We start from the raw sequence: 72089 nt of genomic DNA, 5'->3' as shown, positions 1-72089 counted from the left end.
TCACTGGCATCCTTGCCTCAGGGTTTTACCTACTGTCTTAATTGTTAGTTGTCTACTCTGTGCTGAATTCTACTCCTCGATCAATGTAGTCTCTTCTAGGCTCCTGAGGCCCCCAAACTCCTTACCCTATGAGCAGTAAATTAAGATGCAAAATTACCATTATCTTATTTTCTCTGTAATTCTAACATAAGATGCAATAGATTTTAAGACAAATCTGTGATTTAACAACAACTCTTTCTGTGTATTTACCCATTAACTATGACATAAAAATGTGCTATAAATATTATGTATGTAATATGTGTGCGCCTGTGCATATACACGTGATTCGAACCCACCTGGTGGCTCCACAGGAGAAAGCAGTGGCAGTCTGCCTTCTGTAACAATTACAGCCTAAGAAACACTATGGGGCAGGTCTCTTCTGTCACATGGGATCGCCATGAGTCAGAGTTGGCTTCATGACACCCAACAACAACAGCAACACATATGGCATATTTAAATGCCAAAATTTTTGCCTAACTTCTCTCTTCTTGACTTTCTTTGGAGAGAGTAGAGGAGTTACCTGTAAAACACTAGGCTATTACACCAACATGCTTTTCCTATTCAAAAGCACACTTCCTCCCATAACCCCCCACTTATGACCTACCAGTTTGAACTGCAGTTTGATTTTTTGTTACTCCCATTATACGAGTAACTATTGATATTAAGTGCAATTTCTCTTTCAAGCACCTTCAAGGAATTTTGTTATCACTAATTTACTTACAAATTATTTACCTGATACCCCCAAAAAATCCAAACCCACTGCCGTCAAGTTGATCCTGACTCATAGCAACCCTATAGAAATGATAAATCAATCATTTTAAGAACTTCTGATCTTTGAGGTTTGAATATTCTTATCTTACTAGAAGCAATACAGTTACATTCAAGATATTCTATATTACAGGTTGTTATTAATTCAGACTGTCTCCTCCCATATATATAAGTATTTGTTACTTATTATTAATTGAAAAGTGTCTGGAAATAAATGGAACAGTAGACTCTGAAGGATTTATCTTACAGTTCTTGGATATTTCCATTCTTTGTGAAAGGAATGGGTTAGTAAAATGAAAAACATTAGCAAGAGAAAGGCTAGAATTTTGCTTAAAAAGTCCAGTGAAAATAAAGTGGAAGAAAGTAAAGAGTAAATAGCTCCAACAGGATCCAAAACTTTTTGGAGTAGTTTAGCTGATCAATTTGGTCTCACTTCAGAATTTTTTTTTTTTTTCAGAATTCATCATTACTGTGATTATTATTATGACTGGAAGTTTTATTAATCAATGAGTGTGGGCAACATTTTCCTGAAAAATTGATTTAGAATAATTCTTTACTTAATTAAGAATAATAATCCTCTAGTTCAGGGCCCTAGCAAAGGAGAATACAATTGAGGTTTATTTTCCTTACACACATAGGTTATTAGTAAAGGAGTATATAATATATTCCTGATAAAAATCAAACCAAACCCAGTGCTGTCGAGTCGATTCCAACTCATAGCAACCCTATAGGACAGAGTAGAACTGCCCCATAGAGTTTTCAAGGAGCGCCTTGTGGATTCGAACTGCCGACCCTTTGGTTAACAGCTGTAGCACTTAACCACTACGCCACCAGGGTTTCCATATTTATGACAGACAGGAGCAAATGCAGTATTGATAGAAATCATTTGTCTAAATTCTTTTAATTGCCTCAGAGTTGAATCCTTTACTATGTAGTAATTCCAAAACATAATTAATTAAAAAAATTAGCATGATCAAAAATAAAAAGCAAAGTTGCAGTAGAGGATATGTCAAAAAAAAAAAATCCATCACAAGGTGCATAAAAGGAACTCTTTTCCAACCAAAATTGGCGAAGGAATTTAAAGAGTTTTTTTAAGAGAAAAAGGAAGAAAATTATACCAGTGCCCTGCTGTATATTTTTGGAGTCTCATATATTGTCAAGAAGCCCTGGTGGCTTAGTGGCTAAAGCACTTGGCTGTTAACCAAGAGGTCTGTGGTTCAAACCCTCCAGGCTCTCCATAAGAAAAAGATGTGGCACTCTGCTTCTATAAAGATTTACAGCCTTGAAAACCCTATAGGGCAGTTCTACTCCATCCTATAGGATCACTATGAGTTGGAGTCAACTCAACAATGAGTTCGTATATTGTTATATATACATCAACTAACAGTATAGTAGTTTAATTCTAATTACTCAATGAGTTGAATTAATCTAAATTATCCATTGCTTGTCTTTAAAATGACTCTTTTCAAAAAATTTCTCCCCAGGTATGCTATACGTATAAATATAGATATAAGTATACTCATAGATGAGAGGAGCTCTGGTGGTGCAATGGTAATGCACTTGGCTACTAACCAAAGGGTTGGCAGTTTGAGCCCACCCAGCAGCTCCCGGGAGAAAGACCTGGTGATCTGGTCCCGTAAAGATTACAGCCTAGAAAACCTTGAAAGGCAGTTCTAGTCTGTCACATGGGGTCTCTATGGATTGAAATCAACTCAAAGACAATGAATAAAAATAACAATAGGTATAAAAGCTAGAGGTAAATATAGAGAAACCCTGGTGGCATAGTGATTAAGTGCTACAGGATGCTCACCAAGAGGTCGGCAGTTCTAATCTGCCAAGCCCTCCTTGGAAACTCTATCGGGCATTTCTACTTTGTCCTATAGGGTTGCGACGAGTCGGAATTGACTCGAAGGCAGTGGATTTGGCTTTTGGCTTTAATTGCTATATAAGTTTTATAGTCAGGGTTCAACTGCCAAGAAGGGAGAAAAATCAAGTAAACATGTCCTATTAAAAAATGTTGCTTTCAGTTGGCTTATTTTGCTCTGGCTATTCTGTACATTATACAGAAGTGTCTATACCAAACACTAAAGCAAAACTGAATGTCCATGCAAAAGGCACTGAAAGGAGTAATTTGATGTGCCAAAATTGTTGAAAAAGTATACGTTTAAGTGCAATTAAGAAAATACCCCACCTTAAGTTATGTTTAAATAAACCAAAACTTCTTTATAATTACGTTTACTACACTGAAATTAAGATGGCAGTTCTGAGGCACTGCTAATGACTAGATGTTTTAGAAATGAGAGCAGACTTCTGCTTCTAGGCAAAATGGAGGAGTAGGAACTGGATGTACCCTTCTTCCTGAAACAGTCAAAACACTGAGTTAAATGTATGAATCAGTGCTGTTTAAGAAATTGAAAATTGGGCAACGGAGGACAGTGAACCCTGAGAAACAGGAAGCAAAAAAGTTAAATCTTATGACAGCCTCAGTTTACTGCCTTGAGAGAATTCCCAGGCCCCACTCAGGAAGAAAAACCCAGGCGGATTTGGGGGGACTTCCTGAATTAAGGAGATAGAGCTGGTGGTCCAGGGAGACAAAGGTGAATAAGGTTCACAGGACAGAGTACCAGAGTACAGAGAGAAAACTTCGAAATCTACAGAAAGGATTCCTGGAGAGTTTACCTGAGTAATGATATGAATTTGCAGGGTGGATTAACCAGTAAGAAAGGTAAACATGGACTTACTTGAGTTTACTGATCTGTAGGGTTTCTCATGTGAAATTGTTCAGGGCAGATTAATAAATAAGCACAAGCAAACCCATGTTTACCTTGCTTGCTGGGTAATCGGTCCCCTTCAGGGATTGTAAATTTGGAAAGAGTTTTTAATTCAGTAAGAGGGTGCTGTGGGTTAGGTAGAGACAGATGGCAGACATACCCAGAAGCAGAATCTTTGATGTGGTGAAAAATTGGGAAATTGTTCACTACAGGTGATCTAGTAAGCAAGTTAAACACCATGTTTACTTTGCTTATTGGGTAATCTGCCTCTGTGAATATGCATATAAGGAAAGTACTGCAGGTTGGGGAAAGGCCATTGGAAGACTAGGGAATAGTGTCAGGTGCCCATACAAGGCTGGAGAAAGAACCTATTCTCCTTAGCTGGATTGGGAAATCTCATTATTCACAGACATTGGAAAGATTCCTCAGAAGGGTTTTGCCTCAGTGATGCCTAATAATTTGCCCTAGCCTGAGCACAAAACCTAAATGTATCAAACCATTAGTGAGTAACTTAATTGTGTCCTAGAAAAAAACTCAAGAATATTTATAGAAATATGAAAGTATACAGTACCCAACAAAGAAAAATTCACAACACCTGGCATCCAATCAAAGGTAATTAAGAGTACTAACACTCAAAAGAATGAAATAATGAAAAGAAAACCAATCAATTATAAACAATCTAGAACTGACACAGATGTTAGAATTAGCAGATGAAGACATTAAAATAGTCATTATAACTGTATCCCATATGCTCAAAAAGTAGAGACAGAAAAAATATTTTTAAAAATCCCAAATTGAATATCTAGAGATGAAAACTACAATGCCTGAGATAAAAATATGCTGGCTGAGTTATTCATAAAATAGACACTGCAAAAAAAAAAAAAAAAGATTAGTGCATTGAAGACAGTAATAGATGCTTTTAAAAAATATATTAAAAAAATGAACAGAGTATCAGTGATGTATAGGCACAGCTAATCGAGATGTAATTGGAGTCTCAGAAGGAGAGAAGGAGCAGAAAAAATACTTAAGAAGTAATGGCCAAACATTTTTCATATTTAATTAAACCATAAATCAAAAAAACTAAGAAGCTTAATGAACGCAAAGTGGGAGCAAGAAAAATATAATGGGGGGGAACTACACCAAAGGGAATCATAATTTCATTGCTCAAAGCCAATGATAAAGAAAAAGTAGCAGAAGCAGCCCAAGGGGAAAAGAAATGACACATTATATACCGAAGAACAAAGATAAGGGTGACAGCAGATTTCCCAGGAAAAATAGAGTGCAACTCAAGTGCTGATGATAAGTAATGAATATATTTTGCCTTGAGTCCAGACATTTTTCTGGAAAAAAGTGTGAAATCTGTCTTTAAAGTAGGATTTGCAGTTCTGTGTATTTCCAAAGCTTCCATTAAAGACTTTTGTTTCTCACTAGCCAGTTACCACCCTTGTATTCTATGGCTTTATGCCTGCAAAAATACCCTTTGTATTTAGATCTCTGTGCGCTCAGTGTATTAAAGTCCAATTTTTCTTAAGATGATGTCGCAATGTCTTAGGAATAACACTAGTAATGCAGATTTTGATTTTTGATTCTCTTTATTTCTCCACGTTTTAGAAGTCAGAAGTATTGTCTTAATTGCACAATCTGGTACAACAACGAATTTCTCAAAAGATGGTTTTTGAAAAAATCTAAAGATGGTTTATAGCTGTCCCATGATCTATGCTTTTGCAAACAAGTGGGAAAATATTGAACAATTCCTAAGTAGGCCAGATGATATCATGATAGCCACATACCCCAAATCAGGTGAGTTGACTGGACTAACAAAGTATTGACTTGCTCCTTTGTTTCCTATTAATTCTGTTAGTCTTACGTATACACAAGGAATAGGTCTCTATGAAAGAGAACAGCAAGGGATCTTACTTTGGATTTTCAGGGAAATTCACTCTAAACTGAGACCTAAAACCATGCACACAGTCGGGGAAAGCACAGTCCAAAAAGGTGAAGTATTATGTGTGAAGACCTTGGTATAGTCTAGGGATCAAAAAGAAAATGAATAAGGGAACAGTGGAATGGAAAACAATTGCGGTCAAGGTAGGAACAGACCATGCAAGGCTTGTAATTCTTAAAAGATTACTGAATTTTATTCTCGAAATACAGGGAAAGACATTGAAGGAGTTTAGACAAGAAAGAATTATAATCCTTTTTTTATTGTTTATTTAATATGAAGATTTCACTGGTTGCTGTACGGAGATGGAGTTAAAAATACCAGAGCAGTTATTTTTTCAGATTTGCTGATAGACTGTAATAGAAACATGAGGAAAATGAAAGAGTCAAAGATGACTCCCATTATATTATTTTGATCAACCAGGTGAACTATAAAGCTCTTTATTTATAGGACAAGAACTTAGGAAGGGATATATTTGGAGCAAGTCGGTGTGGGGGGGCCTATTAATAATTCAGTTTTAGAAATGTTATGTTTGAGATGCCGTTGGTTATTTCAAAATTTAAGTTTAAATTATGGTGTTTGGAATTGCTGCTAGATAGTCATTAGGCAACTGTTAGGATAATTGAGCACTGAAATCAATGTATTCCTCCAGAGAAACACTGCAGAGCAATATGAAAAGAGCACGACTGAACAATGAAGAACACCGCCATGTAGAGGTGCTGCTAGAGCAGCTAGCAAAGGACAGAAAATAGACAGTCAGTGAGCTAGGAGGGAATCAGGTTTATGGTCTCCTCTAGGCAAGAGAGAAGGGCATTCAAGGAGAGAGGCTTGGTTCTCTCAAACGGGTCCGGGATCTGGGATGAGAAGACAGAAGGATGATTTTATAATTAGTCCCATTTTGTCTGTTGGTAAATGAGTGATAGTCTATATTTTTAACCCAATGTAGAAAACAGTTTCTCAATTTTTTTCCAAGAAGCCGTTAAAAATAATAGCTTTGGGAAGACATCAGGCTCGGAAAACACAGATTTGCCTTGGGATGGCCCATCTCTATTTTCAAGCAGTCAGAATGAGAAGTGACACTGACCATCTTATCTTTAAGACCTGACAAAACGGAATCTTCTTTGGTGGTTTCCCAGCCAGTGGTCTGGGGAGACTCTTTCAGAGACTGATTTGTGTAATAGCCAGTGTTTCAATAACCTGTGGCTTCCATTACGTGGAATATAATTTCAAACAGTTTTTCAGTTTTCCCAGGGAAACAACAAGAGGAAAATCGGTAATAGCCAATTTCTGTATTGGAGAAATTATTATAACCATTAAATCTATTTTCTCCATGCAACTTTTTACTTGTCCAAAGGAAAGAAATGTTCATTCTTTTCTCATATCGATAGTGCTTTCTTTTTTTTTTTTTTTTTTAACCTTTCATGGTATAACAGTACTTCACACCTGGATATATCTATATATCTATTTCTATACACCAAATACACTGCGAATTCTTCCAAGTGATAGTTGAGGGAAGGCATATATAAAAAATATGGCTCTATTCTTTTACTAATCATAAGAATTACGATTAACAAAGATAAGGATGAAAGGATATTTCCTTTGAGGAAAAATGGGGTACTTTTACTAATTAGAAGAGCAAATATTAATAAATTCAGAGGAAAATGTCCAATTTGCACCATTCCCCAGTTTCTGCCCAGACTTCCTAAAAAATATGGAATGCACATAAAGGCCAAGCACATACATTAGGATATTCCTTAATCTTTTTATTCCTATCAGTCGTCTTACAAAACTTTTGTTAAGTCCATATTTTCTAGGACAATATCATACATAGTTCCTTATGAACAAGGGTGATGTTAAGAAATCGAAAGATGTATTTTTCCTCTTTCTGTTCTATGAACTCTGGAATATTTAACTTTTTGAGTTTGACATGCAGCCAAAAAGTTCATTCCTGTATTATTAGATGAAACCAAATTCCCTGGAAAAGATAGTAAACAAAATTTCCCATTTTTTCTCAAAATTCATTGACGGGATCTCTCAGGATAAATGTTGAATGCCCACAAGCTGAATTGTGTGTGTTCTTACCAATCATATTACCGCCATACCTTCCTTTTTTATCATAAAATGTAGGTGTTTTGTTATTATGTTGAGAGAAGAGAAAAGGGGATGCAGAAAACTGACGTAGGTGTATAAAACCTTCATGAGCATTCTGGTTTTTTTCAATGAATAAACTTGAAACTGACTTGAGTTCAACACTGAAGAAGCTTATAGCTAAATAATAGGAAAAATATTCAAAACTACTGAAAAAGTTAAAAGATGGTGAATGCCATAAGAAAGCTGCAATTTAAAGAGTAGTATCTAGATTTCCTCCCCTAGCTGGGATTTCAGTCTGCAGGTAGGCCCAGTCAGTTCGTCCCACAGGGAGGTAGGGACCCCTGAATTGGTTTCATTCCTGCTTTGTGGTTGGTTTCCTGAGATCAGAGAACAAACGCTGAAGCTTGGAACTGAAGGAATATTCTGGGAGCAAGTCAACAAAATTAGTGCAAGAGTGAGTCAAGACTCCAGGCCCAAAGTAATGTGTGAAATAAAAAATATAACCCAAATCAAAACCAAACCCATTGCCATCGAGTCGATTCTGACTCACAGTGACCCATATTTTGGAACAGGGGAGTTAGGGATTCCTGGTGGGAGGCAGGGAGATTTTGTCACATGGCCAGAGAGTGAATGAGTGAATAAGGTACAGCAGGTGCAGAAAGATAAGCTGTTGGCATTCAGATTTACTCTGGAGCCTGAAGGTGGATCCTTGTGGTGTCTATATATTCTCATCATTCATATTTGTGAACTTAAATGGTTCGTTTATAAGGAATCATGTGACAAAGCAATTACAAGACTGAGAGAGTTGAGAAATCTTTTAGTGAAGTTGGAGGGGTGGCTAGGGAGAGGGAAAGGAAGAATTGATAGGGAAAGGCTTCTGTCTTAGGCTGGGTTCTCTAGAGAAGAAAACCAGTAAAGCATATAAATATGTATATATAGAGAGAGATTTATATCAAGGAAATGGCTTACGCAGTTGTAGAGGCTGTCACGTCCCAAGTTTGTGGTTCAGGAAAGAGGCTTCTTCAGATTCATGTAACCACAGGGGCTGGCTAACCCAAGATCAGCAGACCGAGAGCAGTGCTGTTGCCCACAGACTGTGAAGATCGATGAATCCCAAGATCAGCAGATAAGACTGGAGATAAGCTGCTACCTCAAGTCCCAAGAACCAGAGGTCAGATGAACAGGAGCCAGCTGCACGGTCCAGAACGAGTAAAAGCCTTCGAGCCCTGCCCGAATATTCACCCACACTTGATGCAGACCACATGCCCAAAAACTCCCCTTCAACTGATTGGCTACTTGCAGCAGATCCCATCATGGGGGTGATGACGCATCAAATCTCAACAGGGAAATGATCACATTATACCACCCCAAAAATACTGAGAATCATGGCCTAGTTAAGTTGACACTCAATCATAACCACCACAGTCCACCCCTTGTCAACTTGGCACCTGTACATATCTCTTTAAACCTTTCATAATCTCTGAATAAAGACAATTATAAAGTCACACTTGGGCCTAACATGATACAAGGAACACACAAACAACTGAAAATGCATTAGCCCTGTTTACATCTTATATTTTATAAGTGAAGTAAACAAAAATAGCTGATGCACACATACAATGCAGAAATACCCATAACAATTATAGTCCTCATTTCTGCAACTGGTAGCGTGGCCATAACTGGTATTTGGAACTACCTTCTTCCACTGCCCATTCCATATTCCCTTTGCTCTCAACAAGCACCTCTGCTGGTTGTGGTTCTTTGCCTGGTGGGGTAACACAAACCTTCATTCCTGAAGGTTCTGGGTCATTAGTAGTCATGTCAGAATTGGGTTGCTATAGTTTCCCACTGACTTTAATCACAGGGCATGGTAGTACTAAGAGACGCCCTAAGGTTCTCCTGCATTCCAGATGTACTCTTCTTTACCTCCATTAGGTAATATAAATCCAATTTCCTCTTGGTATCAGGATCAATCACACCATCCAGTATGGTAACTCCCTTTTTTGCCTGTTGATCCACAGGCATAAGGAGCCCAAACTGGCCAGGTGGCATCCTTAACTTCCAGTTCAATGGAATTGGTGATGTGTCTCCAGGTGGGAGCATTCCTCTCTTTGGAACGAAGGCCCCTATACCCACAGAGCATAAATTTGGGGGAACAGGAAGGAAATATTTGGGGTAACAGTGAGTGATTCTACTCCTATGTCCACCCCTTGATTTCTGGACCCCTGAATCCTGGCTATTGGAGATACAGTATCATATATATTAGATGCTGGTTTAGAGTATATAGCCTCCTTGAGAACATTGCCCTGACCCTGCAAGGTATTGCCACCTAGCTGCCACTATAATTGTGCCTTTAGAAGGCCATTCCATCTTCCTTTTAAGCCAGCTGCTTCAGGATGATGGGGAACATGGTAAGACCAGTGAATTACATGAGCATGAGCCCATAGCCTCCACTCATTTGCTGTGAAGTGAGTTCCTTGATATAAGATGATGCTGTGTGGGACACCATGACAGTCGATAAGGCATTTAATAAGTCCAAGGATGGCAGTTTTGGCAGAAGCATTGCCTGCGGGGGAGGAAAATCTATGGCTTATCTGAAGCTCAGGTTTCACTGCTGTCCTTTATTCTATTTGGCAGTCCTATCCTGGAGCTGAGTTTCCATTAAGCCTTTTGTATAAAATGCACGTCTGGAGTCTGTTTCCTGGAGAAAGAAAGTCAGCTGAAACTAGAAATGGCTCTAGGCAGCAGACTCTAAAATTCAAAACTAGATCAACAGCAGGCCAGCTAACAATGAAGACCTTATGGCTGATGGGGTGTTAGGCTGGTAGCCCATGGCATGCTTTAGTGGTGCAATTTTTCAAATCATCTCAGGCATTAAGCTGGAATGGTGTACTGGTACTCTTGAGTCATTTCAGCAAACAGAGCATGGAAAAGCTGAGGATCAGGACCAGGACTTCCTGATGAGCATAGGAGGTACGGCAAAGGAGAATGTTCCAACCCTGGTTCCAGGCCTGGTCCTGAGGAAGGGTTGGGATCCTGAGACTTGGGATGCATATCTGAGTCAAGACACCTGAGACTATCTATCGCCGTGATTTTGTGACAGAAGGACCCCTTCTTGCTGGGCAGATGGTTGTCATTTTAAATCAAGTTCATCACTGTCGTGAGGTGTTTCCTGCCTGGGAATGAGGGCTTCTAAACACACAGAGACTAATTATGGGGTGGGGATAGAAATCAAGTGAGTCATTGGGAATCACTTGGAGCACGACTACCCCAAATTCCAACCCGGGTTCCTGCTGTCATGGGTTCTACCTACTGGGGACCTCATATCACCAAGAAACAAGAGCCAGGAAAATAGCTTTTCCTTTGGAACCAGTGTCCCTGTGCTGAGAAGCTCCTTGACCAGTAAAGATTGATGACAAGGACATTCCTCCAGAGATGACAGAGAGAGGGAGTCATCCCCTGTAGCTGGTGCCCTGAATTCAAACTTCTAGCCTACTGGTCTGTGAGAGAACAAAATCACTGTTGAAGTCTTCTGCCTGTGGTATTTCTGTTATAGCAGCACTAGATGACTAAGACAGATGATTAAGGTTAGGTGTAAAATTGGCTGAGCCATGATTTTCAGTGGGTTGACAGTTATATAATGATGTAGTCATCTTCTATTTTGTGACCTAGTGTGCTCATCCTCTGTTTTCCCATAACACTGATTTCAGTCGATGACCTGGTTTTAGAACCTGACCACATTGATAAGTGAAGAAAGGGTGGGTAACTATGTAATTAATATTGCTAATGGGCATTTGTAAGCTTTTTATGTATTGTAACTCAGTTTACTTTCATAGAGTAAATGGCTCATATTAAGTTAATTAACAGATATTGACCCGATTTCATTTATTCATTTATATTTTTCTCAAATTTTGTTGAAACTGGTAACCAAATGAATTGTTTCACCTCTTCACTGGTTCTTACAGTGATGTTAACATATGACAAACTGATGTTAAAAAATGCAACAATCGCTAGTTTGTGGTTTCTTGGTGCTTATTATAGTTGTGGGACTGAAATTATTTATTAAGTAGCTTTTTTTTTATAGTAACTCTGATTTAAAAAGTACAAGTTGTCCCCCAGAATTTGTTGGAAGTCAAAGCCATGTGCATATTAGTTTGATAGCCTTAGAAAGGCAGCTGGTTTGTTAAAATACAAGATAAACATTTGGAAGTTTGTTTTCTTCACTTGAGTGTGTACTGAGCCAAGTAAACCTCCTTTTATGTTCCTGCATACATGAACAGCAGACATATTTGACAGGGCTGGTCAGAGCAGTAGTTTCTTAGCTAATCTTTATAATACTTTTATGTGTTTTCCTTTATTTCCTTACCCTTATTTAAAAAATTGATGCTTCAAAATTAAATCATATCAGGATGCTTAACGTTCAGTAAAACAATTTGAAGATCCTAACTGACTATTAAGGAGGCCTGACGGCACAATGGACAACCATTTCATGGCTAACCAAAAGGTCGGTGGTTTGATTCCACCAGCTGCTCCATGAGAGAAAGTTGTTGCAGTCTGCTTCCATAAAGATTAAAACCTTGGAAGGCTTATGAGTCAGTTTTACTCTGTCTATAGAGTCACTATGATTCAAAATCAACTCGATGGCAATGGTTTTTTGTTTTTTTTTTGACTAATGGAGGCTCTGGATGGTGCAGATTGTTAATGTTTCTGGCTGCTAACCGAAAGGATGATGTTTCAATTATACTCAGAGGTATCTAAAAGAAAGGCCTCATGATCTACTTCCATTAGAAACCCTATGGAGCACCATATTACTCTGACACATAGGGTCTCCATGAAGTAGAATTGACTCAACTGATGATGACACATGAGTGTCAGAGTAGAAAGGTGTCCCATAGCATTTTCAATGGCTGATTTTTTTGGAAGTAGTTTGCCAGGCCTTTTTTCTGAACAGACTAATTTAAAATTAAATTAGCAGTTTTTCTCCAGTTATTCAAACAAGAAAGAAATAACAGTGTACATATGAAGAAAAATCAGTTGACTAGATTATTGTCATTTAAAAAAAAATGCAGTTAATGGGCAGGCCCGAGATGACAGAGTAGTCAGATGCTTCCAGTGGTTCCTTTTACAACAAAGACCCCCCAAAATGAGAGAATCGATTATATTTATGACAAGCTAGGTGCCATGAACATCAAAGGCAAAGTCAAGAAATTGGACTGAGCAGCAGGGGGAGGGAGAGATGGTTCAGAAGCAGTGAGGACTTCCTGGACCTGACTCGGTGGGAACTGGTGCCCCTCAAACCCAATTCTCTGGTGCAGCCGATGGGGGACTGGTGGAAGCGTTTGGGGTGCGGTTACCTAAGCAAATGAAAGCGAGCGAGTGGCACAGGTCCTATCCCCGGCAAAGCTGCGGCCGGCCTAGCAGTAGCGTTCAGGATACGATTTCCTTAGCCACAGAGAGACAGGGGTGCAGATACTACTCATGCCTCCGGAATCAGTGATAAACAGTGCTCTTGACATAGTGCGTGCATCTAATTTACCACACAGATCAAACAGCTCCCCATTCCAAGGAACTCTCTCCCTTTTATCTGATGCCTCTTCCCTCTGCCCCAGGCACTGAGCTGCTTCAGTGACAGTTGATTTCCCTGGGCCTAAGATAGGTCCTACTGCATACTCTGAGCCACTCTCCCAGCCTTGGAGAAGGAACAAATTAACAAATGGGGAAAAATAAACTGCCTGCTCTCCCGAACTGGGGACTTAAGGCAGAAGGACCTCCTGTCCAGGCACAAGCAGTCCATGGATTTGAATGCCGTTAACACCTGCGTGGACCCCTGTGGCCCCGTTACAGCTTGTTGTCACAATGCATGGGTGTATGTGCCTGAGGTCTGACTTTAAGTGTTATAGCTGTGTGGTGAAGAGGGAGGTTTTTGACATTTGACATCACTCTGGCTGTTAAGCAGGGTCCTCACCTACCCATACCAGGGACCTGAGGACTGGTGGCTCCACTCATGCCACCGAGCCACCCACAACAGAGGTCCAAGGATAAGTGGTCCCTCCCAGACCTTACGCTTAGAAGCATTGGTTGCCTATGGTACGGCTGCAGAGCCTACCCACTTGTGCATCCTAGAAAACAGGGATGTGCCTTCCTAATAGATTTTTGGGGGATGGTTGACAGCCCCATGCCATTCTCAGATTGTGACCCCTGCTGCAACCAGATACCTGTGCAGGAACCCATCACCGCTGCTTCTCTAAGACTGTAGGTGAGACCCTGCACCACATACTTGATGACCAGCTACCTGGGCACATATGTTGAATCTGTACAAGAAAAGTGAATGGACTTCTAGGCTCACATACCTAGTAACAGATCTACCCACCTGGTGACAGAACAGCAGAGCTTCAAAGGCTCCAGTAATCAAGCTAGCTCACTTGAGGATCCTATTTGTGTATATCAACACAAAACAAAATAAGAAGCTAGGACACAGTAAGCAAATATAAAATAAATTAATAAAATAGTTATTAATTATTAATAGCTCAGAGAAATCAGTCAATATCAATTCACATAGAGAAGCAGACAATGATTGCTTCTACAAGCTCCCAAAACAATCAACGAATCCTCTGGATGAAGAGGTATTCCTGTAATTAACAGAGGTAGAATACAAGTGAATAATAGTCAGAATTCTCCAAGAGATCAAGAAGGAGACCAGGCAAAATGCAGAACAAGCCAAGAAATACACAGATTAATCAGTCAAGGAAATTACAAAGGTTTCTCAAGAGCATAATGAAAAATGTAATAGGCTGCAAGAATCCACAGAGAGACAGCAATCAGAAATTCAGAAGATTAACAATAAAATTTCAGAACTGGACAGCTCAAGAGAAAGTCAGAGGAGCAGAACTGAGGAATTGGAAGTCAGAATTTGTAAGACTGAAGATAAAACACTTGGTATACAATGTGAAAAATCAGATAAAAGAATAAAAAAAAAGAAAAAAATCCTAAGAATCATTTGTGTCTCTATTAAGAGCAATAACTTATAAGTGATTGGAATACCAGAACAGGGAAGGATAACAGAAAATACAGAGAGAACTGTGGAAGATTTCTTGGTAGAAAACTTCCCTCATGTCATGAAAGGCGAGAAGATATCTACCCAAGATGCTCATGGAATGCCACACAACGTAGATCTCAAAAGAAAGTCACCAACACATGCTATAATCAAACTTGCCAAAACCAAAGATAAAGAGAGAATTTTAAGAGCAGCTGGGTAAATGAAAAGTCACCTACAGAGGAAAGTCAATAAGACTAAGTTTGGACTACTCAGCAGAAACCAGCAGGCATGAAGGCAATGGGATATAAAGTCTTGAAGGAAAAAAATTGTCAGCCAAGAATCAAATATCCAGGAAAACTGTCTCTCAAATATGAAGGTAAAATTAAGTCATTTACAGATAAACAGAACTTTAGGGAATTTTCAAAAACCAAACAAAAACTACAATAAATATTAAAGTCCCCTGGTTAGAAAATCAATAATATCGGATAACAACCCAAGACTGGAACACAGGACAGAGAAACCAGATATCAAACCAAAGAGGGAAATCACAAAACAAATCAAGATAACAAATGCTCAAAACAGGGAAAGAGAGACGCCATTAGGTAAAAGATGACAATATTAAATCAATAAAGAGGGACTAAAAAGTGTATTCATAGAATCTTTCATATGGAGAGGAAGTAAAGTCAACATAGAGAAATAAAAGTTTGGTTTAAATTTAGAGAAATAGGGGTAAATAATATGGTAGTGACAATGGAGACTAACAATCCTATACATCAAAATTAAAAACAAGAAAAATATACTTAACAAAAACAAAATCAACAACAATGAAAAAGAGGAAAAGAAATTTATAAAGAAAAACTATTCAGCACAAAAAATTAAGTGGAAAAACAAAACTGTCAACAACACACAAAACATCAAAATGACAACAATAAACTCATGTTTATCCATAATCACGCGAGATGTGAAGGGACCAAATGTACCAGTAAAGGGAGAAAGAGTGACAGAATGGATGAAAAGAACAATCCATTTATATGCTGCCTACAAGAGACACACCTTAAACTTAAAGACACTAACAAACTAAGACTCAACGGATGGAAAAAAATATATCAAGCAAACAGCAATAAAAAAGAGCAGGAGTGGCAATACTAATTTCTGACAAAATAAACTTTAAAGTTAAATCCACCACAATGAAGAAGGAAGGACACTATATAATGATTAAAGGAACAATATACCAGGAGGAAGTTACCGTTTTAAATACACACACCCCACAACAGGGCTTCAGGATATATAAAACAAACTCTAACAGCATTGAAAAGTGAGAAAGACAGCTCTACAATAATAGTAGGAGACTTCTACACACCACTTTCGGTGAAGGAGAGAACATCCAGAAAGAATCTCAATAAAGACATGGAATTGCTAAATGCCACAATCAGCCAACTTGACCTCGTAGGCATATACAGAACATCCATCCAACAGCAGACAATTATACTTTCTTTTCCAATGCACATGGAATATTCTCTAGACTAGACGAGAATCAAAGCATTGAAACATTACAAAGCATTTTCTCTGACCATATAAGCCATAAAGGTAGATATCAATAACAGAAACAGCAGGGAAAAGAAATCAAACATATGGAAACTGAAAAAGAACTCGCTCAAAAATGACTGGGTTATAGAAGAAATTAAGGACAGACTAAAGAAATTCATAGAATCAAGTGAGAATGAAAACACTTCCTATCAGAATTTTTGGGACACAATAAAGCAGTTCTCGGAGGTCAATTTAGAGCAATACATGCACATATCCAAAAAGAAGGAAGGGCCAAAATCAAAGAATGATCCCTACAACTTGAAGAAATAGAAAGACGAAAAACCTAGAAAGACAACAACAAAAGAAATCCTCAGGCACCAGAAGAAAGCAAATAATAAAAACTAAAGCAGAATTTAATAAAATAGAGAACAGAAAAACAATTGAGAGTTAACAAGACCAAAAGCTAGTTGTTCGACAAGATTAACAAAAATGATAAGCCATTGGCCAGACTGACAAAAGAAAAACAGGAGACAAAGCTAATAACCCAAATAAGAAATGAGGTGGGCAATAAATAACACAACACAACCAACTGAAATTCAAAAGTCATATCAGGTACTATGAAAAATTGTACTCTAACACATTTGAAACCTAGAAGAAATGGACAAATTTCTAGAAACATACTACCTACCTAAACTAACACAAACAGAGGTAGAACAGCTGGATAAGCCCATAGGAAGAGATTGAAAAAGTAATTAAAATACTCCCAACAAAAGTAAGCCCTGACCCTGATGACTTCACTGGAGAATTCCATTAAACTTTCAAAGAATTAACACTACTACTACTAAAGGTATTTCAGAGCATAGAAAAGGACAGAGTACTCCCAAACTCATTCTGTGAAGCCAGCATTTCCCTGATACCAACACCTGGAAAAGACACGAAAGAAAAAGAAAATTACAGAGGTATTTCCCTCATGAACTTAGACACAAAAATTCTCAACAAAGTTCTAACCAATAGAATTCAACAACGTATGAAGAAAGTAATTTGCCGTGACCAAGTGGGATTTATAACAGGTATGCAGGGATGGTTCAACATTAGAAAAACACTCAATGTAATCCAGCATATAAATAAAAGACAAGAACACATGATCTTATCAATTGATTCAGACAAGGCATTTGACAAAGTCCAACCCCCATTCATGACAAAAACTCCCAGCAAAATACGAATAGAAGGAAAATTCCTCAACATAATGAAGGGCATTTATGCAAAGCCAACAGCTAACATTATCCTAAATGGAGAGAGTCTGAAAGCATCCCCCTTGAGAACAGGAACCAGACAAAAATGACCTTTATCACCACTCTTAGTCGGCATTGTACTGGAGCTCCAACCCAGAGCAATTAGGCTAGATAAAGAAATAAAGGACATCCAAACTGGTAAGGAAGAAGTAAAAGTATCTCTATTTGCGGATGACATGATCTTATACACAGAAAACCCTAAAGAATCCTCAAGAAAACTACTGAAACAATAGAAGAGTTCTGACAATTCCGATCAGTGTCTGATCTCTAAAATCTACAAGGTACTGCAAAAACTCAACTACAAAAAGACAAATAACCCACTTAAAAAATGGGCAAAGGATATGAACAGACATTTCACCAAAGAAAACATTCAAGTGGCTAACAGATACATGAAGAAATGCTCATGGTCATTAGCCATTAGAGAAATGCAAATCAAAACTACTGTGAGATACTATGTCATCCCAATGATGCTGGCATTAATCCAAAAAAACACAAAATGATAAATGTGGAGAGACTGAAACACTTATACGCTGCTGGTGGGAGTGTAAAATCCTACAACCAATTTGGAAATTGATTTGTCACTTCCTTAAAAAGCTAGAAATAGAACTTCCATACCATCCAGCAATTCCACTCCTTGGAATATATCCTAGGGAAATAAGAGGCTTCACAAGAACAGATATATGCACGCCCATGTTAACTGCAGCACTGTTTACAATAGCAAAAAGATGGAAGCCACCAAGGTGCCCATCAATGGATGAATGGATAAATAAATAATGATACGTTCATGTAATGGAATAGTACACAAGAATTAAGAACAATGATGAATCCGTGAAACATCTCATAACATGGAGAAATCTGGAAGTCATTTGGTGAGTGATATTAGTCAGTTGCAAAAGGACATATATTGTATGAGACCACTATTACAAGAATTCAAGAAAAAAGTTTAAACAGAAAAGAAAATATTCTTTGATGGTTATGAGGGTGAAGAGGGAGGGAGAGGAGTATTCACTAATTAGATAGTGGGCAAGAGCTATTTTAGGTGAAGGGAAAGACAACACACAATACAGGAGAGGTCAGCACAACTGGACTAAACCAAAACCAAACAAGTTTCCTGAATACAACCAAATTTTTCAAAGGCCAGAGTAGCAGGGATGGTGGTTTGGGAACCATGGTTTCAGGGGACATCTAGGTCAACTGGCATAACAAAATGCATTAAGAACCCGTTTGGATCCCACTTCGTTGAGTGGCATCTGGGGTCTTAAATGCTAGCAAGGGGCCATCTAAGATGCATGAATTGGTCTCAACGCACCTGGAGCAAAGGAGAATGAAGAACACCAAAGACATAAGGTAAAGATGAGCCCAGGAGACAGAAAGGGCCACATAAAACAAAGACTATATCAGCCCGAGACCAGAAGAACTAGATGGTACCCAGGTACCACTGATGACTGCCCTGACAGGGAACACAACAGAAAATCCCTGATGGAGCAAAGGAACAGTGGGATATAGACCTCAAATTCTCATAAAAAGACCAGATTTAATGGTTTTACTGAGAATAGAGGGACCCTGGGGGTCACGGTCCCCGGACCCTTTGTTAGCCCAAGACTGGAACCATTCCCGAATCCAACTCTTCAGACAGGGATTGAACTGGAGTATAAGACAGAAAATCGTAACGGCAGGAGTGAGCTTCTTGGCTCAAGGAGACACCTGAGACTACGTGGGCAGCTCCTGTCCGGAGGTGAGATGAGAAGGAAGAGGGGGACAGGAACCGGTTGAATGGACACGGGGAATACAGGGTGGAGAGGAGGAATGTGCTGTCTCATTAGCGGGAGAGCAGCTAGGTGTACCTAGCAATGTGTATGTAACTTTTTGTATCAGAGACCGATTTGATTTGTAAACTTTCACTTAAAGCACAAAATAAATAAATAAATAAAAAGGAAAGAATCTGGAAGAATAGTAGGTACAAAGGCCCTGAGGTAGGAAGCCACTTGGAAAACTTGCAAAACAGAAAGTTCAGTGTTACCAGAGTTTAATGAGCAACAAACAAACAGGTAAATTCAGACTTGAGGTGGTGCCAAGCTAGTAGGGCCTGGATCTTATCTTCCAACCACATTATTAACAAAACTATAGGGTGCCAGAATGGGTCAAAGAAGAAGGAATTTTATATATACCTGAAAAGCAGATTTCCTCCCAAAAGAAAGCATGCCAGCTGGGAGGGATACGGAAATCTCTCTTACCTTTTTTTTTTGGAGACTATGTTTAAAAATTCATTTACTAAGAAGTGATGGACATTGATCTAGGTTTAGTACTGTTGTAGTGAGGTATTGTAATTTGCTGGAGATATTAAATCATCTTTAAAAGAAAAATAAATAAATAAAGGGCATCCAAATTGGCAAAGAAGCAAAGCTGTCTCTATTTGCAGATGACATGATCTTATCCACAGAAAACTCTAAAGAAGCCTTGAGAGAACTACTGAAACTAATAGAAGAGTTCAACAGAGTATCAGAATACAAGATAAACCTACAAAACTCAGTTGGATTCTTTACACAAACAAAAAGAACATCGAAGAGGAAATCACCAAATCAATAGCATTTACAATAATCCCCAAGAAGGTAACATATTCCGAATAAATCTAACCAGAGACAAAAAAGACCTATACAAAGAAAACTGCAAGACACTACTGCAAGAAATCAGAAGAGACCTACATCAGTGGAAAAAAAAAAAAAACCTTGCTCATGAATTGGAAGATTTAACATTGTAAAAATGTCTATTCTACCCAAAACGATGTATAGATACAATGTAATCCTGATCCATATAGCAATGATACTTTTTAAGGAGATGGAGAAAAAAATCACCAACTACATATGGAAAGGCAAAAGGCCCCAGGTAAGTAAGGCTTTAATGAAAAAGAAGAACAAAGTGGGAGGTCTCACACTACCTGATTTTAGAACATATTATACTGCCACAGTAGTTAACACAGACTGGTAATGGTACAACAACAGATACATAGACCAATGGAACAGAATTGAGAATCCAGACATAAATCCACCCACATATGAGCAGCTGGTATTTGACAAAGGCCCAAAGTCAGCTAAATGGGGAAAAGGCAGTTGCTTTAACAAATGGTGCTGGCATAACTGGATCTCCATCTGCAAAAAAAAGAAACACAAACCATACCTCACATCATGCACAAAACTGAACTCAAAATGGATCAGAGCCCTTAACATAAAATCTAAAACGATAAAGATCATGGAAGAAAAACTAGGGAGCACTAATACAAGGCCTGAAAAGTATACAAAACATTACTAACAATGCACAAACACCGGAAGGGAAAATAGCTTCTGAAAATCAAACACTGATGCTTATCCAGAGACTTCACCAAAAAAGTAAAAGGACAACCTACAGACCGGGAAAATGCTTTTGGCTACAAAAATTCCAATCAGAGTCTGATCTCTAAACTCTACACGATACTGCAAGAACTCAACAACAAAAAGACAAAGAACCCAATTAAAGAATGGGCAAAGGATGTGAACAGGCACTTCACAAAAGAAGACCTTCAGGTCACTATCAGATACACAGGGAACTGCTCATGATCATTAGCATCATGGATTGAATTGCATCCCCCCAAAATATCTGTCAGCCTGGGTGAGTCATGATCCCCTTGTATGATTGTTTATCATTTCATCTTCTGATGTGATTTCCCTATGTGCTGTAAATCCCATAACTATAATAAAATAAGATGGACTAGCAGTAGTTATATTGATGAGATATACAAGATTAAAAAAAAAAAGCCAATCTCTTTTGAGATATAAAAGAGAGAAGTGAGCAGAGAGGCATGGAAACCTCTTACCGCCAATAAAGCGGTGCCAGGAGCACAGCGCGTCCTTTGGACCTGAGCTTTCTGCGCTGAGATGCTCCCAGACCAAGGGAGGACTGATGACAAGGACCTTCCTCCACAGCCAACAGAGAAAACCTTCCCCTGAGGTTGACACCCTGAATTCAGACTTCTGCTCTACTGGGCTGTGAGAGAATAAACTTTTCTTGGTTAAACTCATCCACTTGTGGTATTTCTTTTATAGCAGCACTAGATGTCTAAGATAGTTAGCCATTAGAGAAATGCAAATCAAAACTACAATGGGATACCATCTCACCCCCAACAAGGCTGACATTAATCCAAAAAACACAAAGTAATAAATGTTGGGGAGGTTGTGGAGTGACTGGAACACTTATACACTGCTGGTGGGAATGCAAAATGCTACAATCACTTTGGAAATCAATTCGGCACTTCCCTAAAAAGGTAGACTAGAACTACCATATGATCCAACAATTCCACTCCTTGGAATATATCCTGGAGAAATAAGAGCCTTCACATGAACAGAAATATGTACACTCATGTTCATTGCAGCACTGTTCACAACAGCAAAAAGATGGAAGCAACCAGTGGCTGCAGAAGTAGATCCTGTGAAGAAGACTGGGAGTGAGAACATGAGCATTCCAGAGATAACAGAACAGACACAGCAAGGCAACGGTGAGATAGAGAAAAACAAAGTGATTATGTGATTTGGACAAAGACAGAGTAGAGTGAGGTCGATATAGAAGATAATGCACTTTCGGAAGCACTGAGTGTTTAAAGCCAAGAAAAGTCTTCTTTTTGAAGTCCAGCCAACATGGAGCCATAGACAGAAGCACCATGCTGTTCCTCCACAGCAAAGACCGGAAAACTAAGTAAAACAGAGACAAACATCATTACTAGAACCCAAAGATTCAAAAGAAGAAATAAAGAACACAGCCAAACACTGAATAGAATAAGAAAATGACAGAGGACAGATTGCACAGAGAGATACGTGCAGTGATCCCCCATCAGCTAATGCAGCACAGATTTGCCATCTTGGACTTCTGTCAGAGGTCAGCAGACAGGGAGCATGGAAAAGTAGCTTCACGGAGCTCCCAGCAGGAGACAGAGCACATGGTAATCAGTAGTACATGCTTTCCCACACCCCATCTTCTCCGTAGTGCTTTACCTCTGAGCTTCCTGGCTGGCTGTGGTGGCTCGGCTGGTGGGAAGTGCAGCGTCCATGCCGTTTGGATTCATTCCACCCACAATGGAGATTGGTGGACAGGAAGTACAGGAAAGCAGCTTCAGGAATGTCCCAGAAGGATGCAGAGCACCCGGTAATGAACAATATGCAATACACGCTTTCCTTACCCTCCCCATTCTTCCACTCTCTTCAGCCTCCTGTGATTCTTGCCAGCTGCAGTATCTTGGTCAGGAGGCAACCACATCATTCCTGAGCTGCTTGGCTTTGCCCCACCCACACTGGCTTCCTGAGCTGGGTTGCTTTTTCCATTTCTTTTGTTTTCTTTTGTGCCTCCCACCACCTCCCCCTCCTTTCTCTTGAACACCTGGCTACATAAGCCATCTTTGCTTCTCCTTGAAAAGAAAGGCTGTGAAGATCCAGTCAAATGGGGAAGCACTCCATGGCCCAAAACACCACACTGGTGGGATCCCTGCGGCTTTTTCTTTCTTTTTTTTTTTTTTTTTTTTGCTTTGTTTTCTTTTGCTCTGCACTGTTTTGTTTTGTTTTTTGCTTTGTTTTTCTTCTTGTGGCTTGTCAGCCCCTTCTAGCAGGGCTGCGCTGCACAGCTTAGGAGACGCTCCCCCAACCTGTGCAGCCGTGTACGTAGAATCCCTGGGGGCATTTCTTTTTTTCTTTCTCTGTTTTTTCCTTTCTTTTTTCATTTCCCAGTTCTTGTTTCTCAATACTTACCTTCTTCTCCTGGATCCTGAATACCTGGTACTATTTGACGTCTATACCCTCTCTAAAAAGCTAGGCTAGATACTGTGCAGCCTGGGAGCCACTTCTCCGCTCTTCATGGCTGCACCCATGGGACCCCTGGGGGCTTTTCTTTTTTTTTCTCTTCCAATTTTTTCTAGAGTTATTTATTTTTTCTGTTTTTGTTTTTCTCCATTTCTCAGTTTCTCATCTCTCCACTCCAATGGCACACTCCCTTTCCACTTTTTTTCCCCTTTGTTTGTTTGTTTTTGGCTCCTGTTTCTTTCTCCTCTTTTCCATGCCCATACTATCTCCACGCCTCAAAGCCTACCCTCTTTTCTGCCTACCCACTCTGTGCACTGAACGTCAGACCCCCATACAGCAGAGGTACGACCTAAGGGAACCTGCCCACCCCTGATTCTTGGTCCACTCTGTTGACCCTTGTACATCCCACAAGCAACCCATTCTACCCCTTCCTCTTCAGCTGGACATGCACTGCTGTACCACAGCTAAGTGACCGTCCATTTGACAAGAGTGGAGAAGTACTGTGACTACAGACAAGGAAACAACATAAAATGCACAACCTGCCTGCTCAGATATAACCAATTAAAACAAAAAAGCAGTCAATACATGAAGTAAATCACTACTGAATGTCCCAAACACAGCAGACAATATCAAAACATATTTTTAAAAATACAGGATGGATCCATTAAGCATCCAAAATAAAACACCCGGTGACTTTCCAGTAGAAGAAAAGGCACTAGAACTACCTGATAGGGAATTAAAATCTCTAATATTTGGAGCTATCCAAGAGTTGAAGCAAAATGCAGAAAAAATGAGGAAAAAATAGACAAATTCATGGAAAATCTAGAAAAAAGTATTCAGGAAAATAATACAGAAACTAAATGTCAAAATGAATTCATAACTAGGAATCGTACAAAAACAATTAGAAATCCAAAAGATAAACAAGATTTCAGAAATGGACAGCGTCATAAAAGGGCCGAGGAGCAGATTTGAAATGATGAAAGACAGGATCAGCAAAATTGAAGACAAATACTTGGATACAACTATGCTTCCGAAAAAATCAGAAGAAAGAACAAAGGAAAAAGAAGAAACCCTGAGAATTACGTGGGATACACTCCAAAGCAAAAATCTGTGAGTGATCAGAGTTCTGGAACAAGGAGAGAAAATGTAAAGCACAGAGAGTATCATTGAAGAATTGCTGACAGAAAGTTCCCTAATGTCATGATTGATGAAATGCTGACCATTCAAGAAGCTCAACAAACCCCACATAGGGTAGACCCCAAAGGAAAATCAGCTAGGCATATCATAATCACCACTGCTAAAACCAAAGACAAAGGAAAAACTCTGAGAGCAGCTCTAGAAAAACAAAAAGTCACACAGAGATGAGAAACCATAGGACTAAGTTCTGAATATTCAGCAGAAAGCATGCAGGCAAGAAGGCAATGGAAAGACATATATAAAAGCTCGAAAGAAAAAAAATTGCCCATGAAGAATAATATATCCTGCAAAACTTTTGTTCAAATATGAAGGTGAAATTAGGACATTTCCAGTTAAGGAGAAATTAAGGGAATATGTAAAAACAAAACCAAGATAACAAGAATTATTCAAGGGAGTCCTTCAGTCTGAGAACAAACAACATCAGGCCACAGCCTGAATCTAGGATGCAAAATTGTTCCAACCAGATACCAACCTAGGAAATGAACTCTCAAGGACAATCCAAAACCAAAAGAATTGCAACAGGAAACCATGGAGGTTAATCTGTAAATTACAACAATGTCAGAACAATAAAAGAGGGGATAAAATTTGTAAGTGTAGAACTTTCTAATGGGGAGGAAGGAAAGGCAATACCAAGTAATGACAGACTGTTTCAAACCTAGGAAGACAAGGGTAAATTTCAAGGTGACCACAAAGAAAGTTAAGAAACCTACTCTTCAAAATAAAGAAAAACATAGTCTCAATTAACAAAATCTAAAAATAAAGAAAAAGGAAGAAATGAAAATGAAATCCAGAAACAAAAGGAACTCAGCACAGGTCAGTAAGAGGAACAAAGAAAATGTAAGCACCACAAAAAAAGTACTACAAAATGAAAGCAATAAACTTACACCTATCAATAATTACACTGAATGAAATAGCCTAAATGCACCCATAAAGAGACACGGAGTGACAGAATAGATTAAAAAAAAAAAAAAAAAAAACAGGATCGATCAATATGCTGTCTACAAGAGACACACCTTAGAAACAAAGACAAAAATGTATTAAAAATCAAAGGGTGGGAAAAAAAGTATCAAACAAATAACTACCAAAAAAAGCAGGAATGACAATATAAATCTTAGATAAGATAGACTTTAAAACAAAATCCACCATAAAAGACAAAGAAAGGCACTATATAGTGATTAAAGGGACACTCCATCGAGAAGACTTAACCATAATAAACATCTATGCACCCAATGACAGGGCTCCAAAGTACATAAAACAAACTCTAGCAGCACTGAAAAGAGAAACTGACAGTTCCACAATAATAGTAGACTTCCACACACCACTCTCGGTAAAGGACAGAACATCTAGAAAGAAACTCACCAAAGATACAGAAGAGCTGACCAGCACAGTCAGCCAACTTGACCTCATAGATATATATAGCACACTCCACGCAACCACTGCAAAAAAAAGACCTGGCCCTGATGACTTCACTGGAGAGTTCTAACAAGCATTCAGAGAAGAGCTTACACCAGTAGTACTCAAACTATTTCAGAACATTGAAAAGGAATCGATACTTCCAAATTCGTTCTATGAAGCTAGCATAAGCAGGCAAAGACATCACAAAAAGGAAAAAAAAATTACAGACCAATATCTCTCATGAATAACAAAACGAGGCAAAGACACCACAAAAAAAGAAAATCACAGACCCTGAATACAGATGCAAAAATTCTCAACAAAACTGTAGCCAACAGAATACAGCATCATATAATACACCATGACCAAGTACGATTCACACTAGGTGTGCAAGGCAAGTTCAACATTAGGAAATCAATCAACGTAATCCACCACATAAACAAAAGGAAAGAAAAGAATCACATGATCATCTCAATCCATGCAGAAAAGGCATTTGACAAAGGCCAACACCCATTCCTGATAAAAACTCTCAATAAAATAGGTACAGAAGGGAAATTTCTCAACACAATAAAGGGCATCTATGCAAAACCAACGGCCAACATCGTTCTTAATGGAGAGAGGCTGAAAACATTCCCCTTGAGAACAGGAAGAAGACAAGGGTGCCCTTTATCACCACTCCTATTTAACATTGTGCTGGAAGTTCTAACTAGAGCAATAAGGCAAGAAACATTAAAAAACTGTACACAAATTGGTAATGCAAAAGTTAAACCATCGCTATTTGTAGATGATATGATTCCATACATAGAAAACCCAAAAGACTCCGTGAGAAAACTGTTGGAACTAATAGAGATTCAGCAGAGTAACATGATACAAGATAAACACACAAAAATTGGTTGGATTCCTATACACAAGCAAAGAGAACGATGAAAAGGAAATCGGAAAAACAATACTGTTTACGATAGCCCCCCCAAAAATAACATACTTGGGAATAAATCTAACAAGGGAGGTAAAAGACCTCTACAAAGAAAACTACAAAACACTACGGCAAGAAATCAAAAGAGATCTGCATAAATGAAAATACATACCACACTCACGGATAGGTAGGCTCAAAAATGTGAATATGACAATTCTATCCAAAATGATTTACAAATACAATACAATCTCGATCCAAATACAAACAACTTTCTTTAAAGAGATGGAAAAACTTATCATTAACTTCATATGGAAAGGGAAGAGGCCCCAGATAAATAAAGCACTATTGAAGAAGAAGGTTAAAGTAGGAGAATTCACACTACGTGACCTCAGAACCTATTATGCAGCTACGGGGTAGTCAAAACAGCCTGGTATTGGTCCAAGAACAGATACACTGACCAGTGGAACAGAATTGAGAATACAGGTGTAAATCCATCCACCTATGGTCACCTGATCTTCAACAAGGGCACAAAGTCCAACAAATGGGGAAAAGACAGTCTTTTTAACAAACGGTGCTGGCAAAATTGGATCAAAGACCCAAATATAAAGCCAAAAACTATGTAGTTCATAGAATAAAAAGTAAGATCAACACTAGAGGCCCTAAAACGTGGCATTGACAGGATACAGACCATAACCAACGACGCACAAGCTCCACAGGATAAGTTAGATAACTGGGATCTTCTAAAAATTAAACATTTATGCTCATTAAAAGACTTCACCAAAAAAGTAAAAAGAGAACCCACAAACTGGGAAAAAAATTTTGGCTTTTACAAATCAGACAAATGTCTGATCTCTAAAATCTACAAGAAAGTCCAACACCTCTACAACAAAAAGACAAATAAGCCAATTAAATATGGGCAAAGGAAATGACCAGACACTTCACCAAAGAACACGTTCAAGCAGCCAGCAGACACTTGAGGAAATGCTCACAATCACTTACCATGAGAGAAATGCAAATGAAAACCGCAATGAGATACCACCTCACCCCAACATTACTGGCAGGAATCAAAAAGACAGGTAATAACAAACATTGATGAGGCTGCAGGGAGATCGGATTCTTCCGTGCTGCTGGTGAGAATGCAAAATGACACATCCATTTTGGGAAAATGATATGGCACTTCCTTAGAAATCTAGAAATAGAAATACCATATGATCCAGCAATCCCACTCTTAGGAATATATCTTACAGAAACAAGAGTCGCCACACAAATAGACACACACAACCATGTTCATTGCAGCATTGTTCACAATAGCAAAAAGATGGAAACAACCTAGATGCTCATCAACACATGAATGGATAAAGAAACTGTGGCACATAGATGCAATGGAGTATTATACAATGATGGAGTATTAAGAACAACGATGGACCTGTGAAGATTCTCACAACATGGAGGAATCTGGAGGGCGTTATGCTGAGTGAAACAAGTCAATCACAAAAGGACAAATATTGTATGAAACCACTGTAAAAACTCATGACAAGGCTTATACACAATAAGAAACAATCTTCAATGGTTACGAGGGAGTAGAGTGGTGGGGGTGGAAAAACACTTAAGAGACAATACATAAGTGGTAACTTTGGTGAAGGGTTAGACAGTACACAATACTGGGGAAGCCAGAACAACCTGTACAAGGCAAGGTCATGGTGACACATCCAAATTCCCTAAGGGACCGAATTGCTGGGCTGAGGGCTGTGGGGACCATGGTCCCAGGGAACATCTAGCTCAATTGGAGTAACATATTACATAAAGAAAATGTTCCACATTCTACTTTGGTGAGTAGCATCTGGGTTCTTAAAAGTCTGTCTGCTCCACTGGTCTCACCCCTTTTGGATCAAGGAAGAATGAAGAAAGCTAAAGATACGAAGAAAAGATTAGTTCAAAGGATTAAAGTCTAAGATACTCCACTGGTCTCACCCCTTCTGGATCAAGGAAGAATGAAGAAAGCTAAAGATACGAAGAAAAGATTAGTTCAAAGGACTAGTTGACCGCATTTACCACGGCCTCCACCAGGCTGTCTCCAGTAGAAAGAGATGGTGCCTGGCTACCACCACTGGCTGCTCTGACAGGGATCACAGTATAAGGTCCTGGACAGAGCTGGGGAAAAATGTACAAGAAAATTCTAACTCAGAATGAAAGAACATACTTGCTGACCTGACAGAGACTGAAGACACCCAAGAGTGTAGCCCCCAGACACTCTTTCAGCTCAGTAATGAAGTCACTCTGAGGTTCATGCTTCAGCAAAAGATTGAACAAGGCCCACAAAAGAAAATGAGACTACAGGGGCACACTCGCCCAGGAGCAAGGACTAGAAGGTAGGAGGGGACAGGAAAGCTGGTAATAGGGATCCCAAGTTTGGAAGGGAGAGTGTTGACATGTCGTGGGGATTGTTAACCAGTGTCATAAAACAATATGTGTCATGAGAAGATAGTTTGTTTTGTAAACCTTCATTAAATCCTTTGGCCTAGGTAAAAATAATATAAGCATCCTTTTCTTTTAACTTAGGCAAACAGTGGCTGACCTTAATCTGTAACAACATAAAGAATACATATATTAAATAAATTTGTAGAAAATTTGTAAATCAAACCACAAGGGTCCCCTGAAGCCTACACATCAGGAAAGCATTTTAGGACCAAAGTGGTCCGGTTGGAGAAAAATCTAGCTGTTTTTAATTCAAGTCTTGCAACAAACATTCTTCAGCCTAAGAGATGGATTTAATAGCAAAATTAAATTAAATTTTGATGCTACAGAAATGATAGGAAAAGCGTACAACAGAATTTAGTATACAACTAATGTAGGTAATTGGCACATTTTTAATGAAAAATAGAATATGGTGCCTGTCTAAGTTATCTAGTGCTGCTGTGATAGAAATACCACAAGTGGATGGCTTTACCAAAGAGAAATTGATTATTCCAAAGTTTAAGAGCGTAGATTTCAGGGTGCCAGCTCTAGGGGAAGGTATTCTTCCTCTGTTGGTTCTGGGAGAGGGTCCTTGAAATCAATCTTCCTCCGGTCTAGGGCTTCTCATCCCAGGAACCTCGGGTCCAGAGGACATGCTTTGCTCACTGCACTGCTTTCTGGGTGTTATGAGGTCCCCCGTCTTTCTGCTCCATTCTCTGTTTTATATCTCAAAAGAGATTGATTTAAGATACAACCTAATCTTGTAGATTGAGTCCTGCCTCGTTAACATACCTCTCTCTAATCCTGCCTCATTAACATCATAGATGAAGGATTTACAACACATAGGAAAATCACAGCAGATGACAAAATGGTGGACAATCAGACAATACCAGGAATAATGGCCTAGCCAAATTGATTCACATTTTGGGGTGACAAATTCAACCCATGACAACACCGCAGGAGATAATACTATTAAATCATGCACATAAGTCTGAATTAATTTTTCATCAAACTAATTTACAAAACATTTAACAGAAAAAGCAGTGGTATGTGTTGTCAAGGGAGAACTCCTACAAATCACAAACAAAAGAGACAGTCTAACACGTAAAGACATAAACGATGCGAACCTACGTTCATTCACAGAACTAAAAATGTCTAATAACATAGAAGAAATGAAAAAAGTCACTAATAATTGTTGTTGTTAGGTGCCATTGAGTCAATTCCAGCTCATGGTAGAACAGAATGAAACTCATAGTCCCTTGCAAGCACAACAGAAAGAAACACTGCCCAGTCCCGCAGCATCCTCACAATTCTCGTTATGCTTAAACCCATTGTTGCAGCCACTGTGTCAATACATCTCTTTGAGGGTCTTCCTCTTATTCACTGACCCTCTACTTTACAAAGCATGATGTCCTACTCCAGGGACTGATCTCTCCTGACAACTTGTCCAAAGTATATGAGTTTCGTCATCCTTGTTTCTAAGGGGCACTCTGGTTGTAGTTTTTCCAAGACAGATTTATTTGTTCTTTTGGCAATCCATAGTATATTCAGTTTTCTTCTCCAACACCACAAATCAAAGGTGTCCATACTTCTTTGGTCTTTTTTATTCATTGGCCAGCTTTCACATGCTTTTGAGGTGATTGAGAACACTATGGCTTGGGTCAGGCACATCTTAGTCTTCAGGGTGACGTCTTTGCTTTTCAACACTTTAAAGAGGTTGTTTTTAGCAGATTTCTCCAATGCAAGGTGTCTTTTGATTTTCTGACTGCTGTTGATCATGGATCCAAGTAAAATGAAATCTTGGCAATTTCAATTTTTTTCCGTTTTATCCTGATGTTCGTTATTGGTCTAGTTGTGAAAATTTTTGTTTTCTTTATGTTGAGGTGTAATCCACACTGAAGGTTGTGGTCTTTGATTTCCATCAGTAAGTGCTTCAAGTCCTCTTCACTTTCAGCAAGCAAGGTTGTGTCATCTGCCTAGCAGATTGCTAATGACTCTTCCTGATGCCCCGTTCTTTCCTTAGTCCATCTCTCAGATTATTTGCTCAGCATACAGGCTGAATAGGTCTGGCGAAAGGATACAAACCTGATGCACACCTTCCCTGACTTTAAACCATGAAGCATCTCCTTGTTCTGTTGGAGTGACTGCCTCTTGATCTATGTACACGTTCCAAATGAGCACAACTAAGTGTTCTGGAATTCCCAGTCTTCACAATGTTATTCATAATTTGTTATGATCCACAGAGTTGAATGCCCTTTGCATAGTCAATAAAACACAGGTAAACATCTTTCTGGTATTCTCTGCTTTCAGCCAGGATCCATCTGACATCAGTGATGATATCCCTGGTTCCACGTTCTCTTCTGTATCTGGCCTAAATTTCTGGTAGTTCCCTGTCAATACACTGCTGCAGCCGCTTTTGAATGATCTTCAGTAAAATTTTACTTGCATGTGATATTAATGATATTGTTCAATAATATGCACTTTTGGTGGGATCACTTTTCTTGGGAATAGGCATAAATATAGATTTCTTCTGGTTGGTTGGCTAGGTAGCCAGCTGTATTCCACATTTCTTAGTGTAGAGGAGTGAGTTCTTTCAGCACTGCATCCATTTGTTGAAACATCTCAAATGGTATTTCATCAGTTCCTGGAGCCTTGTTTTTCTCCAATGCCTACATTGCAGCTTGGAATTCTTCCTTCAGGACCATTAGTTTCTGCTCATATGGTGCTTCCTGAAATGGTTGAACATCGACCAATTCTTTTTGGTATAGTGACTCTGTGTATTCCTTTCATCGTCTTTTTTTTTTATTTTTATTAACTTTTATTAAGCTTCAAGTGAACGTTTACAAATCCAATCAGTCTGTCACATATAAGTTTACATACATCTTACTCCGTACTCCCACTTGCTCTCCCCCTATTGAGTCAGCCCTTTCAGTCTCTCCTGTCGTGACAATTTTGCCGGCTTCCCTCTCTCTCTATCCTCCCATCCCCCCTCCAGACAAGAGATGCCAACACACTCTCAAGTGTCCACCTGATACAATTAGCTCACTCTTCATCAGTGTCTCTCTCCCATCCACTGACCAGTCCCTTTCATGTCTGATGAGTTGTCTTCGGGGATGGTTCCTGTCCTGTGCCAACAGAAGGTCTGGGGACCATGGCTGCCGGGATTCCTCTAGTCTCCGTCAGACCATTAAGTATGGTCTTTTTATGAGAATTTGGGGTCTGCATCCCACTGCTCTCCTGCTCCCTCAGGAGTTCTCTGTTGTGCTCCCTCTCAGGGCAGTCATCGATTGTGGCCGGGCACCAACTAGTTCTTCTGGTCTCAGGATGATGTAGGTCTCTGGTTCATGTGGCCCTTTCTGTCTCTTGGGTTCTTAGTGTGACCTTGGTGTTCTTCATTTTCCTTTGCTCCAGGTGGGTTGAGACCAATTGATGCATCTTAGATGGCCACTTGTTAGCATTTAAGACCCCAGATGCCACATTTCAAAGTGGGATGCAGAATGTTTTCATAATAGAATTATTTTGCCAATTGTCTTAGAAGTCCCCTCAAACCATGGTCCCCAGACCCCCGCCCTTGCTCCGCTGACCTTTGAAGCATTCATTTTATCCCGGAAACTTCTTTGCTTTTGGTCCAGTCCAATTGAGCTGACCTTCCATGTATTGAGTGTTGTCCTTCCCTTCACCTAAAGCAGTTCTTATCTACTGATTAATCAATAAAAAACCCTCTCCCTCCCTCCCTGCCCCCCTCGTAACCACAAAAGTATGTGTTCTCCTCAGTTTTTACTATTTCTCAAGATCTTATAATAGTGGTCTGATACAATATTTGTCCTTTGCCTCTGACTCATTTCGCTCAGCATAATGCCTCCCAGGTTCCTCCATGTTGTGAAATGTTTCACAGATTCGTCCCTGTTCTTTATCGATGCGTAGTATTCCATTGTGTGAATATACCACAATTTATTTACCCATTCATCCGTTGATGGACACCTTGGTTGCTTCCAGCTTTTTGCTATTGTAAACAGAGCTGCAATAAACATGGGTGTGTATATATCTGTTTGTGTGAAGGCTCTTGTTTCTCTAGGGTATATTCCGAGGAGTGGGATTTCTGGGTTGTATGGTAGTTCTATTTCTAACTGTTTAAGATAACGCCAGGTAGATTTCCAAAGCGGTTGTACCGTTTTACATTCCCACCAGCAGTGTATAAGAGTTCCAATCTCTCCGCAGCCTCTCCAACATTTATTATTTTGTGTTTTTTGGATTAATGCCAGCCTTGTTGGTATGAGATGGAATCTCATTGTAGTTTTAATTTGCATTTCTCTAATGGCTAATGATGGAGAGCATTTTCTCATGTATCTGTTGGCTGCCTGAATATCTTCTTTAGTGAAATGTGTGTTCATATCCTTTGCCCACTTCTTGATTGGGTTGTTTGTCTTTTTGTGGTTGAGTTTTGACAGAATCATGTAGATTTTAGAGATCAGGCGCTGGTCGGAGATGTCATAGCTGAAAATTCTTTCCGAGTCTGTAGGTGGTCTTTTTACTCTTTTGGTGAAGTCTTTAGATGAGCATAGGTGTCTGATTTTTAGGAGCTCCCAGTTATCGGGTTTCTCTTCATCATTTTTGGTAATGTTTTGTGTTCTGTTTTTCCCTTGTATTAGGGCTCCTAGGGTTGTCCCAAATTTTTCTTCCATGATCTTTATCGTTTTAGTCTTTATGTTTAGGTCTTTGATCCACTTGGAGTTAGTTTTTGTGCATGGTGTGAGGTATGGGTCCTGTTTCATTTTTTTGCAGATGGATATCCAGTTATGCCAGCACCATTTCTTAAAAAGACTATCTTTTCCCCAATTAACTGACACTGGGCCTTTGTCAAATATCAGCTGCTCATACGTGGTTGGATTTATATCTGGGTTCTCAATTCTGTTCCATCGGTCTATGTGCCTGTTGTTGTACCAGTACCAGGCTGTTTTGACTACTGTGGCTGTAGAATAGCTTCTGAAATGAGGTAGAGTGAGGCCTCCCACTTTCTTCTTCTTTTTCAGTAATGCTTTGCTTATCCAGGGCTTCTTTCCCTTCCATATGAAGTTGGTGATTTGTTTCTCCATCACATTAAAAAATGTCATTGGAATTTGGATCGGAAGTGCGTTATATGTATAGATGGCTTTTGGTAGAATAGACATTTTTACTATGTTAAGTCTTCCTATCCATGAGCAAGGTATGTTTTTCCACTTAAGTATGTCCTTTTGAATTTCTTGTAGTAGAGCTTTGTAGTTTTCTTTGTATGGGTCTTTTACATCCTTGGTAAGATTTATTCCTAAGTATTTTATCTTCTTGGGGGCTACTGTGAATGGTATTGATTTGGTTATTTCCTCTTCGGTGTTCTTTGTGTTGATGTAGAGGAATCCAAGTGATTTTTGTATGTTTATTTTATAACCTGAGACTCTGCCAAACTCTTCTATTAGTTTCAGTAGTTTTCTGGAGGATTCCTTAGGGTTTTCTGTGTATATAATCATGTCATCTGCAAATAGTGATAACTTTACTTCCTCCTTGCCAATCCGGATACCCTTCATTTCTTTGTCTAGCCTAATTGCCCTGGCTAGGACTTCAAGTACGATGTTGAATAAGAGTGATGATAAAGGGCATCCTTGTCTGGTTCCCGTTCTCAAGGGAAATGCTTTCAGGTTCTCTCCATTTAGAGTGATATTGGCTGTTGGCTTTGCATAGATGCCCTTTATTATGTTGAGGAATTTTCCTTCAATTCCTATTTTGGTAAGAGTTTTTATCATAAATGGGTGTTGGACTTTGTCAAATGCCTTTTCTGCATCTATTGATAAGATCATGTGGTTTTTGTCTTTTGTTTTATTTATGTGATGGATTACATTAATGGTTTTTCTGATATTAAACCAGCCTTGCATACCTGGTATAAATCCCACTTGATCATGGTGAATTATTTTTTTGATGTGTTGCTGGATTCTACTGGCTAGAATTTTGTTGAGGATTTTTGCATCTATGTTCATGAGGGGTATAGGTCTATAATTTTCTTTTTTTGTAGTGTCTTTACCTGGTTTTGGTATCAGGGAGATGGTGGCTTCATAGAATGAGTTGGGTAGTATTCTGTCATTTTCTATGCTTTGAAATACTTTCAGTAGTAGTGGTGTTAACTCTTCTCTGAAAGTTTGGTAGAACTCTGCAGTGAAGCCGTCCGGGCCAGGGCTTTTTTTTGTTGGGAGTTTTTTGATTACCGTTTCAATCTCTTTTTTTGTTATGGGTCTATTTAGTTGTTCTACTTCTGAATGTGTTAGTTTAGGTAGGTAGTGTTTTTCCAGGAATTCATCCATTTCTTCTAGGTTTTCAAATTTGTTAGAGTACAATTTTTCATAATAATCTGAAATGATTCTTTTAATTTCATTTGGTTCTCTTGTGATGTGGTCCTTCTCGTTTCTTATTCGGGTTATTTGTTTCCTTTCCTGTTTTTCTTTAGTCAGTCTAGCCAATGGTTTATCAATTTTGTTATTTTTTTGAAAGAACCAGCTTTTGGCTTTGTTAATTCTTTCAATTGTTTTTCTGTTCTCTAATTCATTTAGTTCAGCTCTAATTTTGATTATTTGTTTTCTTCTGGTGCCTGATGGGTTCTTTTGTTGCTCACTTTCTTTTTCTTCAAGTTGTAGGGACAGTTCTCTGATTTTGGCTCTTTCTTCTTTTTGTATGTGTGCATTTATCGATATAAATTGGCCTCTGAGCACTGCTTTTGCTGTGTCCCAGAGGTTTTGATAGGAAGTATTTTCATTCTCATTGCATTCTGTGAATTTCCTTATTCCCTCCTTGATGTCTTCTATAACCCAATCTTTTTTCAGGAGGGTATTGTTCATTTTCCAAGTATTTGATTTCTTTTCCCTAGTTTTTCTGTTATTGATTTCTATTTTTATTGCCTTGTGGTCTGAGAAGATGCTTTGTAATATTTCGATGTTTTGGACTCTGCAAAGGTTTGTTTTATGACCTAATATGTGGTCTATTCTAGAGAATGTTCCATGTGCGCTAGAAAAAAGAGTATACTTTGCAGCAGTTGGGTGGAGAGGTCTGTATAAGTCAATGAGGTCAAGTTGGTTGATTGTTGTAGGTAGGTCTTCCGTGTCTCTATTGAGCTTCTTACTGGATGTCCTGTCCTTCTCCGAAAGTCGTGTTGAAGTCTCCCACTATAATTGTGGAGGTGTCTATCTCACTTTTCAATTCTGTTAAAATTTGATTTATGTATCTTGCAGTCCTGTCATTGGGTGCATAAATATTTAATATGGTTATGTCTTCCTGATCAATTGTCCCTTTTATCATTATATAGTGTCCTTCTTTATCCTTTTTGGTGGATTTAAGTCTAAAGTCCATTTTGTCAGAAATTAATATTGCTACTCCTCTTCTTTTTTGCTTATTGTTTGCCTGATATTTTTTTTTCCATCCTTTGAGTTTTAGTTTGTTTGTGTCTCTAAGTCTAAGGTGTGTCTCTTGTAGGCAGCATATAGATGGATCGTGTTTCTTTATCCAGTCCGTGACTCTCTGTCTCTTTATTGGTGCATTTAGTCCATTTACATTCAGCGTAATTATAGATAAATAAGTTTTTAGTGCTGTCATTTTGATGCCTTTTTATGTGTGTTGTTGACAATTTCATTTTTCCACATACTTTTTTATGCTGAGATGTTTTTCTTAGTAAATTGTGAGATCCTCATTTTCATAGTGTTTGACTTTATGTTAGTTGAGTCATTACTTTTTTCTTGGCTTTTATCTTGAGTTATGGAGTTGTTATACCTTTTTGTGGTTACCTTATTATTTACCCCTATTTTTCTAAGTAAAAACCTAACTTGTGTTGTTCTCTATCGCCTTGTATCACTCTCCATATGGCAGTTCAATGCCTCCTGTATTTAGTCCCTCTTTTTGATTATTGTGATCTTTTACCTATTGACTTCCATGATTCCCTGTTATGTGTATTTTTTTTTTTAGTTAATCTTAATTTGTTCTTTTTTGTGATTTCCCTATTTGAGTTGATATCAGGACGTTCTGTTTTGTGACCTTGTGTTGTGCTGGTATCTGATATTATTGGTTTTCTGACCAAACAATATCCTTTAGTATTTCTTGTAGCTTTGGTTTGGTTTTTGCAAATTCTCTAAACTTGTGTTTATCTGTAAATATCTTAATTTCGCCTTCATATTTCAGAGAGAGTTTTGCTGGATATATGATCCTCGGCTGGCAGTTTTTCTCCTTCAGTGCTCTCTATATGTCGTCCCATTCCTTTCTTGCCTGCATGGTTTCCGCTGAGTAGAGGGAACTTATTCTTATTGATTCTCCCTTGAAGGAAACCTTTCTTTTCTCCCTGGCTGCTTTTAAAATTTTCTGTTTATCTTTGGTTTTGGCCAGTTGGATGATAATATATCTTGCTGTTTTTCTTTTTGGACCAATCTTAAATGGGGTTCGATGAGCATCTTGGATAGATATCCTTTCGTCTTTCATGATGTCAGGGAAGTTTTCTGTCAGGAGTTCTCCAACTATTTTCTCTGTGTTTTCTGTCCCTCCTCCCTGTTCTGGGACTCCAATCACCTGCAAGTTATCCTTCTTGATAGAGTCCCAAATGATTCTTAGGGTTTCTTCATTTTTTTTAATTCTTTTATCTGATTTTTTTTTTTCAGCTATGTTGGTGTTGATTCCCTGGTCCTCCAGATGTCCCAGTCTGCATTCTAATTGCTCAAGTCTGCTCCTCTGACTTCCTATTGCATTGTCTAACTCTGTAATTTTATTGTTAATCTTTTGGATTTCTACATGCTGTCTCTCTATGGATTCTTTCAACTTACTAATTTTTCCACTATGTTCTTGAATAATCTTTTTGAGTTCTTCAACAGTTTTATCAGTGTGTTCCTTGGCTTTTTCTGCAGTTTGCCTTATTTTGTTTGTGATGTCTTGAAGCATTCTGTAAATTAGTTTTTTATATTCTGTATCTGATAATTCCAGGATTGTATCTTCATTTGGGAAAGATTTTGATTCTTTTTTTTGGGGGGTTGGAGAAGCTGTCATGGTCTACTTCTTTATGCGGTTTGATATGGACTGCTGTCTCCGAGCCATCACTGGGAAACTAGTTTTCCAGAAAGTCCGCTAAAAAAAAAAAAATGCAGTCAGATCCCTATCAGAGTTCTCCCTCTGGCTCAGGCAATTCAGATGTTAATGAAGCCGCCTGGGAAGGGTGGGGGAGGGATCAGCGAGATAGGAGAGTAGCACCTCAGAATATAGCCAGAGTTGCTTGTCTTGCTTGGAATGACTATTATATCTGAGATTCCCTCAGGGCGGTTCGCCTATGTGTGCTGGCTGTGTGGAGATTGCCCCCGGGGGGTCTGGCCCGCCGAAGTCATGGTCAGATCCTCCGCTGCCAACCCCACGCCCAACGTCAAGGTTCCCCTGCTGGGACGGTGCACTCTCGACTCCAAAATCAGTCGCTGCTTCCCGGGGATTTCTCGTCCCGCCAGCCGCGTCACCGTGCCGCCTCCGAGAACCGGCGGGGCTCCCCCCCGGGGTCAGTTCAGGTGAGTGGAGCAGCTCCCCGTGCTTGTGCCATGACCGCGTGTCCCAGCTGGGACGCTGCTCTCCCCACTCCAAGACCAGTCGCTGCCTCCTGGGGACTTCTCCCACTGGCTGCATCACCACGCCACCCGAGTGAACCGGCTGGGCCCCCTCCCGGGGTTATCTCAGGGGAGTGGAGCAGCTCTCCGTGCTTATGCCGTGCCTGCGCCCAGTCAAAATCTCGGCGGGACGGTTCCCTGTCTGGGACGCTGCTCTCCCAGCTCCAAGACCAGTCACTGCCTCCCGGGGACTTCTCCCACCAGCTGCTTCACCATGCCACCACGCGAACCGGCTGGGCCCCCTCCCGGGGTTAGTCCAGGGGAGTGGAGCAGCTCTCTGTGCTTGTACCGTGCCTGCACCCAGTCAAAATCCCGGCGGGACAGTTCCCCGGCTGGGACGCTGCTCTCCCCGCTCCAAGATCAGTCACTGCCTCCCGGGGACTTCTCCCACCGGCTGCGTCGCCACGCTGCCCGCGCGAACTGGCTGGCCCCCTCCAGGAGTGAGTTTGGTGGCTAGGGCTGGGCCCCTTGTTTGTACCGTCTGCTCCCCTGGGCTCTGCCCTAAGTCGGGCGCCAAAGGTTACCTGACTGGTAAGCTGGCTCCAGGCTCTGAAAACAATCGCTGCTTCCCCGTATTTGTTCATTCTCCTCCGTCTCTAAATCTGTGTTTGTTGTTCAGGGTTCGTAGATTGTTATGTATGTGATCGATTCACTTGTTTTTCGGAGTCTTTGTTGCAAGAGGGATCCGAGGTAGCGTCTACCTAGTCCGCCATCTTGGCCCTGCCTCTCATCGTCTTTTAATACTTCCTGAGTCATTTAATGTTTTCCCTGTAGAATCCTTCAATATTGCAACTCGAAGCTTGAATTTTTTCCTTAATTCTTTCAGCTTGAGAAGTGCTGAGCGTGTTCTTCTCTTTTGGTTTTCCATCCCTCATAATTAGGGAATTGAAAATTGAGACAATAAACTAATTTGGCACAGATTTGTAAAACAAGAATCTGAGAAAACTATGTTTGAAGGAGTGTAATGTGGAATAATCATTCCAAATGAAATTGGTTTGACACAGTAATTCTACATGTAGGAACTGGAACTTGTGCTGCAAAAATACTTGAACATGATTATATATGAGATGTATGGCCAGATGCTCCCTACAGTACCTAAACGGGTGTCAATCAGAGAACACACTTACCTGTAACGAAAGGGATAAAATATATAGTCCTTAAAGAGAATAGGCAGGTTGATTACAGGCAATATTGTTGAATGTTGTCCAGGTCACGTTGCTTTGTAAAAAACAGTTTCAGAAAAATTTTAAATAATACTATGATAATCTTTTCTTTGAAAAAAATGAAATGTTTGTAAACTTTTATAAACATACAGAAATTCAGGGTATCCAAATTGGCCAAAACAATCTTGAAAGAAAACACAAAGTTGAAAGAGTTACATTTTCTAATTTCAGAACCTACAAATCTACAGTTATTAATCAAGACCATATGGTACAGGCATACAGATAGATATACAGACTATGAAATAGAGCTGAGAATGAAGAAACACAGCTATACATTTATGGTCACTTGTTTTCCAACAAGAGTACCAAAATAATTCAAAGGCAAAGGAACAGTCTTGTAACAAGGGGGATTGGAAAAACTGAATATCCACTTGCAAAATAATGAAGTTGGACTGCCTATCTCAATCCATATATCAAAATTAAACATCCTGCTTCAAAGAGTAAAATCAAGAAAGTGAAAACACGCCCCTTCAAAATGGGGGAAAATATTTGCAAATCATATATCTGATAAGGGGCTTCTGACGAGAATATATAACTACTTCTTACAACTCAATAATAAAGGCAAATAGTCCAAAGAAAAATTGGACAAATAATCTGACTAGACATTTCTCCAAAGAAAGCATACAAGTGGACAATGAGCACATGAAAATGGAATCAATAACATTTGTCATCAAAGATGTGTAAGCAAAAATCACCAGGAAATAAAACTTCGCACTCACCTTGTTGACTATAATCAAGACAAATAATGAAAAGGGTTGTCAAGAAAGTGGAGACCTGAGTCGACGGTGGCGAATTAATTTGGGTTGTGATAGAAAGACTGATGACACAATGTAAAGAGTGTAACCAAGATCACTGTATTGTACATGTATAAGTTGTGAATGTGTGTATGTTTTGCTGAGTCTATATTTTCACCAGAATCCCCGGTGGTGAGGTGGAAAAATAAATATTTAAAAAGAATTAGGAAAAAAAAAGTACATGGAGAAATTGCAACCTTCATGCATGAACACACGTGGGGAGAGCAGATGGTAAGAGTGAAGGGTGATTGATGGGTAAGGGGCACAAGTTTCTTTGTAGAGTGATTAAAATGTTCTAAAATTAATCATGGTGATGGTTGTACAGCTCTGTGCGTATACTAACAACCATTGAATGGGATTGTCAAATTCAAGAATTGTTTGGCATGTGAATTACATGTCAATAAAGATTTTACCAGACACAAAAAGCCTTGAATCATGATATCCAAAAAAATGTTGATGCAAATGTGTAATTACTTTGTCTTTAGTTCTTGTGTCAAAGAGATCTGCAGTCACAAGTGGCCTCACCCTTGCCAATGTTATCAACACTATTCTGAAATCTATTATATGATATGGGTGACTCTGAAATATTAGGTCATCGATTCTTAGCTGTGTAATAATACTGATGATAAAAGGGACATTAAGTACCCTCAGGCAACCACAAGGTTCATCTACCCTTAGCTTTTTCCACTTGGCATCCACATGCTCTGACTATTCATACAATGTGTTTACTCTGATGGGTAAAAAGTGTAGTAGTTGTATTTTAACTTCTTGATTGATTTCTCCTGGGATATAAGTACAAGCAGTGGCAGAAGAGAACAGATTTTTGAAAGAAAGAAATTCATTTGACCAAGATGTCTACGAAATGGATTTCAGTCCTTCTGCTGATACAACTGAGTTGTTACTTTAGCTGTGGAACTTGTGGAAAAGTGCTGGTGTGGCCAGTAGAATATAGCCATTGGATGAATATGAAGACAATAGTGGATGAACTTACTCAGAGGGGTCATGAGGTGACTGTTCTAACGTCTTCAGCTTCCATTCTTATTGATCCCAGCAAACCATCTGCTATTAAATTTGAGGTTTATCCTGCATCTCTTACTAAAGATGATTTTGAGTTTCTTTTCATGAAGTTGATCAGGAAATGGACATATGATATGCCAAAAGATACATTTTGGACACATTTTTCAGTATTACAAGAAATCCTTTGGGAATTTTCTGACTGCATTGAAAGGTTTTGTAAAGATGTAGTTTTTAACAAGAAACTTATGATGAAACTACAAGAATCAAGGTTTGATGTCGTTCTTGCAGATGCTGTTGTCCCTTGTGGTGAGCTGTTGGCGGAGCTACTTAAAATACCCTTTGTGTATAGTGTCCGGTTCACATTTGGCTACACAATTGAAAAGTATAGCGGAGGACTTTCGACCCCTCCTTCTTACGTACCTATCGTTATGTCAGAATTACCTGATCGAATGACATTCACGGAGAGGGTAAAAAATATGATATATGTGCTTTATTTTGACTTTTGGTTCCAGGCATATAATGAAAAGAAGTGGAATCAGTTTTACAGTAAAGTACTAGGTAAGTTACGTTTTTAGTTGGTAGAAGGAAGTCCTAACTTTTCTTGTGCCTTTGAAGGTGAGTTTGTGTAAACAAAAAGCCAGAGGGAAAAAAAATTTTTTTTTGTAAATAAAGATGAAATGAAAATATGATCTATCTAACTCACAAATATTATAGACAGCCTTCTATCACAGAATCAGTTAGAAGAACCTGGTAGCTAATCACTAGGACAGGGGACTCCCGAGAATCAGAAACCCAAATTTAAGATGCTTGGAATTTCTTTAATTAATTACATATCCATTTTATTGTAGTTTTTATCTTTAAAAAAGTCATTTTATATTTCCATGAATGTCTGGATGAACATAAACATGAGGATTGAAGAGTGCTACATATTTCTAGCATAACTGTGTATGTAGCATTGGGAAAAATACTTGTGTAGCTCAGTTTTTTTATTGATTAAATAGAATATTTTTCCATAGTAACTTCTCAGGATTCCTTCTCAGTTGAAAGATATACACTGGCTTTATGCCAGATTCAAAAATTATAATTTGTATCTACAATATTTTATTAATCTGCTAGCCAAACAGCCATAATCAAAATAATATAATTCTACATAACTTGTGCCTAGTAGACCCTGAGATTTCTAATGATTCCACATTTCTTCACTAAGTGCTTACAAATCACCTGTCTTATAGGTATACAATGCTGTGGAGGGGTTGACATATAAGTTATCAGTCTGATTTTTTTGTAAACTATGTCTCTGTTTAAAAAAATCCATAGTGAGCACACTTATCTCCATAATTTTTTGAAAATTTACAGAATTTACTTGCATACAGTTCTATTTAATAATGAAATATAGTTCAGCTCTTCACTTGAACTGAATGCCATAGTCGGTACAAGGAATTGAGCCATACTCACAAAAACCTCAAATTTTCGTTGGGAAACTGAATGTCAAGGATTGGCTTGCTAATTTCTAGAAACTAGACTGAGTACTTCTGGGAAAGGTATTTCTGTGGCTATGGCAGGCTTAATTGATTGAGGAGTTCTAATTCCAGTTGTTTGCATTTGTAGACCTGTTACATTTGCAACTTTAGATAATCTAAATACATATTTAACTCTACAGTGGCTTAGGTTTAACAACTGCTTATGGTGGTGAAAGCACTGATGTGACATTAGAGATGTAAGGCTCCTCTCACACTTTTAAACATCTTTAGCCAGTTATTGCAAGCAACCCTCAGAAGAACACTTGGACATTTGGATGTCAATTTTTTCAAGTTTCCTCTACTGTTTGTTTTCTCTTTTCTTTGCAGGAAGACCAACTACATTATTTGAGACAATGGGGAAAGCTGAAATATGGCTCGTTCGAAACTATTGGGATTTTCAATTTCCGCGCCCTTTCTTGCCACATTTTCACTTTGTTGGAGGGCTCCACTGCAAACCTGCCAATCCCTTGCCTAAGGTAAACTTATTACAGTTGGTTTAGTATTTTCAGTTAAAATGATTCTACTTTCTTCATCAGAATGTTTGACTAAGTAAGAAAGATTTGAGAAGTGTGCAAAAGTGACCGACAAATCAGAAATTCATATATTTCCATGCCACCACAAGTATCTGAATATCATTACCATGACAGAAATAAGTGGGACACCTGTGAGATTTTGACAATAGTCTAATAAATTAAAGCCTTCATTATTCAGCAGATAAGAAAGTATTAGTCATTCATTCACAGATTATTTTTAGAGTGACTACCATACTCCATTAATAATCGGAACCTGGAGCGTATGAAGTATGAATCTAGGAAGATTGGAAATTGTCAAAAATGAAATGGAATGCATAAACATAGATATCCTAGGCATTAGTGAGCTGAAATGGACTGGTATTGGCCGTTTTGAATTGGACAATCATATAGCCTACTATGTTGGGAATGACAACTTGAAGAGGAATGGTGTTGCATTCATTGTCAAAAAGAATGTTTCAAGATCTATCCTGAAGTACAACGCTATCCGTGATAGGATAATACCCATACGCCTACAAGGAAGACGAGTTAATATGACTATTATTCAAATTTACGCACCAACCACTAGGGCCAAAGATGAAGAAATAGAAGATTTTATCAGCTGCTGCAGTCTGAAATTGATTGAACATGGAATCAAGATGCATTGATAATTACTGGTGATTGGAATGCGAGAGCTGGAAGCAAAGAAGGAACAGTAGCTGGAAAATATGGCTTTGGTGATAGAAACAATGCCAAAGATCGAATGATAGAATTTTGCAAGACCGACGATTTCTTCATTGCGAATACCTTCTTTCACCAACATAAATGGCGACTATACACATGGACCTCGCCAGATGGAACACACAGAAATCAAATTGACTACATCTGTGGAATGAGACAATGGAAAAGCTCAATATCATCAGTTAGAACAAGGCCAGGGGCCGACTGTGGAACAGACCACCAATTGCTCGTATTCAAGTTCAAGCTGAAAGTGAAGAAACTCAGAGCAAGTCCACGAGAGCCAAAATATAACCTTGAGTATATCCCACCTGAATTTAGAGACCACCTCAAGAATAGATCTGATGCATTGAACACTAGTGACCGAAGACCAGACGAGTTGTGGAAAGACATCAAAGACATCATCCGTGAAGAAAGCAAGAGGTCCTTGAAAAGACAGGAAAGAAAGAAAAGACCAAAGTGGATGTCAGAGGAGACTCTGAAACTTGCTGTTGAGAGTCAAAAAGCTAAAGCAAAAGGAAGAATTCATGAAGTAACAGAACTGAACAGAGGATTTCAAAGGGCAGTTCGAGACTAATGAGCAACACCATGATAAACGGAGAAAAGATTGGAGTTGTCAAGGATTTCATTTTACTTGGATCCACAATCAACAGCCATGGAAGCAGCAGTCAAGAAATCAAAAGATGCATTGCATCGGACAAATCTGCTGCAAAGGACCTTTTCAAAGTGTTGAAGAGCAAAGATGTCACCCTGAAGACTATGGTGCGCCTGACCCAAGCCATGGTATTTTCAATAGCATCCTATGCATGTGAAAGCTGGACAATGAATAAAGAAGACCGAAGAAGGTTGATGTCTTTGGATTGTGGTGTTACCAAAAGAATGAACAAATCTGTCTTAGGATAAGTACAACCAGAATGCTCCTTAGAAACAAGGATGGCGAGACTGCGTCTTACATACTTTGGACATGTTGTTAGGAGGGATCAGTCCCTGGAGAAGGACATCCTGCTTGGCAGAGTACAGGGTCAGCGGAAAAGAGGAAGACCCTCAACGAGGTGGATTGACACAGTGGCTGCAACAATGAGCTCAAGCATAACAAGGATTGTAAGGATGGCGCAGGACTAGGCAGTGTTTCGTTCTGTTGTGCACAGGGTCGCTATGAGTCGGAACGGACTTGACGGCACCTAACAACAATCACATCCCAGGTAAACTAGTGCTGGTTGGATATAAACAGAAATTAAACAGACATGGTCCCTGCCCCCTCCCATTTCCCACCTCACGCACACACATCTAATATTCTAGTTGGAAAAATAGAACCAAAGCAAGTAGTAAACATGCAGCGTGAAAAGTGTTATAGTAAGGAAAGACCACAAGGCTAAGGAACACGCAGCAGGAATCATAGAATGTAACCCAGAGTCATTGATAATTAAGGTAAAGGGTGTGCAGGAATAGGTAGAGAAGGTGGGGGAAATAGGAGGACAAAATGGAAGCAGCTATAGTAATAATGGCAGTCCCCAAGATCTCCTAATGAGCAGGAAGAGGAGGTGTAAAGAGGCAGATGATGTGGAAGAACTTAGTTGGATCCAGAAGGAGTTTGAAGCACCTATTAAGGGCTTTGGGGAGCCAGTGGAAAGAATTAATCAAGGGAGAGATATGAGCAGGTTTCTTTTACAAAAGAGCCCTCAAGATGCAGTTACTGGATTGGATTGAGAAGAACCAAGACTAGAATGGTGGACCTTTTAGGAGATTGTTTCAGGCAATCAGGCACCAGATGATGGGAAACTACAATGGTCATGGAGTGAACACTATTCCTATGATACTACCAACCTCATATGATTGTTGTAAGAAAATATTCGTTAATATATATAAAACACTCCAAATGCCTCTGGCACACAGTAATCCAAAAGTGATATTAGCTACTGTAGTTATTGCTATTTTTGTTACTATTACTAATACTATTAATCATTTCATATGTGTCAGGCACTTTAAATATACTTCTCATTTAATAAGAATTGGTTTTCCAGTAGATCAAAATTATATTCTCTAGCAAAGTCCTAAAGAACAGATATCCTGTGACGATTTTAAAAGTGGAGGTATACGTCTTAGCAACCAGATGAGCAGGTGAAAATGCTTAAATTTTGTTTTAAGGATTTAGGCTCTTCATCTGTTTTATACCTAAGGGGAAGACCATTCCTAACCAGTATAAATGGGCGAATATAAATGGGTGTTCCCAACAACATTTGTAGACAAAGCCCAGTGAACTTGCTTGCACCCTTAGTTTACAGCATTGAAACCGTTCATCATTTGAAGCCTCACAGTTTTACATCTTTGAGAATAAAAGGGTTGGTTTAGCCTACCAGAGGAAGTGTTTTCTACCATACACCAACCCTACAGGAAACCACAGTAAAACTCCCTTTGAGTAAAGGAAAAAAAAAAAACCAAACTCACTCCACAGGATTTCCAAGGATGGGCTGGTGGATTCCAACTGCTGATCTTTTGTTTAGCAGCCATACATTTAGCCATTGCAGCACCACAGCTCCCCTTTGAGTATATGCGTGTCTGTAGCATAGCTGCCTGATAGAATGAACACAGAAATTGTATCCTGTGCATGTAATGAACACAAAAAATTCTGTACACATAATAAAGACTAAAGAATTTCTGCTACTTGTATCTGAAAATTTCCCTTGGTCTACACTTACAAAATAATTCTGTCAGCATATAGGGTAATATTCCTTATGAAGGACAGCAAGAATAGATTTTAAATTACTCCTACACCTTTAAGACTTAAATAAAAAACAGGCATTCTTTATTGCACTAGTATATAATCTATTAAAAGATCTGTTTTGTCTTTCTTATTGGCAGTAACATGAAACTGAAACCCTCTTCAAGGATTAAAACTCAATAGTTATTTTGAGTATAACTTGCTTAGAATATATATATATATATACATATATATATATACATATATATATATATAATGTCTTTCAAAGGGTGCAAATGCTGCAGTAAGATTAATAACTGTTTCTGCGGTCTAACCTTATTCATGGACAATTTTCCCATTCACATTAATGGAAAATGACAGTCTTAGTAGGAGAAGGAAAGAAAGGATGAATAATAGTGTAATACTTAAAATAAACATTTACAGTGGTTGTTATTCACATTGTAGAAACAAGATTTGAATCCAAGTCAATGATGTGAATAGTTTTCCATTATTATAAAAAGTGATTGTTTCCCCCATATTACTTGCTTTTCCATTAATTATCAGACTCTCAGATTATTTCAGTTTTTATCAAGAAAAGGAAGCATTTGGCAAAATGCATCAAAAGATTTACAGAGAGGCGGAGCCAAGATGGCGGACTAGGCAGACGCTACCTCGGATCCCTCTTACAACAAAGACACGGAAAAACAAGTGAATCGATCACATACATAACAATCTACGAACCCTGAACAACAAACACAGATTTAGAGACGGAGAACGAACTAATACGGGGAAGCAGCGATTGTTTCCAGAGCCTGGAGCCAGCATACCAGTCAGGTACGGCACAAGCACAGAGACCTGCTCCACCCCCCTGAACTAACCCCGGGAGGGGGACTAGCCGGTTCCACGGGCGGCGTGGGACGCAGCCGTTAGGAGAAGTCCCCGGGAGGCAGTGACTGATCTTGGAGCAGAAAGAGCAGCACCCGAGCCGGGGAACCGTCCCACAGGGATTTGGACTGCACGCAGGTACGCCATAAACACGGAGAGTTGCTCCACCCCCTGAACTAACCCCGGGAAGGTGACCATCCGGGTCGCGCGGGCGGCGTGGGACGCAGCCGGTAGGAGAAGTCCCCGGGAGGCAGCGACTGGTATTGGAGCGGGGAGAACAGCGTTCCAGCCGGGACACTCGGTCGCGGCACAAGCACGGGGAGCTACTCCACCCATCTGAACTAACCCCGGGAGGGGGCCCACCTGGTTCACGGGGGCGGCACGGCCAGGCGGCTGGAGGGACGAGAAGTCCCCGGGAGGCAGCGACTGATTTTGGAGTCGAGAGTGCACCGTCCCAGTAGGGGAGCCTTGACGCTGGGCGTGGGGCTGGAAGCGGAGGATCTGACCGTGACTCCAGCGGGCCAGACCCCCCGGGGGCAATCTCCACACAGACAGCACACATAGGCGACGCGCCCGCGGGAATCTCAGATATAATAGTCTTTCCAAGCAAGACAAGCAACTCTGGCTATATTCTGAGGTGCTACTCTCCTATCTCTCTGTTCCCTCCCCCACCCTCCCCAGGCGGCTTCATTAACATCTGAATAGCCTGAGCCAGAGGGAGAACTCTGATAGGGATCTGACTGCAGTTTTTTTTTAGCGGATTTTCTGGAAAAACTAGTTTCCCAGTGATGGCTCGGAGACAACAATCCATATCAAACCACTTAAAGAAGCAGACCGTGACAGCTTCTCCAACTCCCCAAACAAAAGAATCAAAATCTTTCCCAAATGAAGATACAATTTTGGAATTATCAGATACAGAATATAAAAAACTAATTTACAGAATGCTTAATGATATCACAAATGAAATTAGGATATCTGCAGAAAAAGCCAAGGAACACACTGATAAAACTGTTGAAGAACTCAAAAAGATTATTCAAGAACATACTGGAAAAATTAATAAGTTGCAAGAATCCATAGAGAGACAACATGTAGAAATCCAAAAGATTAACAATAAAATAACAGAATTAGACAACACACTAGGAAGTCAGAGGAGCAGACTCGAGCAATTAGAATGCAGACTGGGACATCTGGAGGACCAGGGAATCAACACCAACATAGCTGAAAAAAAATCAGATAAAAGAATTAAAAAAAATGAAGAAACCCTAAGAATTATGTGGGACTCTATCAAGAAGGATAACCTGCGGGTGATTGGAGTCCCAGAACAGGGAGGGGGGACAGAAAACACAGAGAAAATAGTTGAAGAACTTCTGACAGAAAACTTCCCTGACATCATGAAAGACGAAAGGATATCTATCCAAGATGCTCATCGAACCCCATTTAAGATTGATCCAAAAAGAAAAACACCAAGACATATTATCATCAAACTCACCAAAACCAAAGATAAACAGAAAATTTTAAAAGCAGCCAGGGAGAAAAGAAAGGTTTCCTTCAAGGGAGAATCAATAAGAATATGTTCTGACTACTCAGCAGAAACCATGCAGGCAAGAAGGGAATGGGACGACATATACAGAACACTGAAGGAGAAGAACTGCCAACCAAGGATCATATATCCAGCAAAACTCTCTCTGAAATATGAAGGCGAAATTAAGATATTTACAGACAAACACAAGTTTAGAGAATTTGCAAAAACCAAACCAAAGCTACAAGAAATACTAAAGGATATTGTTTGGTCAGAGAACCAATAATATCAGATATCAGCACAACACAAGGTCACAAAACAGAACGTCCTGATATCAACTCAAATAGGGAAATCACAAAAACAAACAAATTAAGATTAATTAAAAAAAAATACACATAACAGGGAATCATGGAAGTCAATAGGTAAAAGATCACAATAATCAAAAAGAGGGACTAAATACAGGAGGCATTGAACTGCCATATGGAGAGTGATACAAGGCGATATAGAACAATACAAGTTAGGTTTTTAATTAGAAAAATAGGGGTATATAATGAGGTAACCACAAAAAGGTATAACAACTCTATAACTCAAGACAAAAACCAAGAAAAACGTAACGACTCAACTAACATAAAGTCAAACACTATGAAAGTGAGGATCTCACAATTTACTAAGAAAAACGCCTCAGCACAAAAAAGTATGTGGAAAAATGAAATTGTCAACAACACACATAAAAAGGCATCAAAATGACAGCACTAAAAACTTATTTATCTATAATTACCCTGAATGTAAATGGACTAAATGCACCAATAAAGAGACAGAGAGTCACAGACTGGATAAAGAAACACGATCCATCTATATGCTGCCTACAAGAGACACACCTTAGACTTAGAGACACAAACAAACTAAAACTCAAAGGATGGAAAAAAGTATATCAAGCAAACAATAAGCAAAAAAGAAGAGGAGTAGCAATATTAATTTCTGACAAAATAGACTTTAGACTTAAATCCACCACAAAGGATAAAGAAGGACACTATATAATGATAAAAGGGACAATTGATCAGGAAGACATAACCATATTAAATATTTACGCACCCAATGACAGGGCTGCAAGATATATAAATCAAATTTTAACAGAACTGAAAAGCGAGATAGATACCTCCACAATTATAGTAGGAGACTTCAACACACCCCTTTCGGAGAAGGACAGGACATCCAGTAAGAAGCTCAACAGAGACACGGAAGATCTAATTACAACAATCAACCAACTTGACCTCATTGACTTATACAGAACTCTCCACCCAACTGCTGCAAAATATACTTTTTTTTCTAGCGCACATGGAACATTCTCTAGAATAGACCACATATTAGGTCATAAAACAAACCTTTGCAGAGTCCAAAACATCGAAATATTACAAAGCATCTTCTCAGACCACAAGGCAATAAAACTAGAGATCAATAACAGAAGAACGAGGGAAAAGAAATCAAATACTTGGAAAATGAACAATACCCTCCTGAAAAAAGACTGGGTTATAGAAGACATCAAGGAGGGAATAAGGAAATTCATAGACAGCAACGAGAATGAAAATACTTCCTATCAAAACCTCTGGGACACAGCAAAAGCAGTGCTCAGAGGTCAATTTATATCAATAAATGCACACATACAAAAAGAAGAAAGAGCCAAAATCAGAGAACTGTCCCTACAACTTGAACAAATAGAAAGTGAGCAACAAAAGAATCCATCAGGCACCAGAAGAAAACAAATAATAAAAATTAGAGCTGAACTAAATGAATTAGAGAACAGAAAAACAATTGAAAGAATTAACAAAGCCAAAAGCTGGTTCTTTGAAAAAATTAACAAAATTGATAAACCATTGGCTAGACTGACTAAAGAAATACAGGAAAGGAAACAAATAACCCGAATAAGAAATGAGAAGGACCACATCACAACAGAACCAAATGAAATTAAAAGAATCATTTCAGATTATTATGAAAAATTGTACTCTAACAAATTTGAAAACCTAGAAGAAATGGATGAATTCCTTGAAAAACACTACCTACCTAAACTAACACATTCAGAAGCAGAACAACTAAATAGACCCATAACAAAAAAAGAGATTGAAACGGTAATCAAAAAACTCCCAACAAAAAAAAGTCCTGGCCCGGACGGCTTCACTGCAGAGTTCTACCAAATTTTCAGAGAAGAGTTAACACCACTACTACTAAAGGTATTCCAAAGCATAGAAAATGACGGAATACTACCCAACTCATTCTATGAAGCCACCATCTCCCTGATACCAAAACCAGGTAAAGACATTACAAAAAAAGAAAATTATAGACCTATATCCCTCATGAACATTGATGCAAAAATCCTCAACAAAATTCTAGCCAATAGAATCCAACAACACATCAAAAAAATAATTCACCCTGATCAAGTGGGATTTATACCAGGTATGCAAGGCTGGTTTAATATCAGAAAAACCATTAATGTAATCCATCACACAAATAAAACAAAAGACAAAAACCACATGATCTTATCAATTGATGCAGAAAAGGCATTTGACAAAGTCCAACACCCATTTATGATAAAAACTCTTACCAAAATAGGAATTGAAGGAAAATTCCTCAACATAATAAAGGGCATCTATGCAAAGCCAACAGCCAATATCACTCTAAATGGAGAGAACCTGAAAGCATTTCCCTTGAGAACGGGAACCAGACAAGGATGCCCTTTATCACCGCTCTTATTCAACATCGTGTTGGAAGTCTTAGCCAGGGCAATCAGGCTAGACAAAGAAATAAAAGGTATCCGGATTGGCAAGGAAGAAGTAAAGTTATCACTATTTGCAGATGACATGATTATATACACAGAAAACCCTAAGGAATCCTCCAGAAAACTACTGAAACTAATAGAAGAGTTTGGCAGAGTCTCAGGTTATAAAATAAACATACAAAAATCACTTGGATTCCTCTACATCAACAAAAAGAACACCGAAGAGGAAATAACCAAATCAATACCATTCACGGTAGCCCCCAAGAAGATAAGATACTTAGGAATAAATCTTACCAAGGATGTAAAAGACCTATACAAAGAAAACTACAAAGCTCTACTACAAGAAATTCAAAAGGACATACTTAAGTGGAAAAACATACCTTGCTCATGGATAGGAAGACTTAACATAGTAAAAATGTCTATTCTACCAAAAGCCATCTATACATTTAACGCACTTCCGATCCAAATTCCAATGTCATATTTTAAGGGGATAGAGAAACAAATCACCAATTTCATATGGAAGGGAAAAAAGCCCCGGATAAGCAAAGCACTACTGAAAAAGAAGAAGAAAGTGGGAGGCCTCACCTTACCTGACTTCAGAACCTATTATACAGCCACAGTAGTCAAAACAGCCTGGTATTGGTACAACAACAGACACATAGACCAATGGAACAGAATTGAGAACCCAGACATAGATCCATCCACGTATGAGCAGCTGATATTTGACAAAGGACCAGTGTCAATTAACTGGGGAAAAGACAGCCTTTTTAACAAATGGTGCTGGCATAACTGGATATCCATTTGCAAAAAAATGAAACAGGACCCATACCTCACACCATGCACAAAAACTAACTCCAAGTGGATCAAAGACCTAAACATAAAGACTAAAACGATAAAGATCATGGAAGAAAAAATTGGGACAACCCTAGGAGCCCTAATACAAGGTATAAACAGAATACAAAACATTACCAAAAATGATGAAGAGAAACCCGATAACTGGGAGCTCCTAAAAATCAAACACCTATGCTCATCTAAAGACTTCACCAAAAGAGTAAAAAGACCACCTACAGATTGGGAAAGAATTTTCAGCTATGACATCTCCGACCAGCGCCTGATCTCTAAAATCTACATGATTCTGTCAAAACTCAACCACAAAAAGACAAACAACCCAATCAAGAAGTGGGCAAAGGATATGAACACACATTTCTCTAAAGAAGATATTCAGGCAGCCAACAGATACATGAGAAAATGCTCTCGATCATTAGCCATTAGAGAAATGCAAATTAAAACTACGATGAGATTCCATCTCACACCAGCAAGGCTGGCATTAATCCAAAAAACACAAAATAATAAATGTTGGAGAGGCTGCGGAGAGATTGGAACTCTCATACACTGCTGGTGGGAATGTAAAATGGTACAACCACTTTGGAAATCTATCTGGCGTTATCTTAAACAGTTAGAAATAGAACTACCATACAACCCAGAAATCCCACTCCTCGGAATATACCCTAGAGATACAAGAGCCTTCATACAAACAGATATATGCACACCCATGTTTATTGCAGCTCTGTTTACAATAGCAAAAAGTTGGAAGCAACCAAGGTGTCCATCAACGGATGAATGGGTAAATAAATTGTGGTATATTCACACAATGGAATACTACGCATCGATAAAGAACAGTGACGAATCTCTGAAACATTTCATAACATGGAGGAACCTGGAAGGCATTATGCTGAGCGAAATGAGTCAGAGGCAAAAGGACAAATACTGTATAAGACCACTATTATAAGATCTTGAGAAATAGTAAACCTGAGAAGAACACATACTTTTGTGGTTACGAGGGGGGGAGGGAGGGAGGGTGGGAGAGGGTTTTTTTATTGATTAATCAGTAGATAAGAACTGCTTTAGGTGAAGGGAAAGACAACACTCAATACATGGAAGGTCAGCTCAATTGGACTGGACCAAAAGCAAAGAAGTTTCCGGGATAAAATGAATGCTTCAAAGCTCAGCGGAGCAAGCGCGGGGGTCTGGGGAACATGGTTTGCGGGGACTTCTAAGTCAATTGGCAAAATAATTCTATTATGAAATCATTCTGCATCCCACTTTGAAATGTGGCGTCTGGGGTCTTAAATGCTAACAAGCAGCCATCTAAGATGCAGCAATTGGTCTCAACCCACCTGGAGCAAAGGAAAATGAAGAACACCAAGCCCACATGACAACTAAGAGCCCAAGAGACAGAAAGGGCCACATGAACCAGAGACCTACATCATCCTGAGACCAGAAGAACTAGTTGGTGCCCGGCCACAATCGATGACTGCCCTGACAGGGAGCTCAGCAGAGGACCCCTGAGGGAGCAGGAGAGCAGTGGGATGCAGACCCCAAATTCTCATAAGAAGACCAAACTTAATGGTCTGACTGAGACTGGAGGAATCCCGGCGGTCATGCTCTCCAGACCTTCTGTTGACACAGGACAGGAACCATCCCTGAAGACAACTCATCAGACATGAAAGGGACTGGTCAGCGGGTGGGAGAGAGACGCTGATGAAGAGTGAGCTAATTATATCAGGTGTACACTTGAGATTGTGTTGGCAACTCTTGTCTGGAGGGGGGATGGGAGGATAGAGAGAGAGGGAAGCCGGCAAAATTGTCAAGAAAGGAGAGACTGAAAGGGCTGACTCAAGACGGGGAGAGTAAGTGGGAGTAGGGAGTGAGATGTATGTAAACTTATATGTGACAGACTGATTGGATTTGTAAACGTTCACTTGAAGCTTAATAAAAGTTATTATTAAAAAAAATAAATAAAAAAAAAAAAAAAAAAAAAAAAAGATTTACAAATAATTACAGTCTTTGACCTCATTATATGCTTATATGAACCTACACAGACAAAAAAAAAAAAATTAGTGGTGCAGAATCAATCTGTATGGCAGTGTTATTTATAAAAGTAAACAAACGTTGACAGTAATTTAAATTCCAACATTTATGAGAGGTTAAATAACTTATGTGTATCCACATTATTGCATTCATTCCATCAAAGAATGCTTGATTACACAAAATCAATCATTATATAAGATGAGTTGGGAACCAAGAGGCAAATTGTTAAAAACAATATGATGCCAAATTTATTGTAGAAAAAAAGGTGTATACAGTGAGATTACAGTTTTCTAAATATCTGCCATATGTATACATCAGTAACCCTAATGGCATAGTGGTTAAGAGCTATGGCTGCTAACCAAAAGATTGGCAGTTTGAATCTACTAGGCGCTCCTTGGAAACTCAATGGGGCAGTTCTACTCTGTCCTATATGGTCGCTATGAGTGGAATTGACTTTATGGCAACAGTTTTTTTTGTTTGTTTTTAAATACATGTCTGCATATGGATAATATAAACACTAGAATGAATGGGTACAGAGTTTAAACACTTTCAGGATGAAATTTATGGGTGGAACTTTCTCTTTTACATTTTTCATGCTTATCCAAAATTTTTTGCAATGTGTTTGTATTATTTTTATTAAGATGTCACAGAATTTAGAACGAACCAGTCCAAGTAAGTGATTAATGTATAAAGAAAAACTGTATTACTACAAAACTATCAGGGTCCATCTTGCGCTGCAAAGGGAGCACAAGTCAGAATAATTCTCAAAGAATTCCAGATGAACATGTCTTCACCAGAAACTCTATATAGTTCCAAGTGAGCTTCTCAAGTGGGTAAACAGATCCCTTCTGGAGAAAGGCCCAGTGTACCTCTCCCACTGGGGAGAGAGTGCTCTCCCCCGGACATAGTGAGATGTTAATGAAGGTCTCTTTGAGCCACAGTTATGCACAGCAGATTCCACAGAAACATCAGTTTCATAAGATGACTTCAGGTCAAGAAATATCACAAGGAAGAAGCCGAGAAATATGGACATTCTGATACATAATTACAAATGTGTATTTGTGGATTATAAATGGAAATTTTATGACTATTTCACAGAATTCTAAACTCAAAAGTTTTTTTGAATGTTAGAGAATCTTAACCTCTGGACATTAAATGGTATATTAGAGGAATATCTGGGAAAGTTTAAGGTATGACATAAAGGATTATGTAACTGAGAGAAACATACAATCGCCCCCACCATAACTAATTTTTCCTTGGTGTTCCTAGTCATGAAGTAAAATCCTAATGACTCCCAGCCAAAAGAACTCTTCAGAAAACCTTCTGGAATAAACACATGTGATTTGGTAGAACTATAACCAAACAGCTGCTATTGAGTTGATTCCAACTCATGGTGCCCTCGTGTGTATCAGAGTAGAACTGTGCTCCATAGAGTTTTCATTGGCTTATTTTTCAAAAATAGATCACCATGACTTTCTTTTAGGGCAACTCTAGATGGACTTGAACTTCCAAACTTTGGTTGACAGCCAAGCACGGCAATTATTTATACTGACCTGGTAGCTGAGTTAAGATCCTGCTATTGTGTCTCCTTCCAAGAATATATACTAGTAATTAATAACTGTAAATGAAGAGTGAGGGTCGTTCTCACTACTGTGTGACTGCTTAATTTCATTTCTTGCTTATATCACACCCCCACCCCCCACACCCACATAAATATACCTAATAAAGGCCATAGACCTCAAATCACACATCTCCTTCCAAAGGAACTGACTGATTAGTGTTGTAAAAAAGCAGCCACTAGTCTAACAATTTTCCTCTGTCAATAAAAATCCCTGGGTAGCACAAACGGTTCAACCTTGTGTACTAAACCAAAGATTCGCAGTTCTAGTCTACTCAGTGGCACCATCGGAGAATGGTTTGGAGATCTGCATCCTTAAATGTTACCATGGAAATAGAAACTCTGTGGAGATTTGTTCACGAGTCGGAACTGATTCTACAGCAGTGGGTTTGGTTTTAGTTATCAGTTCTTGATTTTATCTCTTGAGTTTTTTATGCCCAAAACTTTAAATATTGTTCAATATTTTGTTGCTGTTTCATGATGAAGCAAATGCTGTCTTCACAGGAAATAGAAGAGTTTGTCCAGAGCTCTGGAAAACACGGTGTGGTGGTGTTTACTCTTGGGTCAATGGTCAGTAACCTCACAGAAGAAAGGGCCCATGTGATTGCATCAGCCCTTGCTCAGATTCCACAAAAGGTTAGATAAAGTGCTGTAACGGTGACCAACTACTTTGCTAGTCTTTTCAACTCTGTAAAGGGTCTGGTTACGGAAATTTTCTGTAACTATTATGATAGCCCCCCACGTGTCTGTCATTGTGTCCTACTGTGAGGGCTTGAGGGTTGCTGTGGTGCTGGAAGCTATGCCACTGGTATTCAGATACTAGCAGGGTCACCGATGAAGGACAGGTTTCAACTGAGCTTCCAGACTAAGACAGACTAGGAAGAAGAATCCAGTAATCTACTTCTGAAAGTCTGGAATAAGTGAACAGAAGTTAATTCCCTTCCAAGTCATTCAAAAAGCAATAAAGAAACAGTTTAAAATGAAATTTAGGAAATGAGAGCCAGGGTAACACATAGATATGAGAACTTAAATATGTATATCATTGGGAATGCACACTGTTTTTCACATGAGATATATGACTGCCTAACAATTCCCCAAATGCTTGAATTTGTCATTGCTAATCTCAATGTTTTTGGCTACCATGGGAGAAACATCATAGTTACTTATTAGATAATTACCTGATGCTACATAAAAATAAGTTCCTTCAACCTGAGTATTCCTATTTACTTCAGTGTTTTAGTAGTTCTGATTTCTAGCATCCTTTGTTCTCATTTCCTCTGTCATAGGAAGGGGTTTGACTAGATGGCCTTTTCATGTTTACAAAATTCTAACTTCCTATAACTTTTCAGTTCTATTAATGGAATAAAGTATTTTCTTCATCTTCATAGGTGTTGTGGCGATTTGATGGCAAGAAACCAGATACCTTAGGACCCAATACTCGGCTCTATACGTGGATTCCCCAGAATGACCTTCTTGGTAAGACTAGAGAACAAATAATGAAAATATGGGTAACAGCTAATCAGAGGGATAATAGTTGAACAGAAAATCAATTCTTGAGCATTTATTATAGAAGAATTTAAAAGCTAAAGCATAAGTTCTGTGTATTTATTTTCTAGTTCTAGAGGGAAAAAGATGAAATATAATAATTGGCATTTTATTATATACAGTCACAATCTTTTGGCCAGAAGTAAGGTATCCGTATTTCAAAGTGTAATCACTTCTCAAATGAAATTTTTAAAAAGCCTCCTGGATCATCATCCTAATACTCTCACCTCATACCTATTCTTTTCATTGCTGAAGCAGTATTTCAAATGCTGCTGAACAGTAAGAGCACCTCCTTTAGAACCAGTGACCCCCCCCATTTTGCATAGGAAAATATCCACAATCTTTATCACGAAGTGATGAAATGTTTCATGATAAAGGATCACCATCCCTTCTTCTGAACCCAGCACCACCATGATCATACTTCCTCCTTCCTTGAACACACCACGTATCAGATGGCATCTTTTTTCTCTCTGTTTCTGTAAGACAATATGCTCTAATGTGTCCCCTTTTTTGTTCATTTGTTACTTTTGCCCAGAATATTCTCCTTCAACTTGTCCACCTGATAATCTTCTATTCTCCTTTCAAGTGTCCAGGCACACATCATTTCTTTCATGAAGCCCTCATTTACTACTGCAGTAGGCCTAGTTGCTTCCTGCTCAAAGATCTAAAAACAATTTATATATAGTTTCATGGGCATGATAACCTGTTTTCTAAAAAAAACTACCTCATTGAGCTCCCTATATTTCTCATTTTATTTCTAAGAATTATAATGAATAATTTTACTAAATTTCACCCCTTCCTAGGTCATCCAAAGACCAAAGCTTTTATAACTCATGGTGGAGCCAATGGCATCTATGAGGCTATCTACCATGGGATCCCTATGGTGGGCATTCCCTTGTTTGCTGATCAACCTGACAACATTGCTCACATGAAGGTCAAGGGGGCAGCAGTGAGTCTGGACATGGACACAATGACAAGTACAGATTTACTCAGTGCTTTGAAGACAGTTATCTATGACCCATCGTGAGTAGTTTTAATAGGTTTTTATTTTTGGAGGCGAGGGTGATGTTGGGGAAATGATTTGTCAGAGGTTTGAGGACAACGAGAGGTTTGAGAACAAGGACGAAGTTTTGAAAAAGCCAGTAAGGAAAATGAGAACAATTACTGAAGTTGGACCTGGAAGAATTACAAGATGAGAACAAAGTTGCAATAGGTACCATTAATGTTAAAAACAACAGGACTATGCAAGGCCATGTAACTTTCTCTCAGCATGAGGCTCATTAATTCTTTTAAACTATTCTAAACTTTTAAGTAAATCAGCAAGAGATAATCAACCTCAAATTTCTATTACATTTAACGCTTCCCATAATGTCTATCCTAATATTTAGCTCTCATTACCGGAAATGGTAAACAACTAAAACCAAACAAAACAAAGCCATTGCCACGGAGTCGGTTCCAGCTCATACTGACCCTATAGGACAGAGTAGACCTGCCCCATAGCGTTGCCAAGGAGAGCCTGGTGGATTCGAACTGCTGGTCTTTTGGTTAGGAGCCGTACCACTTAACCGCCAGGGTTTCGTTAAACAACTAGGGCTGAAAATTTATGCAATTGGAACCATGAAAAATGAGGATATCAAACGAAACCCATTGCTGTCATAACTGTATGAAAAGTCTTGGTTCTTTTGGTGTGATTATTTTGATTATATTTGGAAGAGTTTTAAAATAAAAAAGGGATTAATTTGGAAGATAAATACTGGAATGTGGTGGTTGTTAGGTGTCACGGAGTCCGTTCTGACTTACAGCAATCCTGTGTACAACAGCAGTAAACACTGCCCAGTACTGCAGTGTGCTCACAATCATCGCTATGTGAGAGCTCATTGTTGCACCCACTGTGTCAATTCATCTCACTGAGGGTCTTCCTCTTTTTTGCTGACCCTCTACCAAACATGACATCCTTCTCCAGGGACAGTTCCCTTTGATAACATGTCCAAAGTACATGAAAGGAAGACAATGTCATACTCTAGCACTTAGGGATTCAGAGTTCATAAACCATTTGCCTTTTTTAACTCTTCTTGTTTGACCATAATCATTTGCAAAAGGATGAAACAAATATAATTTCAATGCCTCAAAGTGAAATGTTGAGAACTCTCCAGATTCTAAAATAACAAAACTAACAACAACAACAACAATAATAATAGCAAACATTTACTGAGAGTCTACTATATGTTAGGAACAAGTCTAAGTATTCTGAAACTCCACCCATTATTCTTCACAACAATCAGATTAAAAAACACTATCCACATCCAGTTCATTTTAGCAAAGAGACAACTGAGCCACAAAGAGGCAACTGAGGCACAAAGAGAATAAATAACTTGCACAAAGCAGACAGCTAGTAAGTTTCAGAATCAGGATTCAAACCGAGGCGATTCACTTTCACATTTTTAACCACTCAATCACTGATATAAACTCAATACCAATTCCTGACCAGCCTTGCCTGGAAATGTCCCTGGACCTCATCATGGACCTGCCTCCAATTTTCAGATAATGATATTATTTTGAACCTTGTACACCAGATTCATTAACAATTCCTCACTGGATAATTCAAACTCTGCACACTCGGATGATGATGTTTTTCTTTTCTTTTAATTTTTTTTGTCTTTAAGACTTAGCACATTCCATTCTCTATCCTAGAAATACATGCCCTACCCCAACTTCTATCTTTCTTTCCATCTTGAAATCCTATGAATTAACAAGTTCTAGCCCATGTACTAAAATGTCTATCATCATCTCAGAGGAAAATAATACATTTTTCTTCCAGTCTAATGTGGCACATATTTTTACCATCTGCATGAAAATTTTACTTATTGATCTTTTCTGCTTTATTCTCTAAGTTGATGTGTATTTGATTTTTCTTCAGCTATAAAGAGAATGCTATGAGATTATCAGCCATTCATCATGATCAGCCTGTTAAGCCCCTGGATCAAGCCGCCTTTTGGATCGAGTTTGTCATGCGCCACAAAGGAGCCAAACACCTCCGCCCAGCCGCCCTCAGCCTCACCTGGTACCAGTACCACTCTCTGGATGTTATTGGGTTTCTACTGGCTTGTGTGGCAATTGTTAGTTTTCTTGTCATAAAATGTTGCTTGTTAGGTTATCAAAAGTTTTTTAAGGCAGGAAAGAAGAAAAAGAGATAGTAGACCTCTTTAAGAGAAAAGACTAATAGGCTTGGTAAGTGAAAGCCTTATATTTAATTCAACCGTTATGGTTCAAGTTGTGGAAAGATTCTCCTCCATATTTTGCAAGAGCTGAGCCTGTTCTGATTTCCAAAGATATGTTACTCTTGGTTTATTGTTCTGGTGTTAGCTAATTCTTCCCTAAGGAAGAAAAATCTTGTGTGTTTTTAAATAAATTTCTCCTCAGTATTCCTCTTGAAATAGTTCCAGCCATCAGGTGGATTATATTCAAGGTATTATTCTCATTTGGTAAATTGGGAAAAAATTCTATGTTAGTGATGAGTTATGTAGGTTTTTATAACCGGAAAATAACATGAAACTCACTAGAACCACAACCTGTTGATGTGAAAAGATCAGGAAGCTTGATGTTTTCACTGTGCATTTTCAGAAACATTTTCTATATAAATGATGTGCATTCATACAAAATATATGTATGCCTCATGAAACATAAAGTATTTCTTCCTGAAATTTTTCTCTCTTTCAGAAGTTTTGAGTGGTTTTAATTGGCTTCCTCTCTAAAATTATGTAATATTATGAAGTCTTTGGTTAGAAAGAGTAACAACATATTTCACACTGCCCTTGAATATGCTTGAGTCATTGTTTTCCCTTTATTGAATGACTCTTTGGAATTGGATATTGAAAAACAAAAAAATCCCAACCCATTGCCATCAAATCAATTCTGACCAATAGCGGCACTATAGAGCAGAATAGAACTGCCCCATAGGGTTTCCAAGGAGTGCCAGGTGGGTCGATTTGAACTGCCAAACTTTTGGTTAACAGCCACAGTTCTTAATCGTTACACCACCAGTGTTTCCAATTGGATAGTAAGACACAAAATAAAAGGAATATTTCCCTTGATTAGGAATGATAGGTGCGGCCCAAGAAGTTTAGGCCAGTGTCTCTGAATTATAATGTTAAAAGCTCCTGTAATAATATCTCTTAATTCTGGCCTTAACTTATCAATTCACATACTTTAATAACCTACCATACTTAGACTAGGAAAACCAGAATGCTATCTAAATCTTTTATGTTGATTTTTCTCTCTATTGCGTAGAAGAAGTAAATTGCAGAGAAAGAGCCAAATTCTGTTACCTGCAACAATTTTAAAAGCTATGCATTTTAAAGCATTTGATAGAGCAAAAAGATCTCCAAAAAAGTCTTTGAATATCAGCAATCAGAACCTTAAGACGAAGAAATAATGAACCGCAGAGAAGAAAGAAACCATTCCTTTGTAGTTTCTTCTGCCTGATAAAAGATTGTTTAAACATCTGGATGGAGGAAAGGTCTAGCCAGCATTTTTGACACCTGCAAACATTTATAAAACTCTTCTATACGACAACCTAGGAGTCCCTGGGTGGCATAAGCTGTTAAGCACTCGACTAGTCAAAGTTTGATGATTTGAAACCACCCAGAAGTCCCTCTAAGAAAAACTTAGCGATCTGCTTCTGAAAGATCACAGCTGTGAAAGCCCTATCGAGCGCAGTTTTACTCTGCACACAACGGGCCTCCATGATTTGGAATATACCGACAGCATCTGGTTTGGTATTGGTTTTCGTTTCTATATGACAAAGATATTTTCAGTAATAATTGTAAATGAAATTAATTATAACAATAATGGTCACAAAGTAAACAATGAATGTTTTCGTTATTAAACTTCTACATCTTTTATTAAACTTTGAATCATGTCACTAAATAGTAAAAAATAAAATATTACAATACAAAAGAGAAAAAGTAATGCATTAATGCTTTTTTCTTACGTTAATATTGGTTTGTTTTTGTTTTTTAACTTAGGGGAAATATTATACCTACACGCTAGTCCGAGACAGTAATGAAGCTGGACATGTACTAAAAAAAAAACAAAACCAAACCCAGTGCCGTCGAGCCGATTCCAACTCATAGCGAACCTATAGGACAGAGTAGAACTGCCCCATAGAGTTTCCAAGGAGCGCCTGACGGATTCGAACTGCCAACCTTTTGGTTAGCAGCCCTAGCACTTAACCACTACCCACCAGGGTTTCCCGACATGTACTACCTATGCCAAATTCCTATTGATTTCTGTTTTTTAAAAATAACTTCTGTACCTTTGTTAATGATGTTGTCCAAATTTATTTTCCTTGCAATTCTTAGACCATACAGTCAGATACATCAATCTATGTCTACTCATGGATGATCAAAGAATACTTTTATTCATTTTAATTTTGAAAGTTTTTTTTCACATAAAGTAGCATATATATATATATATATATATATATATACATACATATTGTTAGGAAATGCCATAAACATGAAGGTACATGTGGCAGAAAGTCATAAAAATCCCACTATATATTAAATTCCACAAATTGCAGTATTTTCCATGTGGTTGTTTCCTCAGGATTTTTCAAGCAACTTTCAAATGTCTCAGCAGTCAAAAATTTTTTAATGCAAATAAAAACTTGAAGTTTTCACATAGAATGACAGAATTAAGGTAACTTTCTTCACCTTTACCATCTGTGTGTTACTTTTGTTTATTTCACATCTCATGTTTAACGGCAGGCATATGCAAGTATCACAGTGGATGGAGACAAAAATCAATGATTATGAACTTAATCTTGAAAAGAACAAAAGGAGCTGAGTCTTTCTATGCTGGAGACTGACAATATAGTTAGGAGTTTTCTGAGTTAATTTCCATTTGAAATGAAATATTTATTAAAAGATACGTAATACAAATATACTAATCAGAACTTTCATATATAAATTTAAAATTCAACAATAATCACAGCCATTACTCAATAATAATAATAAAGCAGGGAGGGACTTTGGCAGGGATATGTCATTCTGGTGCTTTCTATTGATAAAGCTTACCATCCAACCAGCTAGCAAAGAGGAATGTTTAGAAGGTCCAGAATCAACAGCAAAGAGCTGAATTTGGAGCTGAGATACAGTAACTCGAAAACTAGCACAGCAGACAATATTCAAATTTTTCTCATGTATTGACATCCCAAAAGCTTTTGTGCCTTTGAGCACTGCCTTTTGATAAGATTCAGATGAGTGAGAGGCATGGTTTTCTTTTGAAAACAAATATGTGAAAGTGGGGTGTATAGAAATCAAGTAACAGAGTCCTAACAAAAGTCAGCTTATGGAAGGTCCGTTAGGCCTGCAGTCCCACCCGTGGTCAATTTCCTGTTCCCCAAATGTATAATCAGAACACTAGCAGATTGGATTGTGGGTGGCAGCAGTAGTTAGATCACTTGGCTCGTGACAGTCCAATCTGTTGGGCCATCCCATCACCACTCTGTTAATGTACCCAGCAAACCAACACTGCAGTGACCAATGCTTTAGTGTCCTCCCTGAGGTGGTTAATAATTTTTACCAATTCAAGGTGTATGGAAATGTATCTCATTGGTTTAATTGGCAAATTCTTCACTATTAAACTGGTTGATCCTTTTTTTGGTATGTTTATTATCCATTCAGGTGTTTTACTCTATGTCCTTTATGCACTCAAGTTTTATTTTGGTGTTTTTCTGCTGACTCTTATTTGGTGCACAGAGGTTACAAAAGGCAAATTTGTTATTTGTAAAACTCTAGAATCCCAGGTCATGGATGACAGTGGCTAAAAATGACTGGCAAAGACACAAGATCAATAAAGGTAAGATAAACTCTGGAAAAAAAATTAAAAATCAGAGGTCACAGGAGATAAGATTTTAGAGATGAGTAGATCAGTTATAGTGAGGACATGCAGGTTGCAGGAGTCAGGATACAATGAAATAAAAGTCATGGCAAACATGTTGAATAAAGTCCAAAATACAGCAGTGAAGTACAGAATGGGAGATTAAAACCAGGAAAACAATTAGAAGCAAAGGAGCTTTAGAAGTACAGCAGGTTGTTAGGAGGGTCCTAATGTAAAAAAAAAAAAAAAAAAAAATTTTTTTTTTTTTTTAAGATGTCAGCAAATAACTTATATCCTAAACCATTATCTGGCAACTCCTAGAGCCTTCAGATGATTCGTAGTGGAGGGACTATCAGTCAAGTTTCACCCAGAAGAACAAATTTCACCCAGGAGAACTAATAACTTATTAAAGTAAGTAATTAGATGCTTACAATACCATTTTCCAGTGTGCTAGAAGAACAAGAGTCTGGAAAGATCATCACCTATTCCGGGTTTGCCTGCTGTTCAAAATTCAGGACATTTCTACTAATGCTCCTTAGGTCAGGAAACCCCATCATGGTTCACAGCTGTTCCACAGCCTTGGGGTGATTGTCTTAGAAAAACACCACATAGCATAGCGAAACATCATACCTGCTAAAGCTCATTCATCTTCCCACTACTGTTCAATGAAGAATGATATGACTTCTTTCTCTACTGTGTTTTCCCAATCCTAAAAGAGCGCATCTCCCTGACAGAATCTGACTCATACCCAGGACCCTAAAGCAAGGACCCAAGAAAATTTAATTCCAAGTGAAACATGGGAGAACATAGAAGACAGTGGTCAATGCTGGCGCCAAAAATGAAGACCAAATAATTTCCAACACAGACAAAGAACTCCATCTCAGAATTTAGAGCCAAAAAAAAAAAAAAAAAAATTTGGTGAAAAAAACAAACTAAAACTCAAAGGATAGAAATATATATATCAAGTAAACAATAATCTAAAAGAGGAGGAGTGGCAATATCAATTTCTGACAAAATAGACTTTAAAGTTAAATCCATCATAAAGGATAAGGAAGGACACTATATAATGATTCAAGGGACAATATACCAAGAAGCTATGACCCTACTAAATATTTATGCACCCAGTGAAAGGGCTGCAAGATACATAAAACAAACTATAGGCATTGAAAAGTGAGATAGACAGCTCCACAATAATGGTAGCAGAGTTCAACACACCACTTTTGGTGAAGGACAGGATATCCAGATAGAAGCTCAATAAAGACACAGAAGATCTAAATGTCACAATCAACCAAATTGACCTCATAGACATATACAGCACACTCCAACCAACAGCAGCCAAGTATACTTTCTTTTCTAGTGTATATGGAACATTCTGTAGAATAGAACCATAATAGGTCATAAAGCAAGCCTTAGCAGAATCCAAAACATTGAAGTATTACAAAGCATCTTCTCTGACCATAAGGCCATAAAAGTAGAAATCAATAACAGGAAAAGCAGGGAAAAGAAATGAAGCACTTGGAAACTGAACAATACCCTGCTCAAAAAAGACTGCATTATAGGAAACATTAAGGATGGAATAAAGAAATTCATAGAATCCAATTGAATGAAAGCACTTCCTATCAGAACATTTGGGACACAGTGAAAGCATTGCGCAGAGATCAATTTATATCAATAAATGCACACATCCAAAAAGAAGAAAGGACCAAAATCAAAGAACTATCCCTATGCCTTGATCAAATAGAAAGAGAGCAACAAAAGAAACCCTCACACATGAGAAGAAAATAAATAATAAAAATTAGAGCAGAACTAAGTGAAATAGAAAACAAAAAACAATTGAAAGAATTAACAAGATCAAAAGCTGGTTCTTTGAAAAAATCAACAAAATTGATAAAACATTGGCCAAAGCGATAAAAGAAAAACAGGAGAGGAAGCAAATAACCTGAATAAGAAATGAGATGGGTGATATTACAACAGACCCAACTGAAATTAAAAGAACCATATCAGACTACTATGAAAAACTATACTGTAACAAATTTGAAAACCTGGAAGAAATGGATGAATTCCTAGAAACACACTATCTGCCTGAACTAACACAAACAGACGTGGAACAACTAAATAGATCCATAACAATAGAGGAGATTGAAAAGGTAGTCAAAACTCTCCCAACAAAAAAAAGCCCTGGCCCAGACAGCTTCACTGCAGAGTTCTATCAAACTTTCAGAGAAGAGTCAACAACACTACTATTTCAGAGCATAGAAAGGATGGAATACTCTCAAACTCATTCTATGAAGCCAGCATATCCCTGATACCAAAACCAGGTACAGACATCAAAAAAAAAGAAAATTACAGTCCTATATCCCTCAAGAACTTAGAAGCAAAAATCCTCAACAAAATTCTAGCCAATAGAATTCAATAACTTATCCAAAAAATAATTCCCCACGACATATCATACACTTTAGTAAAACAAATCATGACAACCTCCCTTACATTATGTGTACGTGCTTGCATGTGGGGAAAGAAAGGGAAGGATACACATGAGGTTATAAACGCCACTCACAGGAAGGTGGGGTGCCGCTGCATGCTGGTTGGGCAGGGGGAGGGAGGAAATCAGAGGAAGGCCAGAAAAAAGTATAATTATAAAAAAGGCATATTTGATAGAATTATGATGTATCATTTATGTAAAAATAAAATATCTGTGTGTACAGATTCACAAAGATAAGATGTTATATGATCTTATAATTGTTAAAGTTTTAACGGTGCTTACCATAACCCACCACCAGCGTTTCCAATGCTTACCATAGGATGGTGAAAATTTATCTTAATTTTATTTATACTTTTTGTATTATCTGAATTATTTACCTGGAATATGAGTTATTTATACAATTAGAGTAAGCACAAAAGCTATTTTCACTGTAAAAAAAAATTACGTGAACTTGATAGTTGACATTTGACACTTGTCACATTCTGATTTTTGCTATGCTACACTATAAAAAAATTTTTTTTTTACACTATAGATGTTTATTGTTCCCTACTAAATCTTAAGATCTTTGAGAGTAAGTTCAGTATCTTATTAACATTATTATTCACTAGAGTGCCTGACATGGTATGCTACACACGAAAGATAAGCTGCCTGTTGTTGGATAAATGAATGTTGAGTCAAATTGGATAAATAAAGTCAAAAAAGAGTCAGAGACAGTTGCTCGTTGATTGAGTAGGAAAATATGAATTTTAGGTGCCATGCCTTGATCTTGACCAAATTATTTGCAATGGCCAAATTAGTTTGCCAATTCTCGAAGAAACTTACATTCTGAAAGTGTGAACTTATGTGAAACTGGAGAAGGTTTTGGGTAGCTCTGCTTATGAGAAGCTGATATGACATTACTAGGCCCTCTTTTTAACTTGTTTCTATCTTGTCTAGTGACAAATTCTGAGCTGGAGTTATGTGTCTGTGTTGGAAATTATTTGGTCTTCATTTTTGGCACCAGCATTGACCACTGTCTTCTATGTTCTCCCATGTTTCACTTGGAATTAAATTTTCTAGGGTCCTTGCTTTAGGGTCCTGGGTATGAGTCAGATTCTGTCAGGGAGATGCGCTCTTTTAGGATTGGGAAAACACAGTAGAGAAAGAAGTCATATCATTCTTCATTGAACAGTAGTGGGAAGATGAATGAGCTTTAGCAGGTATGATGTTTCGCTATGCTATGTGGTGTTTTTCTAAGACAATCACCCCAAGGCTGTGGAACAGCTGTGAACCATGATGGGGTTACCTGACCTAAGGAGCATTAGTAGAAATGTCCTGAATTTTGAACAGCAGGCAAACCCGGAATAGGTGATGATCTTTCCAGACTCTTGTTCTTCTAGCACACTGGAAAATGGTATTGTAAGCATCTAATTACTTACTTTAATAAGTTATTAGTTCTCCTGGGTGAAATTTGTTCTTCTGGGTGAAACTTGACTGATAGTCCCTCCACTACGAATCATCTGAAGGCTCTAGGAGTTGCCAGATAATGGTTTAGGATATAAGTTATTTGCTGACATCTTAAAAAAAAAATGAATTTCTTTCTTTCAAAAATCTGTTCCCTTCTGCCACTGCTTGTACTTATATCCCAGGAGAAATCAATCAAGAAGTTAAAATACAACTACTACACTTTTTACCCATCAGAGTAAACACATTGTATGAATAGTCAGAGCATGTGGATGCCAAGTGGAAAAAGCTAAGGGTAGATGAACCTTGTGGTTGCCTGAGGGTACTTAATGTCCCTTTTATCATCAGTATTATTACACAGCTAAGAATCGATGACCTAATATTTCAGAGTCACCCATATCATATAATAGATTTCAGAATAGTGTTGATAACATTGGCAAGGGTGAGGCCACTTGTGACTGCAGATCTCTTTGACACAAGAACTAAAGACAAAGTAATTACACATTTGCATCAACATTTTTTTGGATATCATGATTCAAGGCTTTTTGTGTCTGGTAAAATCTTTATTGACATGTAATTCACATGCCAAACAATTCTTGAATTTGACAATCCCATTCAATGGTTGTTAGTATACGCACAGAGCTGTGCAACCATCACCATGATTAATTTTAGAACATTTTAATCACTCTACAAAGAAACTTGTGCCCCTTACCCATCAATCACCCTTCACTCTTACCATCTGCTCTCCCCACGTGTGTTCATGCATGAAGGTTGCAATTTCTCCATGTACTTTTTTTTTCCTAATTCTTTTTAAATATTTATTTTTCCACCTCACCACCGGGGATTCTGGTGAAAATATAGACTCAGCAAAACATACACACATTCACAACTTATACATGTACAATACAGTGATCTTGGTTACACTCTTTACATTGTGTCATCAGTCTTTCTATCACAACCCAAATTAATTCGCCACCGTCGACTCAGGTCTCCACTTTCTTGACAACCCTTTTCATTATTTGTCTTGATTATAGTCAACAAGGTGAGTGCGAAGTTTTATTTCCTGGTGATTTTTGCTTACACATCTTTGATGACAAATGTTATTGATTCCATTTTCATGTGCTCATTGTCCACTTGTATGCTTTCTTTGGAGAAATGTCTAGTCAGATTATTTGTCCAATTTTTCTTTGGACTATTTGCCTTTATTATTGAGTTGTAAGAAGTAGTTATATATTCTCGTCAGAAGCCCCTTATCAGATATATGATTTGCAAATATTTTCCCCCATTTTGAAGGGGCGTGTTTTCACTTTCTTGATTTTACTCTTTGAAGCAGGATGTTTAATTTTGATATATGGATTGAGATAGGCAGTCCAACTTCATTATTTTGCAAGTGGATATTCAGTTTTTCCAATCCCCCTTGTTACAAGACTGTTCCTTTGCCTTTGAATTATTTTGGTACTCTTGTTGGAAAACAAGTGACCATAAATGTATAGCTGTGTTTCTTCATTCTCAGCTCTATTTCATAGTCTGTATATCTATCTGTATGCCTGTACCATATGGTCTTGATTAATAACTGTAGATTTGTAGGTTCTGAAATTAGAAAATGTAACTCTTTCAACTTTGTGTTTTCTTTCAAGATTGTTTTGGCCAATTTGGATACCCTGAATTTCTGTATGTTTATAAAAGTTTACAAACATTTCATTTTTTTCAAAGAAAAGATTATCATAGTATTATTTAAAATTTTTCTGAAACTGTTTTTTACAAAGCAACGTGACCTGGACAACATTCAACAATATTGCCTGTAATCAACCTGCCTATTCTCTTTAAGGACTATATATTTTATCCCTTTCGTTACAGGTAAGTTCTCTGATTGACACCCGTTTAGGTACTGTAGGGAGCATCTGGCCATACATCTCATATATAATCATGTTCAAGTATTTTTGCAGCACAAGTTCCAGTTCCTACATGTAGAATTACTGTGTCAAACCAATTTCATTTGGAATGATTATTCCACATTACACTCCTTCAAACATAGTTTTCTCAGATTCTTGTTTTACAAATCTGTGCCAAATTAGTTTATTGTCTCAATTTTCATTTCCCTAATTATGAGGGATGGAAAACCAAAAGAGAAGAACACGCTCAGCACTTCTCAAGCTGAAAGAACTAAGGAAAAAATTCAAGCTTCGAGTTGCAATATTGAAGGATTCTACAGGGAAAATATTAAATGACTCAGGAAGTATTAAAAGACGATGAGAGGCGGGGCCAAGATGGCGAACTAGGTAGACGCTACCTCGGATCCCTCTTGCAACAAAGACTCCGAAAAACAAGTGAATCGATCACATACATAACAATCTACGAACCCTGAACAACAAACACAGATTTAGAGACGGAGGAGAACGAACAAATACGGGGAAGCAGCGATTGTTTTCAGAGCCTGGAGCCAGCTTACCAGTCAGGTAACCTTTGGCGCCCGACTTAGGGCAGAGCCCAGGGGAGCAGACGGTACAAACAAGGGGCCCAGCCCTAGCCACCAAACTCACTCCTGGAGGGGGCCAGCCGGTTCGCGCGGGCAGCGTGGCGATGCAGCCGGTGGGAGAAGTCCCCGGGAGGCAGTGACTGATCTTGGAGCGGGGAGAGCAGCGTCCCAGCCGGGGAACTGTCCCGCCGGGATTTTGACTGGGCGCAGGCACAGTACAAGC

General features: G+C 38.6%; 1 protein-coding gene across 5 annotated transcripts; it reads left to right on the top strand.

Annotated features, from left to right (window-relative positions):
• The first annotated feature begins 41741 nt into the window (after positions 1-41741).
• Positions 41742-61777, top strand: LOC126077123 (UDP-glucuronosyltransferase 2B4-like). Of its 5 annotated transcripts, XM_049886150.1 has the most exons (7): positions 41745-42077; positions 42423-42468; positions 43758-43906; positions 57543-57674; positions 58427-58514; positions 59387-59606; positions 61501-61777. In XM_049886150.1, the coding sequence occupies exons 1-7, from the start codon at positions 41745-41747 to the stop codon at positions 61775-61777; spliced, it is 1245 nt and encodes a 414-aa protein (XP_049742107.1). The 5 variants fall into 5 exon arrangements, with proteins under 5 accessions (XP_049742108.1, XP_049742107.1, XP_049742106.1 ...); XM_049886151.1 differs by having other exon boundaries at positions 41742-42468; XM_049886149.1 differs by lacking the exon at positions 42423-42468 and having other exon boundaries at positions 41745-42216.
• The last annotated feature ends 10312 nt before the right edge of the window (positions 61778-72089 follow it).

This window comes from Elephas maximus, chromosome 5, assembly GCF_024166365.1.
Source record: "Elephas maximus indicus isolate mEleMax1 chromosome 5, mEleMax1 primary haplotype, whole genome shotgun sequence".
Taxonomy (NCBI): Eukaryota; Metazoa; Chordata; class Mammalia; order Proboscidea; family Elephantidae; genus Elephas; species Elephas maximus.
This window is presented reverse-complemented; position numbering and strand designations above follow the sequence as displayed.

Coding starts and splice junctions, on each gene's coding strand:
- LOC126077123 (XM_049886151.1), top strand. CDS start 41,745: ATGTCTACGAAATGGATTTCAGTCCTTCTGCTGATACAACTGAGTTGT. Junction 42,469..43,757: donor GTTTTACAGTAAAGTACTAG/GTAAGTTACGTT, acceptor TTTTCTTTGCAG/GAAGACCAACTACATTATTT. Junction 57,675..58,426: donor TTGCTCAGATTCCACAAAAG/GTTAGATAAAGT, acceptor TCATCTTCATAG/GTGTTGTGGCGATTTGATGG.